The 72089-nt window shown below is 41.9% G+C and overlaps 1 protein-coding gene across 2 annotated transcripts; it reads left to right on the plus strand.

The window, feature by feature from the left end:
* The first annotated feature begins 29541 nt into the window (after positions 1–29541).
* Positions 29542–59930, plus strand: LOC143983825 (keratin, type II cytoskeletal cochleal-like). 2 transcript variants are annotated; one of them, XM_077483921.1, is made up of 9 exons: positions 29542–30017; positions 34720–34928; positions 54394–54454; positions 54539–54634; positions 54727–54891; positions 57367–57492; positions 57873–58093; positions 58999–59027; positions 59537–59930. In XM_077483921.1, the coding sequence occupies exons 1-9, from the start codon at positions 29592–29594 to the stop codon at positions 59710–59712; spliced, it is 1509 nt and encodes a 502-aa protein (XP_077340047.1). In that variant the 5' UTR covers positions 29542–29591; the 3' UTR covers positions 59713–59930. The 2 variants fall into 2 exon arrangements, with proteins under 2 accessions (XP_077340047.1, XP_077340048.1); XM_077483922.1 differs by lacking the exons at positions 29542–30017; positions 34720–34928 and adding an exon at positions 53548–53775.
* Positions 59931–72089: the final 12159 nt, after the last annotated feature.

Below are 72089 nucleotides of genomic sequence, written 5' to 3' on the forward strand. Positions count from 1 at the left end.
TTCCTGGGTCTAACTGATAACTGGACCAAGAGTAAATGCAAGACCAAAACCGGGCACCAACCAGCCTCAACCCTGAAATGCCTGACATCAGTTTTGGCCCCAGTTTGCTGCGTCTTACATTCATCCAGGTATAACAGGAAATGGTCAGAATACCTGACTGACTGATGGACAGAGTAGGAAACTTTGCTCCAGTACAAGCAAACTCCCTGGTCTAAGACAACCATAAAAAGCTAAATAAATTGCTGCTCTCAGCACCAGACTTTTATGAATACCCCTAAGGATAGCTTTGACAGAATGAGCTGCAAACAGCAATGGTCTACTGGGATATTGTAGAGAAATGAAATGTTGGACACCTACCAAATAACTCTTGATTGTACTGTGAGATAGTTTAAGTTGAGAGTGACAGTATGCCACGAAAGCCAAAATGTATTGACTGTCAAAACAAATCAACCTAGGGTAAAAAATTCGAAAAGTCTGAAAAGTTTTCCAGGCTGTGCTGTAAGCCCTCCTATTATTGATGGACAGCGACCTGTTGATCAACCCTAATGCGCCTGCCCAATGTGTATTTAATCCATCCTCAGGACCTAGAAATGCGGGAATGTTTATGCATGTGTACATGTTTGTGAGAATGTGTGCCTGTGTATGAGTGTGTATGTATATGTGAGTGCCACAGTGTGAGTGATATACAGCAATCATGTGACCCTATGCAGATTGTAATGTGTGCAGACAGATAGATCCTCCCCATCACTGGACTCACCGGATCCCTGGATTCCTCATGCAGGTGGATCCTCCCCCATTTCTGGACTCCACATACAGACTTCACCACCAAAACCCTGAGCAGACTATCCACTGCTAGAGTGGAAACACAAGACATACGGGGATGAGGCTGCCCTGCCAGTCAACTGCAGCTCATTGGTCTCTGGACTAACTGGGGGGCAGGATGACAGTGCATCACAGGAGGTGGGAAGAAGGACAGGAACGGGTACAGTGTTACAAAAGGGGGGCAGTGAAACTGGAGGTTGGCAGCATTACAAAAGGGGAACAGTGGGACAGCAGGGGGTCAGTGTCACAGGAGGGGGTAGCTGGACAGGAGGGTTTAACGCGGGACAGGAGGGGAGCAGAAGGACAGGAGGGGGCAGCAAGACAGGAGGGGAGCATTTAGACAGGAGGGTTGCAGTGGGACAGGAGGGGGGCAGCGAGGCAGAAGGGGGCTAGTGAGACAGGAGGGGGAAGCGAGACAGGAGGGGAGCAGCGGGACAGGAGGGTAGCAGTGAGACAGGAGGGGAGCAGCGGGACAGGAGGGTTGCAGCGGGACAGGAGGGGAGCCAGGAGGGGAGCAGTGAGACAGGAAGGGAGCAGCGGGAAAGGAGGGGGTAGTGAGACAGGAGGGGGGCAGCGAGACAGGAGGGGTGCAGCAAGACAGGAGGGAAGCAGGGGGACAGGAGGGGACAGCGAGACAGGAGGGGAGCAGTGAGACAGGAAGGGAGCAGCGGGAAAGGAGGGGGTAGTGAGACAGGAGGGGAGCAGCGAGACAGGAGGGGTGCAGCAAGACAGGAGGGAAGCAGGGGGACAGGAGGGGGCAGCGAGACAGGAGGGGAGCAGTGAGACAGGAGGGGGAGCAGCAAGACAGGAGGGGAGCAGTGGGACAGGAGGGGGGGAGTGAGACAGGAGGGGGGCAGCGGGACAGGAGGGTTGTAGCGGGACAGGAGGGGGCAGCAAGACAAGAGGGGAGCAGTGAGATAGGAGGGGTGGCAGCGGAAAACGAGGGTGGCAGTGGGACAGGAGGGTTGCAGTGAGACAGGAGGGGGGCAGTTTTACAGGAGGGGAGCAACGGACAGGAGAGAATGTGCTAGATGATGGTGACAGGACAGTTAGTAGAGATAGTAGACTGGAATGGAAAGGGTGTCATACAGATGGGTTGTGGAATGCCCAGAGCTGAAACAGGAGGCTGCAGAATGTGTACTGCAGATTTGTGGAGAAGACAGAAAATAAAGAGATAAAATAGGAGGATCCGTGCTAACTAACTTCATGGTTAGGGTTTTGCAGGGAAGACAGAGAGAGGAGTACATACAGGGAGGGTGGAGGTGAAATGAGCCGAACAAAGTGAGAGTGACTCACACAGAGGAGAGCAAGCTGACAGCAGAATGGAGCTTAGTGAGGAGGGGAGTGATTAATAGTTGCAAGAATTAGGAGAGATAAGGAAGAGATTGGGCTGCTGGAATGGAGGAGTTGGGGAATACATTGTGCCATGAGACTGAGGAAGGATGACAGTCTGCCCGTTCAGTGAGGAGGAGAATGCTGAAATTCTCAGTGCGCCCTTCTCAATAAAGATTAAGCCCACTCCCTTCTACCCATGCCATGCCCTGGTCACTCTAAAGAATATGCCCTGTGCCCAGTCTGTTTAACTCGCTTGCCCGGCTGCCCCTTCCTCCTCCTCCTCCCTGCTGCCTCCTGACTGACACTGCTCTGCTGCATGGATCCAGAAACTGTATATTCTCTTCCCAGGGAGAGGGGAGGGGAGGGACCTCTGACCTGGGCATGTAACGGCATCACTCTTCAGTGTACAAGTGAGTCGCTCTGCTTGTACACTGTTGCCGATAGCTACCCAGGTTAGAGGTCCTCCCCTCTCCTCTGTATACAGTCAGGAAGAGAACTACTAGCGGCCAACAGCTAGCCCCAGGGAGTTCCCGCGGGCTGTAGGCACACACCCCCTCCAATCCGGGGACAGACAGGCTCAGGGGCACGTGTCCTGAATCCGGGGATTGTCCCCCCGGAAAACAGGGACGTCTGGTCACCCTAATGAAGGAGGAGGAGAGCCTGACACCAGCAAAGGAATGCGTCTATGACTAGTGCACAGGGAGTTTGTCTTTGTCCAGTTGGATGACCAGTTGGATCAGCGGCCCCCATCCCAGAAGTCATGGCATTAGAGGTTATGTGTGGGCTCAACTTTCCATTCCTACCCCAGTCATAGTTTGTCTTCTTCTGGGGGCCTCCTCTCCCCTTCCCCCAACATGAAGCATGGGGTTTATTTTATTCTCACTGACACCAATGATGTACCCCCACGCCCTCTTGACAGTACACTTCACACGCCTCGTTTTTTTCCTCAAACCCTTTGAGGTGTCCCTCTTAATCACTTCCTGCTCGCCATATAGCAATATGACGGCTGCAAAGTTATTTAATTATCCTGACTGAACGTCATAGGACATCTAGCAGGATAAGCCACTAGGGTGTGCCCACGAGGGTGGAGAAGGAGCTGGGGGTCCTAGTAGATGTTTGGCTCAGCAATGCCAAGCTGCTGCTAGCAAATCAAATCGAATATTGGCATGCATTAAGAAGGGGATAAACTCCAAGGATAAAGTGATAATTCTCCCACTCTACAAGAGTATGCTGTCCACTGGGCACCAGTCCTCGGGAAGGATTTACTGGAACTGGAGAGAGTCCAGGGAAGGGCAACAAAGTTAATAAAGGGACTGGAGGATATTAGTTATGAGGAAAGATTACAAGCACTGAACTAATTCTCTCTTGAGAAGAGACACTTGAGGGGATATGATTTCAATGTACGAATACCGTACTGGTGACCCCACAATAGGGATAAAACTTTTCAGAGCAAAGGAACTTAAAAAGATAAATGGCACCGTCCAAATCAGTGCGACTCTGACTTTGCAGCGCAGCACCGATTCCTAAAAGTAGTTCCTACACTACTTTTGGCAACTTCGGGGGCAATTTCAATAGACATCCATGCAGGAACCCCCACAGATGTCTTTCAAATCGCCCCTGAACACGCACTGAAATGCGGGTTTGAAATCGTGCAAGTTTAGCTGAACTTGCACAATATCAAATGCGTCCTCAGTGTGAACGGGGGCTAAAGAATATATCTTTAATGAGAGGCTCACATTAAATCTGAATAAAATGGCATTTCTCCTAGTAAACAATCTTCTGCTTGATCCATCTTGTTCCAGATTTTTTTCCAAATCTGCACAAGAGAATGTGCAGTGCACCGCAACAAGCAACTTTGTGTTATGGTGCGCTATGTTGGGAGAAAAGAATCTATAAATCAATGCTCTGCACATTGCTATACACCCTTTCCATTTCAAATAAACGTTGCATAAAAAGGGATTTTTGGTTCACATATGTCGCAATAAATGTTTAAGCTGGCCAACTGCGTCAAAGTAATCCCTCTCTGGCCAGTTTTATTTTTCTATACATACAGAGCAAAGCGTAGCGGTTCCAGTATAAAAACACTGCAGCTACAGGGATGAAATTCTTGATGGTGTCATCTTGTCTTTTGACACAGGACACAAAGCTTTATGGTTTCTATCAAAAGAGAGATGCTGTAGGTGCAGGACACAAGTCCTTGGTGGTTTCTTCTGTATGTATAGGAATTGATGATGGCATGTTTTGCAGGTGAATTCCATAACTCCCAGCTGATCGGATTATTCTGTGGATCAACCATCTGTGGTGAGCTGTCATTGCCTGTGTAGTAGCTTTGAAATCTGGACGGAGAAGGGCAAGGATTTCAAATCCCCGGACCACTACACAGGCTCTGTAGGCACTAACAGTTCATCACCCCGGGAGGTAAGTACAGCTGATGGTACAGTATGGAACTCACCTGTCGATCCAGAGGGAGGCAAAAAGCCCTTATGAAGCATTGTATAATTTGCTCCAACAGGGAAAAAATTCCTTCCTGACCCCTGAAGGCGATTACTCCCTGGATCAGACATCTGTGGTGTAAAGAATGGTGGTAAAAATCCTGTGATGTTAAGTTGTCAAACATGCGTAGAATTGTTATTTCTGAATCTTCGCAGGACGATGTCATTGTCTAATGCAGATTCACATGCGTGCCCACATGCTGTTGATGTATGTGAACGGGGGTAATTATATCTCCTCTTCTGGATTCTTTGATGGTTTTGGCATTATAGCCGATGGAGAAAGTCGGTCATCTATTTCCATGTCCATGGGCTGTAAAAAGGAAAAACGATGCGTCATATTCAATGTTTATAGATCTCTGGACTTATTGTTCAATAATTATCAGCTCTCCCAATACATACTAGAGCCAATCTCTTCTTCCACATTTCCCTGTAGTCAGAGAACAGATAACAGACATAAATCTAGAAGCAGACTATGGGGTTGATTTACTAAAACTGAGAGTGCAAAACCTGGTGAAGCTATGCATGGTAGCCAATCAGCTACTAACTTTAACTTGTCCAATTAAGCTTTGACAATAAAACCTGGAAGCTGATTAGTTTCTATGCAGAGCTGCCCCAGATTTTGCACTCTCCAGTTTTAGTAAATCAATCCCTATGTGTCTATGACCATCACTTCCACCACATGGTGATGGGTGACGTTACACCTCATAAACCTCATAGAGATTGTATCATGTACCATTGTACCATCTCTCTTCCATTCACAACTATGCACCATTGTGTCTGGTGCCTAGAAAGTTATGTTCTTATCTTCTCTTATGGAAAAGGGAACAATTGACTGGTTAGTCTGTAAGATTTTCCTGCAGGCTGGATTACATTTGTGTTCCCTACATTATCTGTAAGGACACAGCATTGCTCCAATCTATCGGATATATAGTAACATCATCCCGTTAGGGTTTGGGTACTTACCATGTCCACTTGGAAAGGGGGCGATGCTTTCCCTTCCTCTAGTTCTTCCCAGTTGATGGATTCCATGAAGATGTGGGATCGGATGTCTTCACTGATCCCCTGTCTCTCCTCTGGATATTTGCAAAGCAGCTATAAAATAATGAACAGTTATCAATGAGGACTTGTATACATGAGTAATAAAAGTTATATCACTTGGCTCTGTATAGATTAGGTAACAACTCTGACTACTGTGCATCTCCTCCTGGGTGGTTATTTTCAACTCAATACAGCATCTTAGCGTGTGAAGACTCACATACAGTATAGGCTAGTACAGGTGCTGGATGCAAAAATAAATGTGTTTCTGATTTGATAGAATTATGAAATGTGCATATCAGTGATTTACCCCATGTGGCATCTTCTGCTCCCTCAGCCTCATGATAAAGTGTTTCCATGATTGTATAACTGAAACTTTACCAGGGGGACAAAGAAGCCAAACAACCCAACAGTCAATAACTGTCAGCAAATTTATATTAAATGCCTAGAGCAGCACCAGTAGTAGCCAGAAGCCTTTCCTGTTGCTATTTAGAGTTAAAAAAGGTCTTCTCCTACTTACTCCTTTTATGAAGTCCGCCAGGTCCGGATCCATGTCAGGGGGATAAAAGGGATGGCTGAAGTTCACCTTTCTTCTGTATTCATCAAAGGTCATATTCCTAAATGGCATATGATTTGTAGCCAAGATGTAGGTAATGACTCCTAGTGAAAACCAGTCAGGTTCAAACTGGTAAAAGTCATTGTTGACAACCTGCCAATCCAAAGAAAAGACATCAATAAGTACATTGGTCAGAACAGAAAACCAGAATACATCAGAGAAGCCCAAAAAGCTGAGTCCATTTTTAAAGGGGCCGCATAGGCTGACACCATTATCTTATAGGAAGCACAAGCCCCCCCCCCCCCCCAACTTAGTCTTTTATATCTAATCCTTTTTATAATGTCTATTCATCAAACACATATGCTAAGGAATGTATTTATAAAGCTGCTGTGTGTCCTTTAAATGTCCATACTGCTGCTTTACAAAAAAACACCTTTTTAAAGCAGAGTGGAGTGTGTTACAAAAGTATATGGCACTCCGTTGGCTTCTCAGGACTTTGAACATAAATAAAAGGAATGGGTGTAAAGAAAAATCAGAGTGGTATTTGATGAATTTGGATATACTGAATAGATAAGTTATGAGTATGGAGAAATATACAAACCTCTGGAGCCATGAATCCTCTGGTTCCAACCACACCAGTGGTTCTTTCATCATCCCATAGACCACCTACTGCCAGTCCATAATCGGCAATGCGAACATGTCCTTTTTCATCCATTAGGATATTATCAGGCTTGAGGTCCCTGCAAAGAAAAAGACTGTAAGTGTCATTTTCTGGCACGGGCCATTTAAAACAAATTTGGAGGATCACTTTACCACCAACTGATATTTTAATTATAGGTGGCTGCTAGTGATGGAAGTTTTCCATTAGCTTCTTATATCAGTTGGTTGGGAAAGTGGGAAGACATTAGGTACCCATGTATATATGTCAATCTCACCTCTGCACACATTATATTACATTATAGGTATATGGTATACAATTGAATATAATTAGTTACCTATGGAGGATGCCATTACTGTGAAGGAACTCCAGTCCACACGATATTTCTGCCACAATGAATCACAATGAATGAAATATGAGGCAAATGCATTTCATAAAAAAACTATAGAGGAGGCGAAGAAAGTTCAAAAAGGACACCTCCTGATATGTGGAGATTTCAATTTGATTCCAAACAATGATATGAAGTCCAAACGCTATGCTTCTCCCCTTGATAAGTTCATAACTTCGAACGACTTATTTGATGTGTGGAGATGTGGACATGCTAATGAAAGGGATTACACATATTTGTCACCACGGCACAATACCTACTCCAGAATTGATTTATTCTTGACAGATTAATGGCTGCTTGACAAGATTTCATCCTCCCATATACATACGGCCACGTGGTCGGATCACGCTCCCATTAGCATGTCTATAACAACCACATCATCCCAACCAAATTCATATATATGGAGAGCTAATAACCATATTCTCCAAAAGGAAAATTACTACACAACACTCCAACAACAACTTACTGAATTATTTTCAATTAATTTGACGTCTATATCTGACCCAATGATATTATGGAATGCTCATAAAGCTGTTATGAGAGGGGTGTTTATGCAATTAGGTTCTAAAGCTAAAATAAAGAGAACTCAGAGAATGGATGAACTTACTAAGGAGATAGCCAAAGCTGAAGAACACAATAAAAATGATCCTTCTCCTTTCATTAAAACACACATTTTCCAGTTACGTAATGAATTAAGAACCCTACTTCTAGAGACACATGAGAAATCCTATAAAAAAAATTCAGAGCTACCACTTATGCAACAGGGAATAAAGCAGGGAAAACAATGGCATTACGCATTAAAGGTTATCGATCCAAGACTAAAATTCCATTCCTCTACCATCCTCACACTAATGAAAAATTGCTTAAGCCTTTTTCAATAGCTGAAGCATTTAGCTCATATTATAATGATTTATATAACATTAAGAACGATGGCGATACCCATCAACCTTCTCAGGAGGAGATTGACACCTTTTTGGAGAGTGTCAATCTTCCATCTATTTCCGCACAACAATTAGAATTTCTCAATTCTCCCTTTACTATCCCTGAAATTCTACAAACTACCTGTATTCTTCCTAACTTGAAATCACCTGGTCCAGATAGCTTTACGGGGGAATATTTTATAAAATTTCAAAGTACTCTAGCACCTATACTATGTGACATTTATAATTTAGCAGCCAATTCTTCATCATTTCCCAATGGAATGCTGAATGCTCTTGTTGTAACTCTTCCAAAACCAGATAAGGAACCATCTTCACCTAAAAATTTTAGACCAATTTCCTAACTGAATTTAGATGTTAAAATTTATGCAAAACTTATAGCCAAAAGACTAGATAGTTTGTCACCCTCTCTTATCCATAGAGATCAATCGGGTTTCACCAAAGGAAGACAAGCATCGGATGCTACTAGAAGAATGATAAATATAATACACCATGTAGAACTCACCCTATCCCTTTAATTAGATGGAAAGAAGACTTAGGATACACCTATACAGTTGACCAATGGGAAAAAGCTTGTAACACCACATATAAAGCCACATGCTGCTCTACATTATGGGAAGTATCCATTAAATTGACTCAACGCTGGTATCTTACTCCTGAGAAAATATCTAAATTCAATGGCACATTTGACGAAAAATGTTGGAGATTGTGTGGCAAAAAAGGTGATATGTTACATACATTTTGGACATGCCCTAAACTTGGAAAGTATTATCTATGTATCTAAATATTGTAACTAATGTGTTATTTAGTCATAATTTCTGTCATTTGTCTTGATAAAAATTTAAACTTTAATAAAAACTATTGATTAAGAAATGCCACATGGGGGGCGAGTGTCTGTCTGGAGGAGGGGGATTACCTAGGGAGCCTGCATTTGCATGCAGACCACCATAGGTAACACCCACATGTGACGCTGAGCCTCCATAATTGGAAGAACTAAAATCTAATGAGTGAAAAGGGTGGACTGGGGAGGAAAGTGCTAAATGATGATGGACATTCTCCCACCAGGAAATTAGGTGCACTCTGTCTGACAGGTTGCAGCTGATCCCCTTGAGAACGTCTCCTATGATGAAACACGTCAAGGTGGGGCTAGTGTTGACTTCATCACGCCGTCGCACCCCTGGTGGTCTGTTTGTATACTGCTCTGTAATACTTTGCATAATGGGAGTCCCTTTTCTCTATAATAAATAAATAGTATATGTGGCTTTATACTATGGAGTTTCTTTGATTTCTATCTTCTGCCAGTATTGTGATACATCCCTGCTGGAGAGGCCTGTGGGGAATGGGACAAATGGGAATCATTTGGTCTGTACATGACAGTGCATTTGGCTGATCTCTAACACCACACCTCCTATAATTTGGGGTCTTGTGTTTTGGTAAGAGGCTGGTGTTTTCTATGTGGTGCTGGAATTCACAAGAGGTCACAGATGGATTTATGAATTATCAGTGGTGGACTTTTATGTGTTTCTTTATGGCTTATATGCACGATTTGCACATTATGAATAGACTTACATTGTAGATTGTGATTTAAAAGGCAAAGCACAATATTTTTTGGAATTATGCCGTTTCTAATGCACACTGTGCTAAGGTCACATTGTGCTTCTCACAGTATACAGTACAATTAGAGTAAAGAATTTCAGTACAGGAGAGGAGCCTGTACAACTGTGCAAGACTGAAGGGAAGGCTTTTATGAAATTTGAATCCCTTGTGGGTTAGCTTTTAAAGGAGTCCAAGGAGTTGAGATAAATCTATAGATAAAGTAGAAACCCCTTAAATAAATACAATACTTCAAAGAGCAGAATCATGCAGCAACCAATTAAGAGATGACCAAACAGGATTTAACAAATCAGATCCAACACTATGTCAGTGGGCCCTATAGAAATCACTTGGTCTAGTATGGCGATAGTTCCAGATTTGTGTCTACTTGGTAATCACAGCAATTGTCCAGGGCACATTTCTAAGTGTCATGGTGCTTTAACCGCTTAACCACTTCAGCCCCGGAAGATTTTACCCCCTTCCTGACCAGAGCACTTTTTTGCGATTTGGCACTGCGTCGCTTTAACTAATGTTGCGCAAAAACAAAATTGACATCCTTTTTTCCCCACAAATAGAGCTTTCTTTTGGTGGTATTTGATCATCTCTTAATTTATTGCGCTATAAACAAAAAAAGAGCAACAATTTTGAAAAAAACGCAATATTTTTTACTTTAATGCTATAATAAATATCCCCCAAAAATATATATAAAAAATATTTTTTCCCTCAGTTTAGGCCCATATGTATTCTTCTACACTTTTGGTAAAGAAAATCGCAGTAAGCATATATTGATTGGTTTGCACAAAAGTTATAGCGTCTACAAAATAGGGGATAGTTTTATGGCATTTTTATTATAATTTTTTTTTTTTTTACTAATAATGACTGCGATCTGAGATTTTTATGGGGACTGCAACATTATGGCGGGCACGTCGAACACTTTTGACACATTTTTGGAACCACTGGCAGTGATACAGTGATCAGTGCTATTAAAATGCATTGATTACTGTAAATATGTCACTGGCACGGAAGGGCTTAACACTAGGGAGCGGTCAAGGTGTTAACTGTGTTCCTTAGAGTGTGTTCTAACTGAAGGAGGGAGGAGACTGTGTAGGGGAAATGACAGATCGCTGTTCATACTCTGTGTGAACAGATGATCTGTCTCTTCTCCCCTCAGAGAACCGGAAACTGGGTGTTTACACACACAGATCCCGGTTCTCCGCATGCCAGTCGCGATTGCGGGAGCCTGGCAGTGATCGTGATCGCCAGGCACTCGCATCAGCTCCGGGTGCACTCCGGGTGCGCGTGCGTGCGTGTGGGCTCCATCGGACATTTGCATGCCAAAAATCCGACGAACTTTAGAAATAGAACATGTTTTTGACCTCCTGACGAAGTAAAAAGCCAAGGATTACTTTTGGACCAGAATGTGAGTTTAGTAGCGAAATAGTACATCCCCCTCCACTTAATCCCATGCCACTACCAGAGCAGGTTGAATAGGGAGAAGCTTGAAAGCATAGGAAATATCAGCTTTAGATAACCAAGCATTTCTGCCTATGCTAGATCCACAGACACATATTTAAGCAAAAATTCCTCTGATGGAACTAAGGATTTTAAGCTAGGCACATGTGAGCAATGAGGAGCTGACAAATCGTAGATTAATCGTAATTTATTTGAACATTTTTCCTTGACCAAACCAAGGGGGTTGACCCCCCACTTGAGATAAGGAGGTGTAGAGAAAGGCCCAATGACAAAAGCCTATGTCCAGCTCGGATTGGAGTAGCCTCCATGTCTGTGCCTGAGGATAACAAATTCTTACATTCAAAAGTGCCCTGAGGTAACGTGATGAAGCCTGTATGAAAACCATCCACCAAAAATTGACATAAAGTGGGAGAAGTATGGGATGCCAAACAGGCCTGTAAAAAAGACACATTGATGCGGCTTAGTCATGAAGACTTTCCCTGTTTAAGAGAACAAGCCGATTTGGGATGCGCCCTAAAGCAGCTGGCACAGACATGCAGGAGGCGACACTGGCTGTAGTTGCATAAAACCTGGTTAAAGTTGTTACATATCTGTAATTTACCCAGACATTCAATGGGACAGCCAAGTTTATCGAAGGAGGTTGAAAGGCCTGGTGTTTACAATAAACTAGAGGGCACCCTGGAGGTAACTGGCACAGTAGGGGGTCCCATGAGGGGGCACCAATAAGATGTATGTGTGGAAGACTGGCATGTGGTGCAAACAGGAGACCTTAACCCAGCAAAATGATGACAAAACAGTTCGGTACCCACGTTACTCCAGTCGGTCATCACCTGGTGCTGAGTAAACAGCAGAAAAGAACTGATGGTAGTCATAAAAGGCTGAACCCCCCTATTTTTGACCCAACTCGACTACAGCATACAGATAGAGATCGAGCTCCTCCCTCCTTTGAGGACTAACTGAGTAAACAATATCTCTGAAGATGCTGAATGCCAGAACAAAGTCAGGAAAGGAAAGTTTGCGCCTGAGCCTCTGGTCCCTGGTTGTGACCACCACGAAACATCGCCACAAGTGTATGATTTATTGTCCACAATCTCATGAGCTGCAATCAAAAGGGAGGCCAGATTGACATCCTGCCATCCAAAATGTCTTTTTGATACTAGTAGGGATGAAATGGGCTGGAGTAACTGAAAGTGAACTAGTGGTTTTACCTGAGGCTACCGGAACGACCAAAGGTAACACAAGGACAGCTGGCGTGTCGGGTATGGCAGGTGCTACCGGGACTGGGCAAGAAGGGGTTTCCTAGACCTCCACCCTGGCTCATAACTCCTGAACAGATGTTGCCAACACGTTGAGAGAGGAGTGAATCAACGTGAGGGATGCCCCGATGGAACGAAGGGTAACTTGTTCAGGGGTGGTGCCTGAAGCACTGGGGAACAAAAGTCTAAAGAGTTCCGCCTTGCATGCTGATGATGGGTAAGAGATACCCCTACGCTGGAGTTTGGCCATTAATCTGGGAATAGTCCAAGACCTCTGGTAGGGCATGTTGCTGTGTTCGGAACCCCCAGCAGGGAAGGAGGGACAGATGCAAAATCCTCGATGTCTGCAGCCTTAGACGTGACCTAATTCATACAAGTGACAGTGGGTTAGGAAAACAATCATGTCAGGCCTGCACCCATAACCGTCTGTGATATTTAAATGGTGAGTGAGTGATAAATCCAGGTCCACTTGCTTGTAGAATGCTAGCCCACCTGGCTGCCACCGGCCTCCTCCTCCTAAATTACTCTTTCCATAATACAAGCACCTCCTCCACAGTGAGTAAGCACATTTTAGGCACACACTTAACCCTTTGATCACCCCTGATGTAAACCCTTTCCCAGCCAGTGTTATTAGTACAGTGACGGTGCATATTTTTAGCAATGATCACTAAGGATGAGCCGAACACCCCCCGGTTTGGTTCGCACCAGAACATGCGAACAGGCAAAAAATTTGGATGAACACTCGAACATCATTAAAGTCTATTGGACGCGAACATGAAAAATCAAAAGTGCTAATTTTAAAGGCTTGTATGCAAGTTATTGTCATAAAAAGTTTATGCAGGCACATGCACGGCAGCTTAATGGATGGTCGCATGTCCTGAGAGCTCCGCTCCACTCCAGCCTGGCCTCCCCGCCATAACGCCATACCGGGGGGAATCCCACGGCACAGACACACTCTCCTTTGCAGTGGACTCGGGCCACCCGCCCGCTGCTTTGGGATCACGGCGAGACGCAATCTGAGCCGGCAACTCGCATCGGTTCTCTCGGCTGAGGCCTCCGCCATGATGGTGGACGCTCCTCCCTAACAAGGCCTGCATCAAGATCCAGCCGAATCCATCGCAGATCTGTCCCCACCTGAGCATCACAACACTGGACAGCTTCTTCCCGCAGTGAGTAATTCTCAGAGTCATTGCTGGGGAGGTATCATGGGGGCTCTCCCCTTACTCCTATGGAGGATTTCAACAATTCTGCAGTCCATCAAGGACCTCTGTCAGAAGTCTGGAGGGAGGGCGAGATGCTGAGAGGGCTCCCCTTGCGGCCGAGTGCAGCACAACCCTGAAGATGACACAGGGATGCAGTGCCCACAGTAGCACAGGTTGCCTGGTAGTAGCAGCAGATGACAGGAGCTGAGTTGAGCAAGACTCTGGGGGCAACCGTGCTTGGGAAGTCCAAGAGAATAATGAACGAAAGTCCAATAACACGGTCAAGGCCAGGCCGGGGGTCAAACACAGTAGATCAGTCCTGAGGTCGGAGCTACAGGTCCTGAGCTGAAGACCGGAGTATTGGAGTCCAAAGCCAAGCCGGGATCGGATGCAGGGAGCAGACAAGGGACACCAGGTACAAGCCAGTAGTAGGAGTCAGAAGAACAACAGGAGCAGGTCAAACAAGCCGGGTCGGTACACGGGAGATCAGACAGCAGAAATCACGGACACAGGTATACAGGAGAAGCTGACGATAATCCAGCGAGTGCGATGCGCTGAGGCACGTTAACACGACCGTACCTTGCGAGATTGCGCATAGGGATGCGCCTATTTCCCTGACAGTGCCCCCCCAAGGGGCAGCCTCCGGATGCCTAAACTAGCCCATTTTTCGGGATGACGGCTGCGAAACCTGCGTATAAGCCTAGGAGCCTGAAAAAGGACTGGAAATTACACGTTTAAGAAGAGAAACATGAAATACTGGATGGATTCTGAAAGATTAAGGCAAAACAAGTTCAAATGCTACAGGGTTCATTTCACGTTTAATCTCGAAAGGGCCCAGGTCCCAATTTCCGGGATGGACATGGCAGTTTAAGATTTACTGCTGAGAGCCACACCTTGTCCCCTATCTTAAAGGTAGGGTTAACTCTCTTTCTTTTATCATAATGTCTCTTATACTCTTCCTGAGCGTTCTTCATGGTATCCTGAAGCATTTGGTAGTTTGCTTGAATGAGATTCACTCTGTCTTGAACTGCCAGGACAGAGGATTCAGGAATGGTGTTAGGCAAGAATGAAGGATGGAATCCGTAATTCGCCCAGAAAGGTGATTGGTTGGTAGAGGCGTGCACTGAGTTGTATGCAAATTCTGCACAAGGTAGCAAGGAGACCCAATCATCCTGTGAAAACGAACAGAAGCATCGTAAATATTGTTCAAGCGCCTGTTGGTTCTTTCAGTTTGACCGTTACTCTGTGGGTGATAGGCCATGGATAAACATATTTCAATCAAAAGTAACTTGCAGAGATCTTTCCAAAACCTGGAGGTAAATTGTACCCCTCTATCTGATACAATGTTATCAGGTATTCCGTGTAATCGGACAATTTCCTTTATAAAACGCCTACGACGTTGTAACGTTATGTGTTCGTACCACCATTGCGTACGCGCGCTTGCTCAGACGTAATACCGGGCGTTCGTTTTAGAATCACATTGCACCTCCGAGTGCGCTGACATGCGTTAACACGACCGTACCTTGCGAGGTTGCGCATAGGGATGCGCCTATTTCCCTGACAACCTCTCTTGGGATCTCTCCACTCCGCTCCCATAGACTTTGCCTCCCTAATGGAGACCTTCTCCCTTCTCCAAAATGCTTTCTAGAGGCCTAGCCCAAAATGCCTCCCACATCACATCCATCATACAGGCTGACTTGAAGCATCTGGGGGCCAGGATAGAGGCTATCAAAGCTAAAGCTGACCAGACTGTAGCTATGACGTTACAGAATACTGGCAGAATTACAGAGCTGCAGGAACAACTGGACATTGCATACACCAAGCTGGACAACCTTGAGAACAGGAATTGAAGATATAACCTTAGGCTTAGAGGCCTTCCTGAATCCTTTAAGGTCACAGATAAAGTGGCACGTGCTTTCATCTCCTCCTTAATTCCTGATCTCCCAGACCACCGCCTGGAGCTGGACCGCGCTCACGGAGCTCTCCAACCTTCTCGCCAGGATGGTCTCCCCAGGGACATCGTGATTAAACCCAATTTTTTCAAGGTCAAAGAGGAGGATATGCGTAGAGCCCGTGAGGTGGAAAACCTCTCCTTCCAGGGCCATCCAATCCAAGTGTTCTCTGATCTCTCCCCATACATGATTCAACTGAGGAGATCTTTAAAGCCTCTCCTGCAAGTCCTTACTCAACACTCAATCATCTACAGATGGGCCTTTCCGTTTCGCCTGAATTTCACGTATTCCAACAAACCGTATTGCTTTTCAAATTTCAATGATGGAGAATGCCTCCTACTACAACTGGGCCTCCTCTCCCACTCTCTGGGCCCCTCCCTGGACCCCAAGGCATCTGTCTCCACAAAGAGGCCTCCCCCGGCAAGCCCCATCAAACCCTTATGGCAAAGAAAACAAGCGAAGAGACCTAGGGATGGTCGCCCACCTTAAGAGGAACTCCAGATCTACTTTTTTTCTCTCCCTTATCCTACTTTTAGTGGGGGCTTTTGTATTGACTGGTTCCCGACCCGGGACCTCCATGAACTTCCTTGGCATCCCTAATACTAGAGACGTTCTACTATTGTCCCCAAGGAATCCCACAGTTTCCTTTCTCTCATGCGAGAAACCCGCTGAGGATAATCCTTCCTCCACCTCCCGAGATTTCTCGTTGAGGGGAGGAAGGACCCTCGGTAACTGAAGATCATAGTTTAAACCTTTAAAGGGACGGTTTTGGTTTTGTCCATTTTTAAACTGTGTGCACCTGATCTCAGTTAAAATTGCCTTCCTCCTCTGTTCGACCATTTTTGGTAAAAAAAGCTTTTTGTCCTTTTTTTTCCCCTCTGGTTGGTACTCGTTTATTGTTTTCTAATTTTCAGGGAAAACCTGCTGGGGAACGATGGTGGCCTCCTTCCCCTGCAAGGAATCTTTGTTCCTACATTGGCCGCCTCTGGTTCTTTTTTTTCAGCTACTCCAAGCTCTATGTTTTTATTTAACTCTTTTACCTATCTCTTCCAGGATCAGTCTTCTCCCCCTCCTCTCCTACCCCCCCCCCCCCTTCTTCTTCTCTGGGTCAACCAGGGGAATGCTCTAACGCAGGGATCCTCAAACTATGGCCCTCCAGCTGTTGCGAAACTTCACGTCCCATGAGGCATTGTAAAACTCTGACATTCACAGACATGACTGGGCATGATGGGAATTGTAGTTCCTGAACAACTGGAGGGCCATAGTTTGAAGACCCATGCTCTAACGCCTTCAGATACATCTTCAAATTCAACAGACAACTACGGCCGTAAACCGGGTATATTCTTGAGAGGCTCAGGTAATATAACTCCCTTTCATGCGTTTGTCCCCTCCTCTGGCTTGTGATGTCTGACACCAATGCTCACCCTAACCTCTGTGTTGCTACACACAATGTGCAGGGATTAAATTCCCCCGGTTAAAAGGAGGAAACTTTTTCAATTTTACCAAACACAAAAAAATAGATGTTTTATTATTGCAAGGAACCCATTTCCCGCCCTCTTACAACCCTTCCTTTCTCCATGGACACTTTCCCCAGCTTTTCCTCTCCAAAGCAAACAAAAAAACAAAAGGGGTAGCTTTCTACCTCTTCAAGACCCTGAGATTCTCACCGTCAGATATTGTTAGAGATGAGGAGGGTAGGTTCCTCTTAGTAAAGGTTCTTTGGAGGGAACACTGTACTCCTCTATTTCTTACTACGCCCCAAATAAAGGCCAAGCTGCATTCTTTGACTCCATGATGTCCACTCTGGGCCCTTTACTTGAGGGTAAGGTTATAATGGGCGGAGACACTAATCTCCCTTTTGATCAATCCCTTGATAAGGCGGGGAAGGGTATCCCCCGTACCAAGAAACCCCCTAGACAAAGTACTAAAATTGCTGCTACTCTTTACTCTCTGGGCCTTGTGGACATCTGGAGGGAAATGAACCCAAAAACTAGAGATTACACCCACTTCTCGGTACCACACCAAGTTTATACTAGAATTGACCACATCTTTATACAATCTAATTCTATACCCTTGGCCTCAAGGGCAGTGATTAGGGATACTGCAACATCAGATCATTCCATGGTCCTTTTATATTTTCAACGCACACACAACCCCTGCATGCAATTTACATGGCGTGTCAATGAAAGTCTCCTAAGTGACCCAATTAAATGTTCTATTCTCACAAAAGACATTCAAGAATATTTCACCCTGAATAAAAACGTCACGATTTCCCCCAGAATCTTTATGGGCTGCGCACAAGGCGGTTATTAGGGGGAGGCTTATTAAAATCTCCTCCCAGCTCAAGAAAGAACGTAAGGCGAACATAGATCTCCAAACTCTCCAAAGAATTTCAGTTATTGAGCAAAGCGCACAAACGCAACCCAACTTTGGAATCTTTGAACTCCCTTGAATCAGCTAGAACGGCCGTAAATCTGTCTCTCTCTACTGAGGCCGTGAAGCATTTGCAATGGTCAGGTGGGCGTTTTTACTCTCAAAGAAACAAAATTGGAGCCAAACTCGCAGCCAAACTTTCTCCTAAGCCCCGTTCCTTTGCATTCCCCAAGATCAGAGACTCTTCAGGCGACATGACACAAAATCCCCTTCGCATTATGAAAACGTTCCACAAATTCTACACCTCCCTTTATAAACATGATATGGCAACCCCACAGACTCTCTTGGACGAGTTCCTCTACACTATTCCGCTTCTGAAATTATCTACTGATCATGCCAGCTTCCTGGATGAACCGATTTCTGTTTCGGAAGTCCTGGAGGTTATCAAAAGGCTTTTCAGTAGGATATTATAAGAAATTTGCAGCTACCCTCGCCCCACACATGGTCAACTTCTTTAATTCTATCCGCTCTGGCTCTCCCTTGGATAAAGCCCTAAACTTAGCCTATATTTCGGTATATAACCTTATAAGGATGGGTCGCTAGTTTCCAACTATCGCCCGATCTCGCTCATTAATAGTGACCTAAAGATTCTAACAAAAGTATTATCCAATAGACTCTCCACATTTATTGCTTTTTATATACATAAGGACCAAGTGGGCTTTATCCCGGAGAAACAAGGACCTGGGAGACAAGGACCTGATCAAATAAGGAGAGCAGTTGATATTATCTCCCTCCTTAACTCCCGTTGGGATGGCAGACCTACCCAGGAAGGTTTTCTATTGTCAATTGACCTTCAAAAGGCTTTTGACAAGCTTACATGGCCCTGTCTATTTAATGTCCTGGAAAGATGGGGCTTTGGCCCTCTCTTTCTAGGGATGTTACATGCCTTATACTCTAATTCCAGTGCCCAGGTCCAACTACAAGGCTATTATTCTGACATTTTCAACATAGAAAAGGGCACTAGGCAGGGTTGTCCACTCTCCCCCTCCTCTTCACTATAGCGATTGAGATACTGGCCATAGCTATCAGATCCCATCCCGATATCAGAGGGGTCCTCTGTCAACAGCAAGAACATAGATGTGCACTGTTCGCAGACGATCTGCTCTTTTTTGTCATTTTCCCATTGATATCAACGCCTAACATTTTTTTCCCTGCTTGACAAATTTGGCATAGTTTCCGGTCTAAAAGTGAATGCTTGAAAATCACTTGCCTTAAATATCACAGCCCCCCCCCCCCCCCAACCTATTAAGCACTCTACAAAATAATTTCCCATTCACAGGGTGCTCTACAGAGTTAAACTCTCTTCTAGCATAGAATCCCTTTACTCTTTTAATTACCCAACCGCTTTTAATAAACTGGCGGAGGAACTAGTAATCTGGTCTAGACTTGGTCTATCCTGGCTAGGCCACATTTACGCAATCAAGATGACCATCCTTCCCCGCCTCCTCTACCTATTTAGGTCTCTTCCCATTCCGATTAGGAAATCGCAAGTCCAAGCCCTTCAGTCTAAAATTCGGAAATTTATCTGGGGTCCAAAAGGATGTAGAGGCTCAAAACACCTCCTGTTTAGACTGAAAACTCAAGGGGGCTTAGCCCATCCCGAATATCTGCTCAATTGGCTCAGATTTCTATTGTATATATACATGGTCCCAAACCTGATTGGGTTTCTATGGAGAGACAGGCTATCCCCATTCATACCATCGATTTCTTGATATGGTCCCCCCTAAAACTAGGCCCCCTATTATGGTCCTCACTCTCTCTCACTCATTGGCCCTTTGTGATCAATTACACAAAAACCCCTCACTGATCTCAGCCCTCTGCCCTTTAATGCATATTTTTCACAACCCGGACTTATGTATATCCTAGCTTTTAGTTGGTGGCTCAATAAAGGACTATTCAGAATTGGAAATGTTTTCACCTCTACAGGCCCCATATTGCTCGCATTTTGTATTAACAAACTTGAGATGCCCCCATTGGAAACGTTCAGATATTCCAAACTACTACATTTCCTCCATTCTATTTGGCCTAATAAGCCCGAACCCCCCGAAGTCTCACTATATGAGTCTTGGTGTGCTGACGTCATGAGCCAGAGGGGGGGGGGGATATCCGTCATATATTCCTCCCTAGCCACATCATTATCTAAGCCTCCATACGCCCTCTCCTGGGAAAACGACCTTAACATATCATGGAACCGGGATAAATGGTTTGCCTGCTTTCAACACTCCTTTAAAAGTATTCTTAATGTTTCTCTAATTGAAGCAAGCCTTAAAATACTTACCCGCTGGTACAGGGTTCCCGCTCTCTTAGCCAAGATTTATCCTGACGTGTCCCCACTATGCTTTCGTGGGTGCGGTCACGTGGGATCTCTAATTCACATCTGGTGGTCGTGTTCACGCATAAGGGGCCTCTGGAATAAGGTTTTTGCTCTTATTCGCAAGCTATCATCAGTGCAGGTCCCCCAATCTCCAGAGGTAGCGCTACTTAACCTTAAAATGGATAATGTGGACAGATTTTCCCAGGCACTAATTTTATTTATCTTGCTAGACACAAAAATCTCCATAGCGGCTCACTGGAAAAAAACTTCAGTTCCATTTGCTGCGGTGAAACACAAAATCTCTTGGATAATGGCACAAGAGAAGATTGTTGGTCTCATTCAGGATAAATCTTATATATTTGAGAGTGTCTGGGAACCCTGGGCCACATTCCAAAATATATCCCTTTTCCCTGGTCTATAATCCCTCCTTACAGGAACCCCCCTGGTTCACCTTACTTCTTTCCCCCATCCTCCTCTCTTTGTCTCCTCCTTCTCTTCCCTCCCCCCCCCTTTTTTTCTTACCTCACACCTTCCCTCTTTCCCCTGTCTGTAACTTTTTAATTCAGAGACTGACTGATCCGGGATCTCTCTCCTTCTTTTTACTTCCTTCTGTTGAATCTTCTGTCTATATTTTGGGAGCTAGCTCCTGAACAGAAGGAGCGACTTCATTAACGTTCTTTTTTTTTTCTTCTTTTTATTTTGTTTCTCTTCATGGCTGGAGCTCAGGGTCCCCCAGGCCTACTAGGCTCTAGAGGTCTATGACCCTTTTACTGTTGCTTCTACAGTGAAGGCACAGTATTATTATTGTTGATTGGTTTTGTTTGTTCTTAGATTGCTAAGTATGAGGTCTTTAAACAGCACCTTTCATGTTCATACTCGGGGCCAACGTTTGGGAGTTCAGGGGTGGGGGGTATCTCCTTCCACAGCTAGTGCCCTTTCAAGGTGGTGGGAGGTACTCCGAATCACCCTCTTCTCCATACACAGTAGGGAGTAGGTGAGTGATATTCCCTATCATGTCTCTGGCCCACTCATACTGTTTATACTAATACCCTAAGTTGTCTTCCAAAAGACCTTTGTTTGGTTCTTGATTATCTTTATGCTCCCTCTTGGGGGGGTCTTTCTTTGATTTTTACTTGTTTGTTTTATCTTTTATTTAATTTTTTCCTTTTTTCTTAGCTCCAGCTTTACAAGTGAACATTTTGACGCTTTATTTCTTATAAATAATCTGTATATTATTATCTGACCTGTTGAGTTTTTCAAAACCAAGCATTTTTTCGGGAGCAGTGATTTTAATAATGCTTAAAGTGAAACAATAAAAATGAAATATTCCTTTAAATATCGTGCCTGGGGGTGTCCATAGTATGCCTGTAAAGTGGCACAGTTTTCCCTTGTTTAGAACAGTACCACAGCAAAATGACATTTCTAAAGGAAAAAAGTCATTTAAAACTGATCGCCACTGTAATGAATTGTCGGATCTCGGTAATATAGATAAAACTGATTGAAAAAAATGGCACGGGTCCCCCCCAGACCATTACCAGGCCCTTTAGGTCTGGTATGAAAATTAAGGGGAACCCCGAACCAAAAATGTAAAAAAAAATTGCATGAGGGTCTGCCAAAAACCCATACCAGGCCCGTCAGGTCTGGTATAGAAATTAAGGGGAACCCTGTGCCAAATTTAAAAGAAGGCATAGGTCCCCCAAAATCCATACCAGACTCTTCTGGTCACGCACCCTCAGCTATATAACAGCTGTCACTGAGAAGAAGCCTCACTGGGCAGGAGCCTCCCATGGAGGCAGGAGCTGTTGCGTTTTTTTTTTTTTTTCGGATTGTCGGTGGAGTGAGATGGATCTACATTGCGAGACATTTAAATTTTTTTGTCTTTTAATAAAGGACTTTTTTTGTGAAATGGTAGGGATACAATGTACCAGTTACCAATTCACATGGGGGGCGGGATCTCACGGGCCCCTTGGGACTTCCAGATTGTGATAAGCCCCTTTTTTAAATGAGCTTTATCTATATTGCCAAGACCCGACAATTTATTACAGCCGCAATCAGTTTTAAAATGATTTTTTTCTTTGGAATTGTCATTTTGCTCTGGTACTGTTCTAAACATGGGAAAACTGTGCCACTTTACAGGCATACTAAGTACACCCCCCAGACACGATATTTAAAGGAATATTTCATTTTTATTGTTTCACTTTAAGCATTATTAAAATCACTGCTCCCGAAAAAAACTGCAGTATTTAAAAGTTTTTTTTGCATCGATACATGTCCCCTGGGCAGGACCCGGGTCCCCAAACACTTTGTATGGCAATAAATTGCATATGAGCCTTTAGAATGAGCACTTTAGTTATTTCATGATATTGTCCCATAGAATTTAATGCTGTTCAGCGGCTTTTGAATTCTCTGCGAACACCGCACTGTTCGGCAAACAGGCTAACAGGCGAACACCCGATGTTCAAGTTGAACTTACGTTTGACTCAAACATCAGGCTCATTCCTACTGATCATTGTATTAGTGTCACTTTTCCCCAAAAAAGTGCCAAAAGTGCCTAAGTGCCAAAAGTGTCACTTAATATCCAATTTGTCTGCCTAAATATCGCAGTCCTCTTGTAAATCACAGATTGCTGCCATTACTAGTAAAAAATAAATACCAAAAATATGTAGCAGAATATATATTGGGCTAAATTAATGTAGAAATTAGATTTTTTACATTTTTTTTTATTGGCTGTTTTATAGCAGAGAATAACAAATATTGTTTTTTTTTTCAGAATTGTTGGTCTTTTTTCATTTATAGCGCAAAAAAAACAAAAACGCAGAGGTAATCAAATACCACCAAAAGAAAGCTCTATTTTTTGGAAAGGAAAAAGGACATCAATTTTATTTGGGTACAGCATCAAATGACCATGCGATTGTCAGTAAATAAGGCAGTGCTGTGTCACAAAAAAATGACCTGGTCATGGAGGGGTAAACCTTCTGGAGCTGAAGTGGTTAAGATGTACAATGTCCTAATTACCAGTTACCAGCTTCAGTTAAAGTGGATGTAAACCCTCACATATACCCAGTGAAGTGAGTAACCTTTAGATGATACACAGAGATGAAACAAATCTCCCTACATACGTTTTACATGTATATCCGCTATTTCCAGCTTGCTATATTCTTTAGAAAGTTCACATCGTGTTGGGAGATTTTCTCTTCCTGTTCAGCACTGCAGTGAAGTCTGAGCATACAGCCAAGACAGCTGATTGGACACACACCCCCCCTCCACTTAGGTAGAGACTTTCAGAGTTTATTGTTGATTAGTATTTATAGCATCCTCCCCAACACAAAACTCCAGTTGGTTTTTACTCAGTTGTTGGAGAACATGTCAGAAGTGATCATGCTCATACAGATCACAGGGAGCTATAATCAGTGATAGTGTCACTAGGCAGAATGGAGAGATGCTTGTTTACTTTAGCATTTCCTCGTTCTTCAGCTCCGTGAGATGATCGTGGGTATCCCAGTGGCGATCGAGTCCGCGTGACCCACGATCCTACTCATGGAGCTCCCAGCGGGGTTGCGCACACGTGACAACATGGCGGCAAATTCAAAGGGACATACCTGTACGCCCATTTGCCCAGTCGTGCCATCTGCCGACGTATATACACATGCAGTGGTCGGCAAGTGGTTAATGTTGACGCACAATTAACCTAGTGAACCTTCTGGATAGGACCAACAAATCAGCACTGCTACTTAGTTTAGACGCACAGAAGGCCTTCGATAGGCTATGCTGGCCTTATATGTTCGCCACGCTTAAAGTCTATGGTTTTAATGGCCCCTTTTAAAAGCACTTGAGGCTTTATACTCAACTGTTACTGCCCAGGTACAGATGTCGTCCTTCATGTCGCCTTGCTTCCCCTTGATGAATGGAACTCGGCAGGGGTGCCCTTTATCACCGTTGTTATTTATTTTATGCCTTGAACCCCTAGCCGAATCCATAAGCTCTCATCCAGATATCGGTGGGGTGGTGATGCGACAGGGGGAGTATAAATTATCACTCTTCGCGGACGAAATATTGCTAACTATTACCAACCCACTGGTCTCCCTCCCCTCACTGCACAAACTACTCTCATCCTTTGGGGGATCTCTGGTTACAAAGTGAACACCTCAAAGACTGAAGCTCTACCCATACACATACCCGCTACACAACTCTCTAGGTTTAAAGAAATCTATCCTTATAGATGGTGTAATGACTCACTCAAATACCTGGGTGTTTTTTTGACTCCTTCGTATTCCCATCTCTTCCGTGCAAACCTCCCTTCCCTATTCCAAGATATCAATAACTCCCTACTGACTTGGTCCAAATACCCTCTGTCACTCTTGGGCAGGATCAATGTCCTTAAAATGTCAGTTTTGCCGAGACTGCTCTATCATTTTGAGACACTGCCAGTCGCCATTCCAACTCCACAGCTTAAACTTCTCCAAAGACGGTTTTTAAAATTTATATGGGCTGACAGATCTCACCGCCTTGCCAGTTCAGTGGTGTTTGCGCCTCAGGGTCGGGGAGGTCTGGGTGCTCCGGAGATCGTGAAATATTACCATGCTACTCATTTACGAATTATTACCTCTTGGTCCTCTCTCAACGCCACGAGTCAATGGGCTGCTATTTAGAAGGGGGTCCTATATCCGGTGCACCCATGCTCCTTGATCTGGGGTGCCCTGTCCCCTCTCCACCCTAATCTTAGGCATCAATGTACGGCCCCAATGTCCTTTACCCTGGACTTATGGCAAAAGTGCAACAAAAAGTACTCCCTTTGTTCGCTCTGCCCCCCTCACAAATGTGTTGTTTAACCCTAGTATCCCTGATGGATTGTCTTTGGGTAGGATCTTCACGTGGCTGGACCCCCTCCTTTTCCAATTTAGAAATCTGGTGCACCCCATCTTGTGTAGGCTTCATGCTTTCGAAACCTTACGTGATAAATATAATATCCTCAAGCATTCGTTTTACTTCTACCTACAGGTTAGACACCTTTTCAGCTCCAAATCTCCCACCCTAACCCTTGACAACCCCACTTTGAACACCTTTGCGGTCCTCACCAATTACATCTAATCTCCTCTATCCACCGAATCTTCCATGAGTCGACCCCCTTAAATGAATCTACGCATGTATATGAGTAAATGGGCTCAGTTGTTGGACAAACCTATCCCCCTACAGACATGGGATAAGATTTGGGCCTCTACTTTTAAATCCTCTAAATGTGTCACGCAAGGGGAAACGGCAATAAAAATTCATGTTCTGGTATAGGACCCCCGATGTCATCCACAAATTTGATCCCTCAGTCTCACCGCGCTGCTGGCGTGGTGGGCTTGACGTCGGGTCACTGTTCCACATCCTTTGGAAGTACCCCCTGATACGTCCTTTTTGGTTGGAGGTGGGATCGTTGGTGATGGAGGTGCCTTCCGATCGACCCCCTACACTGCTTATTAGGTCTCCCTATCTCAGGCCTACCCAAAAATACAAACCGGCTGATCTCCTATATTCTATTAGCTGCTAAGAGGCTTATCCCGTTATGCTGGCTGTCTGGCGCAACCCCCCCCGGCCTAGATTTCTCCAACTGGTGTCCAATATACGGAGAATGGAGTACCTGACGGCCTCGGTTCATGACTTGGTTTCCCAGTTTGATAAAGTCTGGGGACCCTGGGATCGGTCGGAATATGGGGCTCCCCCGTCTGTACACCCTTAACTGCTGCAGCCGCCGGTGGGAGCACCTCCTTTCCGGCTTCTGCTCCCCTCCTTCCTCCTTCCATTAAACCTCGTTATGTATTAGTCCGGGTAACCCACTCCCCCTTCTGAGATTCACCATGACGATCTTATGGATGTTTTGTTGCTTTGTTTTTCTCTGGCCTCCAGCCTATTGTCATATGGATTTTTTGTCATTCATAAACTGTTTGTTATTTATTTTAACTGTTATAGTTATGCAGTTCACTTTTGTGCCTGCATTTGTGGATATTAATATCTAACTTCTTTAGTTAACGTTTATGTGATACGCTATGTTTACTTCTGCTGATCGAGTATCTCATTGCTCGATTATATTGTACTTTCTTTGAAAATTAATAAAAATACAATTATAAAAAAAAAAGTGGTTAATGTTGGCTACACACACCTATGCTGGTGATTCACTGGTACTTACATGGCAGCAATCTTATTTAATCCCTCAATCTTCCATTAATATCTTTGGCATTAGTTTTTCTTTTTGTTTGTCCAAGTGTCCATTTTTATTGTGTCTATTCACTAATAAGTGAAGCAAGGTGAATTGCCAGAAAAATTGCTAAATCTAAGCCAAAGTGGCTGAAGTAGAAAAAAAAAAAAAGCTCTCATTAAAATATTTTTATTTCAGTGTTTCTGGACTATATTTTACCATTTCCCTAAAAACATGTACCTGTTCACTGAATAGAGCTTTAAGACAAAACTGATCTTTATAAAAACATCTTAGTTACTTATTTTATGAGGATGAATATTTAACAAAACATGAAAAAGAACATTTAATTGTGATACTATGCGAAACAGTGATGAAGTGGACTAATTTAAAAAGCAAAGCGGCAAACGTAGACAAAAATGCATTATTGCGTATCCGTAAAAAAAAAAAAAAATTCCGTAATATGCGATAATATGCAATACTATGTCAAACAGTGATAAAATGCACTAATTCAAGAAGTTAAACAGGAAGCTAAACAGCAAAAAGGCCCTCATAAATGACTACCCCTAATTAAAAAACAAAAAAACACAATAATATGTGATAATATGTGAAACAGTGATAAAAGGAATCAAAAGCGGGTATTCATCTGATTTTACATAAAAAATTAATAAAAAATAAGTCCCAAATAAGTGCATGTGCATCAAAAATGTTTGTGATGTGAAGATCACGTGCTCAAAAAACAGTTCTTGAAAGTTGGACACTAGAGGGTGCAATAGTTTTAATAAATGTTTTTATTTAGATCAGTTTTAAGTGGTTGTTAACACACTCATTTAGAGGGTTACTAAACCCAGTAATATGAAAATAGTTACACCCCCCCCCCCACAGTGCCCACATCTTATAAATCTTCTTTGTACATTATTACTGCCACTATAACCCTTTTGGATGATCTGTATACCACGGTTACATCATAAACTGCCAGGTTCCTTCTGTTCTGAGAGTTCAGAAAGGCAGAGTTTTACACTACAGCCTGTATACACGCCCACATGTGTGATGTCAATATCATGTGACCTGGCTATCTCTGAGAACAAGAAACTGTCCTCTCCAGCATAAAAGACACAACTGAGAATGTGCAGGTTGGCTATTACCTGTGTATTAGCTGGCTTTCTCCACATAGACATTGCAGGGATGGGGAGGGGAGGATCTATACATACAGAATAAAACTGCCCTTTTAGACAATGCAGAGGATTAACCCCTTAGGTTCTACAGTGAGTATAACAAGCAAGCTATGCTGCATATACAGGCTGATTTTACTGTTGTGGGTTTAGTAACACTTTAACTTTATAGAATTCCTTGTGTTTGGTAATGCTGTGTGCTCCAGTCTCTGTGATTTATAATAAAAAAATGCAGTATATACCGTATTTCAGAGCGCTGTTCAGCATTCACGTGACTCCCTGTCTGACTGTTGCATTAGGCGGGGACAAGATTGCCTCGCTGGCATCAGTAGAGAGGAGGAGAGAGCTGGCTGGTCACCTGAGCGCCGAACGGCACTCTGAAATACAGTATATACTGCATTTTTTTTTAATAATTCAGAGACAGGATCACACAACATTAGCAAACACGCAGGATTCTATACCTTTTTTAATGTTATTTCAACAGCAGGAGGGGGGGAGAGAGGAGAGGGCTCAGCAGCCACGATATAAACCGTGGGCAGTTTACAGAGGGTAGGGCAGAAACTGGCAGGATCAGCCAGGTATTTCAGGTGATACAGGGGGCAAAACATATATAACATGCTTTAAGGAAACAGGATTTTCTTTAGGGTAATAAATGCTGTAATGCACTATTCAGTGAATTGAGGTAAGTTTTCAGGGAAATGCTAAAATATAGGCCAAAAAAGCTAAAGTAGAAATATTTAAATGGGAGATTTTTTTCTACTTCAGCCACTTTGGTTTAGACTTTGCAATTCTCCTGACAATTTACCTTTCTTCACTTTTTAGGGAATAGACCCTTTAAAACTGAGACTTGCATAACTCTTGCTATAGACTTGCAGAGCCATGCTATAGACTTGCGGGGCTCCTGCTAGAAACTTGCGGGGCTCTTGTTAAAGACTGCGCAGGGCTCCTGCTATAGACTTGAAGGGATTATGCTATAGACTTGCAGCGCTCTTACTATAGGCTTTCAGGGATCTTGCTATAGACTTGTGGGACTCTTGCTATAGGCTTTCAGGGATCTTGCTATAGACTTGCAGATGTCTTGCTATAGACTTGCAGGGTTTTTCGCTGTAGACTTGCAGAGCTTTTGCTGTAGACTTACCACTGTAACTTTGCACTTGCTAGAGACTTACCATGCAAGTTTACTGCAAATTGGAAAAGTGTCACCTAGAACTTGTGCTTCAAGTGCTCTGCAAGTGTACAACATGCCAGCGAAAATGTGCAGCATGTTACCAAGACTTACAATTCACCACTGCCACAAATTTGTGGCAAGTTATCCTTGCTATCTGGGAAGTTCAGCAGCAGTCCCTACGGGGTGTGCTATACATAACCTTAACATGAATTCAGTGAAATCTCTGAAATTCAATATCTTGATTTTTTTTTAAATATTGGGCCATTCCAAGTAGAACCAACTTGTAAGGCATTACTGGGACATATGCAAGACATGGTAATTATTTCTTGTAATAACAACAGCTCATATTGCTTATACTGATATAACATTGTTTTATTATATTATTAGCCACTAGTAAAAATGTGTCAGCTTTGAAAATATAGGTGGGTTACTGTTTTATTTGCTGTGACAAACGGATGAACTATTATCATCAAGCTAAAATCATAGGCAGTCACATAACAATGTCAATATTACTAACTACACCCAGTTTAGTATAAAAGGAGCCTAGCAAGTGTCAGTGCATTGAACATTGCTCTGGAGAGTAGACAGCACCTTGGATTCTCTGTGTATCAACTCTAAGAAGAGAAATCATGTCTCACCGCTCCATCCTGGCCTCATCTGGACACAAGCATTTCAGTTCCAGTTCTGTTTGTTTGCCCAAACCTTCCAGGTCACACAGCTTCTTATCACACTCTTCTAAAAATGTTCACCAGACCCAGCATTGTTTCAGCAGCAAGAGTGACCATTCTGCTGGGTCAAAGGGGCATAAGATTTCAGTGGGAAGTTTTCATGTAGGAAAAAGTGGACATGGACATGGATGTGGATTTGGTATTGTTGGACATGGTCATGGATTTAAAGGAATGTCTGGTTCTGGAGGGATCACATCAGTTACTGTAAACCAGGGTCTTCTGGCTCCTCTCAATCTGGAAATTGACTCAAACATCCAAAGAGTTAGAACAGAAGAAAAGAACCAAATTAAGGGCCTGAATAATAAGTTTGCCTCCTTTATTGACAAGGTGAGAAATGTCAAGTTCATTTATAATCAAAGGAAAAGATGTATGTACATATGATTAAGTGGCCAACAAAATGTATAAGGTAGAAAAGAAAGGCACATCAAGGTGTATGTGTTATGTTGTGTTTGATTAAAGTCCTAAGAGGAATTGTAAAAAGTAGAGAATTTAATTCAAAAGTTGTGTTAACTGCTTGCCGACCAGACATCATCATTATACTGTGGAAGGCTGGCATGGATGCACGAATCGCCATAGGTGTACATTGGCCGCTTAAAGAGTGATAGGGGCGCGCACGCGACGCTGGAGCCGATGCGTGTGGCCGGCGCCCGTGATTTCTGCCCGCCACCCGCGATCGCTCCAGAGAGCTAGAATGGGGCTCTGTGTATGTAACCAAACAGAGCCCTGTTCTGACAGGGGAGTAGAGAGAGATCTGTTGTTCCTAGTGATCAGGAACAGTGATTTCTCTCCTCCACCAGTCAGTACACTTCCCCCACAGTAAGAAACACCTACCTAGGGAGCACTTAATCCCTTGATCGGCTCCTAGTGTTAACCATAGCAGTGACATTTATACAGTAATCAGTGGCTATTTTTAGCTCTGATCGCTGTATAAATGTCACTGGTCCCAAAAAAGTGTCCGATCTGTCTGCCGCAATGTCGCAGTCCCACTAAAAATCACAGATCGTCACCATTACTAGTAAAAAATAAACAATTAAAATGCCATAAATCTATTACCGTATATACTCGAGTATAGGCCGACCCGAATATAAGCCGAGGCCCCCAATTTACCCCCAAAAAAACTGGCAAACTTATTGACTCGTGTATAAGCCGAGGGTGAGACATGCCTGTCCATCCCTGTGTGTGTGTCCGTCCATCCCTGTGTGTCCGTCCATCCCTGTGTGTCCGTCCATCCCTGTGTGTGTGTCCGTCCATCCCTGTGTGTCCGTCCATCCCTGTGTGTCCGTCCATCCATCCCTGTGTGTGTGTGTGTCCATCCATCCATCCATCCCTGTGTGTGTGTGTCCATCCATCCATCCATCCCTGTGTGTGTGTGTGTCCATCCATCCATCCATCCCTGTGTGTGTGTGTCTCCATCCATCCATCCATCCATCCCTGTGTGTGTGTGTCTCCATCCATCCATCCCTGTGTGTGTGTGTCTCCATCCATCCATCCATCCCTGTGTGTGTGTGTATCCATCCATCCCTGTGTGTGTGTGTCCATGTGTGTGTGTGTGTGTGTGTGTGTGTGTGTGTGTGTGTGTGTGTGTGTGTGTGTCCAGCCTACCTGTGTCCCGAGCCTGTGTCCCGTGCCTTGCCTCCTTGCCTCCGTCCCGTGCCTTGCCTCCTTGCCTCTGTCCCGTGCCGTGCCTTGCCTCCGTCCCGTGTCGTGCCTTGCCTCCGTCCCGTCCCGTGCCTTGCCTTGCCTCCGTCCCGTGCCTTGCCAGGATCGCCGCTCTTCGTCGGCGCCTCGGCGGACATTCTACCATTCAAACGCCGCGCCTCCGCCTTCGCCTGTGATAGGCGGAACACTGAATTTCCCAGCAGCCTGTGTTCCGCCTATCACGGACATCGTCTCATCCTCGTCCGTAGTACGAGGATGAGACGATGTCCGTGATAGGCGGAACACAGGCTGCTGGGAAATTCAGTGTTCCGCCTATCACAGGCGAAGGCGGAGGCGGAGGCGCGGCGTTTGAATGGTAGAATGTCCGCTGTCTGGCTGCTCGACACGCTGATCGAGCAGGCAGACAGCGATGACTCGAGTATAAGCCGAGGGGGGCACTTTCAGCCTCAAAAAAGAGGCTGAAAATCTCGGCTTATACTCGAGTATATACGGTACCTATTTTGTAGATGCTATAACTTTTGCACAAACCAATTAATATAAGCTTATTGTGATTTTTTTTTTTTTTTTTTACCAAAAATATGTAGAAGGATACATATTGGCCTAAACTGATGAAGACATTTTTTGGATTTATTTATAGCCAAAAGTAAAAAAAAAATTTTTTTCAAAATTGTCCTTATTCTTTTGTTTATAGAGCAAAAAATAAAAGCCGCAGAGGTGATCAAATACCACCAACTGAAAGCTCTATTTGTGGGGAAAAGGGGGCACAAAATTAGTTTGGGTACAACGTCGCACAACAGCGCAATTGTCAGTTAAAGCAGCACAGTGCTGTATCACAAAAAATGGCCTGGTCATTAAGGGGGCAAATCTTTCCGGTCCTTAAGTGGTTAATATTCACCTCAATTATCCAAATAAGTGAAAAGCACCTGCACATGATTGTATATTTATAATTAACAGGAATTTGCTTTTCACGTTATTGAATAATTGAAGTAAATATCCACACACATTTTCATTAACTTTAAGTGAAAGTATGAAAACATAAGTTCTTCAGCCTCCTAAATTAACCAATTTCCACATGAGTGATATGCAGTTTATTATTGTGAACTTAAAAAAGTAAAAACTGTGCTATATAACATCTATACCCCTACAAACAAAAGTAAGCAGCAATTTTATGAGCAACACAGTCACAAACTGAAAAGCATAAAAATAAATAAAATCGATCTGATTAAATAAAGTCCATATATGCAACCAAATAGAATCATATGAATGTGAAAATAGAAAGTCCACACTTAATATGATGAAGTGAATGTTTCGATATCAGTGTCCATCATCCATCGCCAAAGGCTTCCAATTGAATCCACCACCAGCTGTAGAAACTGCTTACCAGCTCCAGTGGACCCCTTGTCACAGGGGGTCAGAAAACAACTATGGCTTATAACACAGCTGGGACCTTTCTCCACGTCTCCAGGTCACTCCACTCACCGGATGATGTTCAATAGATACGGTAGAGGTTGGACACGGGAAACAAACCAAAGGTTCCACTCATTGTTGTGAATGAGAACTTTTACAATAAACCCAGTGATTTTTTAACACTATGTGGAGCCTTTGGTTTCTTTCTCGTGTCCAACCTCTACCGTATCTATTGAACATCACTGGGAGAGTGGAGTGACCTGAACACATGGAGAAAGGCCCTGGCTGGGTTATAAGCCTTAGGCATTTTCTGATCCCCTGTGACAATGGGTCCACTGAAGCTGTTAAGCAGTTTCTACAGCTGGTGGTGTATTCACTTGGATGCTTTTGGTAATGGACGATGGACACAGATATGGAAACATTCACATTACGCAATTTTATTTATTTTTCATCATTCTAGTTAACTGTTTTATTATCCACTGAAGCTGGTAAACCGTAGGGATGAGCTCGATGTTCGAGTTGAAGATAAGTTCGACTTGAACATCGGGTGTTCGCCTGTTCGCCAAAGAGCGAACAATATGCAGTGTTCATTACAAATTCGAAAGCTGCCGAAACACCGTTAAAGTCTATGGGATACTAATATGAAAAATCAAAAGTGCTAAATTTAAAGGCTTATATGCAAGTTATTGCCATAAAAAGTGTTTGGGGACCCGGGTCCTGCCCCAGGTGACATGTAGCAATGCAAAAAAAAAGTTTTAAAAATGGGAGCAGTGATTTTTTTTAAAGCTTAAAGTGAAACAATAAAAATTAAATATTCCTTTAAATATTGTGCCTGGGGGGGATGTCTATAGTATGCCTGTAAAGCAGCACATTTTTCCCGTGTTTAGAACAGTACCACAGCAAAATTAAATTTCTAAAGGAAAAATTGTCATTTAAAACTTGGCAATATAGATAAAACTCATTGAAAAAAAGAGCATGGAATCCCCCCGTCCATTACCTTCGAGTCTAATATGGAAATTAAGGGGAACCCAGTGCCAAATAAAAAAATAAATGGCATAGCCCCCCCCCCCAAAATCCACACCAGACCCTTATCTGAGCACACAACCTGGCAGGCCACAGGAAAAGAGGGGGGATGAGAGAGTGCCCCTCCTAAACCATACCAGGCCACATGCCCTCAACATGGGGAGGGTGCTTTGGGGTAGCCCCCAAAGCACCTTCTCCCCATGTTGATGGGGACAAGGGCCTCATCCCCACTACCCTTGCCCGGTGGCTGTGGGGGTTTTCGGGCGGGGTTGCTTATTGGAATCTGGAAGCCCTCTTTAACAAAGGAACCCCAAGATCCCAGCCTCCCCCCATGTGAATTGGTAAAGGGTTACAAGTACCCCTACCATTTCACAAAAAAGTGTCAAAATGGTAGAAAAGACAAGAGACAGCTAGGGACAAGTCCTTTATTAAAAAATAAAAATAAATAAAAATGGCCCACAATGTAAGTTTACGGCGGTCGATGGACCGAAAAAGAAAAAAAAAGCTGTGACCGATCTGTCTCCAAGGGAGACTCCCGCCAAATGATGCGTCTTTACTGTGACAGCTCTAATATAATTGAGGGCGAAGCCCTGTAACGTAAACGGGTGAGCCTGCCCCCCTCTGATGCCATGGGGAAGCCCTCATAGCGTCAGAGGTGGCCCCATCCTCAGTTATATAAGAGCTGTCACAGCAAGTGTGAACTTACATCGTGGGATATTTTTATTTTTTTATTTTTAATAGAGGACTTGTCCCAAGCTGTTTCTTGTCTTTTTTACCATTTGGACACTTTTTTTGTGAAATGGTAGGGGTACTTGTAAAATATTCTAATAAAATGCTTTTGCCAAGCTAATGTGGGTTAGGTTCATGTGAAAGTCTGTATATTATTGTATGTTACCCCATTTCTATACTCATAAGCAATTATTTTATACTCTCAACACAGGTAAGATTTTTGGAACAGCAGAACAAGATGCTGGAAACCAAATGGTCTATTCTACAAGAGCAGAAGACAGCAAGATGTCAGATTGAACCTCTGTTTGAGGCTTTTATTGGCAACCTCAGGAGACAGCTGGAGAATCTAGAACATGAGAGAGCTCCCCTGGATGCAGAGAGGAACAGCATGGAGGGCACTGTAGAAGAACTAAGGAGAAGGTACCAATACATTAATGTATGGAGTACACTGCATCTAATGGTAAAGCTTTACCGTTCCCTTGTTTTGGGGCCAGGCTCAGACTGGCAATATGGAAATTCTAGTATTAGTCCTTAAATTCTAGCATCTAGTTCTTAAAGAAAAACTAAGCTCACAATTAACCTCCCTGGCGGTATGATTCAGTCTGGATTTAGGTGCTGAAAGCGGTACAATTATTTTGCATGGAAATTTGGCGTTTTATATTGTAGTCCTGTAATTCTTCTCGTTCAAAAGATTTATTTGTTTTAGAAATAATAAATAACAACAAATACAGAATATTTGACAAAACAAAAATATTAAAATATAACATTAAAGTACAAATGTTATATAAAAAAATAATTAAATACATATAAAAAAATATGCAAATAAATAAAAATAAACCCACTAAAATAAGAGAGGGGTGCTCCATCATTTACAACCTATGGAGATGCATGCAAATTATAACTACAGATATCTAAGTAAAAAGGGAATAAAATACCAAGGAGGAATAATAAACATTCCAAAAAAATAAGTAAAAAAAGTATGGTTATTATATAATCTAGAGAAGACTAGAGTATAAAATTATTTATATCTGAAATGTCAGGAGCTCAATAAACTAGAAAAGACAGAAATATATCAATTTTACATATTTGAGCAAAACGAAATCCTGACCTTAGGTATACTTCAATATAGATAACAAATACTGTAGTATAATTAAAGGTTTTTTGAAGAAGTATGGAAGAGAAAATGGTAAAAGGAGATGGGGACAGAAAGGAGGGGGAGAGACAATTATTTAACTCCAGGTATAAATTATATTTTATATAGCTAAATATTATACCAGAAAGAGAGAGAGAGAGAGAAAATATATACATATATATATAAATTACCATGACCAGAGCGTTCGATTATCAAAATTATCTGACATATAGTATCTAATCCATGGTCTCCATATGTTATTGAATTTTGACAGACGATTCTTATCTAAAGCGTCCATTTTGGCATGTATAAAAGATTGGTTCATTCTAGTTTTGGTTTCTGAAATATTCACAACAGATGTTTTCCATGCATTGGCTACTGTCTGTTTTGCGGCTATCAGAAACGTGAGGAATAGTTTGAATTGGTTCTGTGTGAGAGAATCTGGTTTTAGATTAAGAAGAGCTAGCATTGGGTCTGGTGAAATAGAACAATCGAATAGTTTCGAGATAATCAGAAAGACTTTTTTCCAAAATGAGTACACAATAGGACAATGCCACCAGATGTGCATATAAGTACCCTGTTCTGGACAGCCGCGAAAACAGAGGCCTAAATTATCAATTGTGAATTTGGCTAATCTGGCAGGAACCAAATACCATCTTGTAAGCACCTTATAAGATGTCTCAATTGCCAAAATGTTTGTGGTAGAAGATTTAGTATTAGACCAGATATGAGACCAAGTTTTGGGATCAATCGTGCGCTCAAGATCTTTTTCCCAAGTGGATGTATATGTAGGTACTATTGTGTTAGATTTAGTAATCAATTGAGTGTAAATTGTAGAGATACAACCCTTGGCGTGAGGTTCTTTGAGGCAGATTTTTTCAAATTGGGAAATAGATTGTAGATTTTCACTAGAATTAAGGAAAGGAGTATAAAAAAATTTAATTTGTAGGTATCTAAATAGTTCAGATTGGGGTAACCCCGAAGTATCACATAGTTCTGGGAAAGGCCGTATCGAGGACAATGATGTCAAATCATATAGGCAAGTAATGCCAGCTTTAGACCAGGCTTTAAAAGTTTTAGGATATATCCAGGCTGGGTAGAAGGATGGATTTTTATGGAAGGAAAGAAGTGGGTTATGCAGTGATTGTAAGCCATGTGAAGTCTTATGTTTATCCCACAAAGATAGGGAATGCCTAGTGATTGGATTTTTTAAAGTCTTGCGAACTGCAGGTTGTAACCATAGTAAATTGTTGACAATAAAAGGGTTGCAGTCAATAGCTTCAATGGATACCCATATAGGGATCTCCGTTGTCGAGTGATATTTTGTTAATTGTGCCAACTGAGCTGCTTTATAATATAATGTAAAATCTGGGAATCCCAGACCACCCATACATTTAGGGAGAACTAAGGTATTCTTATGTAGTCGGGGTTTTATTTTACCCCACGTGAATTGTATCGTCTTTTGCTGAATCAATCTGAGAAAATAAGCAGGAATATGAATAGGCAGCGTTCTAAATAAATATAAGAATTTGGGAAGTATGGTCATTTTTATAATGTTAATTTTTCCAAACCATGAGATCGGTAGGGATGACCAGTTTGATAATAGACTGGTGACGTGTTTCAGTAAAGTTGGATAATTTGCTGCAAATAAATCAGAAGGATCAGGAGTGAGTTGGACACCCAAATATGGAAGACTATGAACTACCCATTTAAAGGGTAGAGAATCTTGTAAAGTTTGTTTAACCTTTTCGTTAAGTGAGATATTAAGCGCCAGTGATTTTTGGACATTAACTTTAAGGCCTGAGATAAGCGAAAAATCCTGTAATATAATCATAAGGTTTGGGGCAGAAGTTTGTGGTGAGGATAAAAATAGCAGGATGTCATCCGCAAATAAGCATATTTTATGATGACATCCACCTAAATCTATACCTGTGATTGTAGGTTCCATTCTTATTCTTTCTGCTAGTGGTTCAATTAGCAATGCAAATAATAATGGGGAGAGTGGACAACCTTGACGTGTCCCTCTCTGTATATTAAATTCATCTGATTTGTACCCTGCATATTTAATGTAGGCTTTGGGATTTTGATTTAATGCGGAAATCCATTGTAAAAAGTGTGGACCAAAGCCCCATTTATTAAGGGTAAATTGCATGTAGGACCATGATACAGTGTCGAATGCTTTCTTAATATCTAAGGAAAGAAAGCAGGTTGGGATTCGACGTGCCTTAGCGGCATGTGACAAAAGTGCTGCACGTCTGATATTATCGCCAGCCTGTCGGATAGGTATGAAGCCTACTTGGTCCCGATGTATGAGGCTACCAATAATCTTATTTAATCTATTGGCTAAAATTTTTGCCAGAATTTTTATGTCTAGATTTAATAAAGAAATAGGACGGTAGTTTGACCATATTGTTTCATCCGTATGTGGCTTGGGTATCATGCAAATAATTGCAGACAGCGATTCCCTCCTGAAGGAATGACCCTCCAATAGGGAATTAAAGGTATTCATCAAAACCGGTGATAGGATATTTGCATACGTTTTGTAGTAGAGAGCAGAAAATCCATCAGGACCAGGCCTTTTGTTTAATTTCAGGTTCTTGATAACTTCAAGCACCTCTTCAATAGACACAGATTCTTCCATCATTTCTAGTTGTGTTTTAGATAAAGTTGGGAGGGATATGTGAGAGAAGAAATCATTTGCTTTGGATAGATCTAGCTCATTATCGGATGAGTACAAATCTTTGAATTGTGATTTAAATTTATTTAAGATTTTCAGTGGATTATTTGTATATACAGGTCCTTCTCAAAAAATTAGCATATTGTGATAAAGTTCATTATTTTCTGTAATGTACTGATAAACATTAGACTTTCATATATTTTAGATTCATTACACACAACTGAAGTAGTTCAAGCCTTTTCTTGTTTTAATATTGATGATTTTGGCATACAGCTCATGAAAACCCAAAATTCCTATCTCAAAAAATTAGCATATCATGAAAAGGTTCTCTAAACAAGCTATTAACCTAATCATCTGAATCAACTAATTAACTCTAAACACCTGCAAAAGATTCCTGAGGCTTTTAAAAACTCCCAGCCTGGTTCATTACTCAAAACCACAATCATGGGTAAGACTGCCGACCTGACTGCTGTCCAGAAGGCCATCATTGACACCCTCAAGCAAGAGGGTAAGACACAGAAAGAAATTTCTGAATGAATAGGCTGTTCCCAGAGTGCTGTATCAAGGCACCTCAGTGGGAAGTCTGTGGGAAGGAAAAAGTGTGGCAGAAAACGCTGCACAACGAGAAGAGGTGACTGGACCCTGAAGAAGATTGTGGAGAAGGACCGATTCCAGATCTTGGAGGACCTGCGGAAGCAGTGGACTGAGTCTGGAGTAGAAACATCCAGAGCCACCGTGAACAGGTGTGTGCAGGAAATGGGCTACAGGTGCCGCATTCCCCAGGTCAAGCCACTTTTGAACCAGAAACAGCGGCAGAAGCGCCTGACCTGGGCTACAGAGAAGCAGCACTGGACTGTTGCTCAGTGGTCCAAAGTACTTTTTTCGGATGAAAGCAAATTTTGCATGTCATTCGGAAATCAAGGTACCAGAGTCTGGAGGAAGACTGGGGAGAAGGAAATGCCAAAATGCCTGAGGTCCAGTGTCAAGTACCCACAGTCAGTGATGGTCTGGGGTGCCATGTCAGCTGCTGGTGTTGGTCCTCTGTGTTTTATCAAGGGCAGGGTCAATGCAGCTAGCTATCAGGAGATTTTGGAGCACTTCATGCTTCCATCTGATGAAAAGCTTTATGGAGATGAAGATTTCATTTTTCAGCACGACCTGGCACCTGCTCACAGTGCCAAAACCACTGGTAAATGGTTTACTGACCATGGTATTACTGTGCTCAATTGGCCTGCCAACTCTCCTGACCTGAACCCCATAGAGAATCTGTGGGATATTGGGAAGAGAAAGTTGAGAGATGCAAGACCCAACACTCTGGATGAGCTTAAGGCCGCTATCGAAGCATCCTGGGCCTCCATAACACCTCAGCAGTGCCACAGGCTGGCTACCTCCATGCCACGCCGCATTGAAGCAGTCATTTCTGCAAAAGGATTCCCGACCAAGTATTGAGTGCATAACTGAACATAATTATTTGAAGGTTGACTTTTTTTGTATTAAAAACACTTTTCTTTTATTAGTCGGATGAAATATGCTAATTTTTTGAGATAGGATTTTTGGGTTTTCAGGAGCTGTATGCCAAAATCATCAATATTAAAACAAGAAAAGGCTTGAACTACTTCAGTTGTGTGTAATGAATCTAAAATATATGAAAGTCTAATGTTTATCAGTACATTACAGAAAATAATGAACTTTATCACAATATGCTAATTTTTTGAGAAGGACCTGTACATCTCTGGAGGTCTTAAGACGAATAGGTTTGGTTGAGGTATGGCAGGATTTTAGAACCTTGGCTAAAAGTGTGTTTGGTTTGTTTGCGTTCATATAGAAGTTATGTTGCGATCTTTTAATGGTTTTGTCTGCACATTCAGTAAGGAATAAATCGAATTCCAATTTGGCTTTATCTAAATCTGCTTTGGAAGAAGGATTGGGGTTTCGTTGAAATGCCATATGGCATGAATTAAAATTTGTTTCTAAGGTGCGACAAAGGGTTTTTCGTTCTCTATTGAATATATTGGCTTGTTGTAAACAAATGCCACGAATGACAGGTTTGTGTGCTTCCCATATAGTGGTCTGGGAAACATCAGGTGTAGAATTATTTAGTAGGTAATCCTTAAGTGCAAGTTCAATATTGTTTTTATATATTGGGTTTTTGATTAAGAAATCTCTCAATAGCCATGTTGAATCTTTTGCTCTTGGAGCTAACGAAGACATAGAATTGAATATTGCACTGTGATCCGACCAAGGGAAGGGGATTATTTTTGAAGTTAGGATTTCTGGCACCATACCTGTGGATATAAATATATGGTCAATTCTTGAGAACGAACGATGTGGGTGTGAGTAATGTGTAAATTGTCTCATGGTAGGATTCAATTCACGCCAGGAGTCTACCAGATTGTATTTCGTGATGAGTTTTGAGAAAGAATGTTTATCGTTTCTTTGGAGCTGTGGAATTGGTGATTTATCTAGGAATGGAAAGATAGTCTGGTTGGAGTCGCCACATAGGACTACAGTACCTATTTTGTGGTAGTCAATGGTATGTAATAGATGGGAGAAAAAGGCGTTAGGCTGTTTATTAGGGGCATAATATGATACAATGGTGATTGCGGTATCCAGTAAATGACCTTTAAGGATCAAATATTGGCCTTCAGGATCTTTGATTTCTTTCAATAGTGAAAATGGGGTGTTTCGATGGAATGCTATAAGCACACCACGTTGTTTTGTGGAGGCGGAGGCTGTAAAAACTTGTGGATAAGATTTACTAAAGAATTTGGGGGTGGATTGTGTAGTAAAATGGGTCTCTTGCAGGCATACAATATGTGCTTTTTTAGATATAAAGGTACGAAAGGCTTTAGTTCGTTTTTGCGGAATGTTGAATCCCTGAACATTCAGGGAAAGTATGTTCAGCGGAGCCATATTTTTAGAGGAGATATAGATATAATAATGTATGAATAAGGAAAATGAGAAGAAATTTTTGCCACTGGAGTGTATGAGGAAGGGGAGGAAAGAGGGTAAAAATAAAAAAATTTAAGAAATAAAATATGACAAATATATAACATAAAGATATAGTACAACAAATGTACATTCCTAACATATCCGTTAGGGGGAGAAAAAATCTCCCTCCAAGGGTACATAAGTCACAGTCGACTGTCCGCGGAAATGACAAACAGTCGAGAGTGACAGGGGGAGCGCAAGAAACATCCCTGCGGAACACGAAGAGCCAACCAAATAAATTGTAATCTTTCAACCAATAACTTTAATTTAATTCAAGAAAGAATGTTCAAGTCAAAAGTGACATTTTGGAAATTTGGATAAAATGCCAACAATGACTATGAGTCAAAAAAATAAAAGGCCAACCTCAAGAAGAAAAAAAAAAAAAAAAAGGGGGGGGGGAGGCATTCTAGGCATACTATATGAACTTATCATTACTGAATCTGAAAAATAGCAAAATATGTGTAAAAAAGGGAATACATATTAAAACAGTTACTCATTTGAGGAGAAAAAATAAATAAATAAATAATATTTTTTTTTTTTTATATACATATATACATACATACACATACATACAATAAAAAAAAAAAATTATAAAAAAAAAAAAAAATTATATACATATATATATATATATATATATATATATATATATATATATATATATATACATACACATAAAAATAAAATAAAATAAATACATATATATATTAAAGAAATACTCTAAGATAACAAAGGAATTAGGTTGGATTTGTTGTTTAACCACTTGCCGACCGCCGCACGACGATATACGTCGGCAGAATGGCACGGGCAGGCATATGGGCGTATATATAAGTCCCTGCCTGCCCGCGGGTGGGGGGCCCGATCGGGCCCCCCCCCGGTGCCTGCGGCGGTCGGCATTCCTTCGAGAGCGATCCGTTATGAGGGGGCGGCCATTCATTCATGGCCACCCCCTCGCGATCGCTCTCGACGAATGGAAATCCTTCGTGACATCACTTCCTCTCCTGTAATGTAAACACAGGAGAGGAAGTGATGTATTCTCTCCTCCGTGTCGGTATTTTTCATTCCGGCACCGAGGAGAGAGGTTCGGTGAGTTGCACCAACACACCACACATACAGTAGAACATGCCAGGCACACTCACACCCCCACTTTACCCCCCGATCACCCCCCCAATTACCCCTGCCCCCCCAGTCACAGTGACACCAATTGCTTTTTTTTTTTTTTTTTGCATTGGTGTCATTTGTGACTGTAATAACTGTTAGGGCTGTTAGGGCAGTTAGGGTTAGCCCCCTTTAGTTCTAAGGTACCCCCCTAACCCCCCCAATAAAGGTTTAACCCCGTGATCACCCCCCATCGCCAGTGTCACTAAGGCTGGGTTCACATTGCAGCGGTTTGAGAACGGATGTGATTCGCACCGCACTGCAGTGCAAATCACATCCGATCTCTGTGCGATTCGAGTTCAGCCATACAGATAGTATGGCTGAATTCGTGTCGCACCCGCCGCACCCGCCGCAAACTCGCACGGGACCCTTTTTTTGGTCCGCAGCAGAATCAGATCGCATGGGTGTTCACACCATGCGATCCGAGTTTGCAGATCGCACTGCGATATGCGAACTGATCTGGGGGTGTCATTAACATTTCACTGACACTCCCAGCAGTTCGCATAGGGCAGTGTGAACAGCCGCCGGGAGGCATGCGATGCGGGAACCCGCCGCGGATTCGTGGCGTTCCCGCATCGCTCCAGTGTGAACCCAGCCTAATAAGCGATCATTTTTCTGATCGCTGTATTAGTGTCACAGGTGACGCTAGTTAGGCAGGTAGGTATTTAGGTTCGCCGCAACTTTTTATAGCGCCAGGGACCCCCATATACTACCGCATAAAGCCCCCTGATTGCCCCCTAGTTAACCCTTTCACCAGTGATCACCATATAACTGTTACAGGTGACGCTGGTTGGTTAGTTATTTTTTTATAGTTTCAGGGCACCCGCCATTTATTACCTAATAAAGGTTTAACCCCCTGATCACCCGGCGGGTGTCATTTGTGACTGTAATAACTGTTAGGGCAGTTAGGGTTAGCCCCCTTTAGTTCTAAGGTACCCCCCTAACCCCCCCAATAAAGGTTTAACCCCGTGATCACCCCCCGTCGCCAGTGTCACTAAGGCTGGGTTCACATTGCAGCGGTTTGAGAACGGATGTGATTCGCACCGCACTGCAGTGCAAATCACATCCGATCTCTGTGCGATTCGAGTTCAGCCATACAGATAGTATGGCTGAATTCGTGTCGCACCCGCCGCACCCGCCGCAAACTCGCACGGGACCCTTTTTTTGGTCCGCAGCAGAATCGGATCGCATGGGTGTTCACACCATGCGATCCGAGTTTGCAGATCGCACTGCGATATGCGAACTGATCTGGGGGTGTCATTAACATTTCACTGACACTCCCAGCAGTTCGCATAGGGCAGTGTGAACTGCCGCCGGGAGGCATGCGATGCGGGAACCCGCCGCGGATTCGTGGCGTTCCCGCATCGCTCCAGTGTGAACCCAGCCTAATAAGCGATCATTTTTCTGATCGCTGTATTAGTGTCACAGGTGACGCTAGTTAGGCAGGTAGGTATTTAGGTTCGCCGCAACTTTTTATAGCGCCAGGGACCCCCATATACTACCGCATAAAGCCCCCTGATTGCCCCCTAGTTAACCCTTTCACCAGTGATCACCATATAACTGTTACAGGTGACGCTGGTTGGTTAGTTATTTTTTTATAGTTTCAGGGCACCCGCCATTTATTACCTAGTCTCACTAGTGTACCCCTAAATTTAGGGGTGTCTACTTTCCAAAATGGGGTCATTTGGGGGGGGTTTGTGCCATCTTGGCATTTTATGGCCTTCAAAACTGTAACGCCCTTAGAAAGCCTGAAGGCGGTGCTTGGTTTTCGGGGCCCCGTACGCGGCTAGGCTCCCAAAAAGTCCCACATATGTGGTATCCCCGTACTCAGGAGAAGCAGCAGAATTTATTTTGGGGTGTCATTTCACATATGCCCATGGCATGCGTACGCAATATATCATTTAGTGACAACTTTGTGAAAAAAATAAATAAATAAAAAAGTTTGTAATTTTCCCGCAACTTGTGGCAAAATATAAAATATTCCATGGACTCAACATGCCTCTCAGCAAGTAGCTTGGGGTGTCTACTTTCTAAAATGGGGTCATTTGTGGGGGTTTTGTGCCATCTTGGCATTTTATGGCCTTCAAAACTGTAATAGGTAGTGAGGAGTGAAGTCAAATATTTACGCCCTTAGAAAACCTGAAGGCGGTTCTTGGCTTTCGGGGCCCCGAACGCGGCTAGGCTCCCAAAAAATCCCACACATGTGGTATCTCCGTACTCAGGAGAAGCAGCAGAATTTATTTTGGGGTGTCATTTCACATATGCCCATGGCATGTGTGAGCAATATATCATTTAGTGACAACTTTGTGAAAAAAAAATAAAAAAAAATTAAAGTTTGTAATTTTCCCGCAACTTGTGGCAAAATATAAAATATTCCATGGACTCAATATGCCTCTCAGCAAATAGCTTGGGGTGTCTACTTTCTAAAATGGGGTCATTTGTGGGGGTTTTGTGCCATCTTGGCATTTTATGGCCTTCAAAACTGTAATAGGTAGTGAGGAGTGAAGTCAAATATTTACGCCCTTAGAAAACCTGAAGGCGGTTCTTGGCTTTCGGGGCCCCGTACGCGGCTAGGCTCCCAAAAAATCCCACACATGTGGTATCTCCGTACTCAGGAGAAGCAGCAGAATTTATTTTGGGGTGTCATTTCACATATGCCCATGGCATGCTTGAGCAATATATCATTTAGTGACAACTTTGTGAAAAAAAAATAAAAAAAAATTAAAGTTTGTAATTTTCCCGCAACTTGTGGCAAAATATAAAATATTCCATGGACTCAACATGCCTCTCAGCAAATAGCTTGGGGTGTCTACTTTCTAAAATGGGGTCATTTGTGGGGGTTTTGTGCCATCTTGGCATTTTATGGCCTTCAAAACTGTAATAGGTAGTGAGGAGTGAAGTCAAATATTTACGCCCTTAGAAAACCTGAAGGCGGTTCTTGGCTTTCGGGGCCCCGAACGCGGCTAGGCTCCCAAAAAATCCCACACATGTGGTATCTCCGTACTCAGGAGAAGCAGCAAAATTTATTTTGGGGTGTCATTTCACATATGCCCATGGCATGTGTGAGCAATATATCATTTAGTGACAACTTTGTGAAAAAAAAATTAAAAAAAATTAAAGTTTGTAATTTTCCCGCAACTTGTGGCAAAATATAAAATATTCCATGGACTCAACATGCCTCTCAGCAAATAGCTTGGGGTGTCTACTTTCTAAAATGGGGTCATTTGTGGGGGTTTTGTGCCATCTTGGCATTTTATGGCCTTCAAAACTGTAATAGGTAGTGAGGAGTGAAGTCAAATATTTACGCCCTTAGAAAACCTGAAGGCGGTTCTTGGCTTTCGGGGCCCCGTACGCGGCTAGGCTCCCAAAAAATCCCACACGTGTGGTATCTCCGTACTCAGGAGAAGCAGCAGAATTTATTTTGGGGTGTCATTTCACATATGCCCATGGCATGTGTGAGCAATATATCATTTAGTGACAACTTTGTGAAAAAAAAAAAAAAAAAATTTAAGTTTGTAATTTTCCCGCAACTTGTGGCAAAATATAAAATATTCCATGGACTCAACATGCCTCTCAGCAAATAGCTTGGGGTGTCTACTTTCTAAAATGGGGTCATATGTGGGGTTTTGTGCCATCTTGGCATTTTATGGCCTTCAAAACTGTAATAGGTAGTGAGGAGTGAAGTCAAATATTTACGCCCTTAGAAAACCTGAAGGCGGTTCTTGGCTTTCGGGGCCCCGTACGCGGCTAGGCTCCCAAAAAATCCCACACATGTGGTATCTCCGTACTCAGGAGAAGCAGCAGAATTTATTTTGGGGTGTCATTTCACATATGCCCATGGCATGTGTGAGCAATATATCATTTAGTGACAACTTTGTGAAAAAAAAATAAAATAAAATTAAAGTTTGTAAATTTCCCGCAACTTGTGGCAAAATATAAAATATTCCATGGACTCAACATGCCTCTCAGCAAATAGCTTGGGGTGTCTACTTTCTAAAATTGGGTAATTTGTGGGGGTTTTGTGCCATCTTGGCATTTTATGGCCTTCAAAACTGTAATAGGTAGTGAGGAGTGAAGTCAAATATTTACGCCCTTAGAAAACCTGAAGGCGGTTCTTGGCTTTCGGGGCCCCGTACGCGGCTAGGCTCCCAAAAAATCCCACACATGTGGTATCTCCGTACTCAGGAGAAGCAGCAGAATTTATTTTGGGGTGTCATTTCACATATGCCCATGGCATGTGTGAGCAATATATCATTTAGTGACAACTTTGTGAAAAAAAAAGAAAAAAAAATGAAAGTTTGTAATTTTCCCGCAACTTGTGGCAAAATATAAAATATTCCATGGACTCAACATGCCTCTCAGCAAATAGCTTGGGGTGTCTACTTTCTAAAATGGGGTCATTTGTGGGGGTTTTGTGCCATCTTGGCATTTTATGGCCTTCAAAACTGTAATAGGTAGTGAGGAGTGAAGTCAAATATTTACGCCCAAAGAAAACATGAAGGCGGTTCTTGGCTTTCGGGGCCCCGAACGCGGCTAGGCTCCCAAAAAATCCCACACATGTGGTATCTCCGTACTCAGGAGAAGCAGCAGAATTTATTTTGGGGTGTCATTTCACATATGCCCATGGCATGTGTGAGCAATATATCATTTAGTGACAACTTTGTGAAAAAATAAATTAAAAAAAATTAAAGTTTGTAATTTTCCCGCAACTTGTGGCAAAATATAAAATATTCCATGGACTCAACATGCCTCTCAGCAAATAGCTTGGGGTGTCTACTTTCTAAAATGGGGTCATTTGTGGGGGTTTTGTGCCATCTTGGCATTTTATGGCCTTCAAAACTGTAATAGGTAGTGAGGAGTGAAGTCAAATATTTACGCCCTTAGAAAACCTGAAGGCTGTTCTTGGCTTTCGGGGCCCCGTACGCGGCTAGGCTCCCAAAAGATCCCACACGTGTGGTATCTCCGTACTCAGGAGAAGCAGCAGAATTTATTTTGGGGTGTCATTTCACATATGCCCATGGCATGTGTGAGCAATATATCATTTAGTGACAACTTTGTGAAAAAAAAATAAAAAAAAATTAAAGTTTGTAATTTTCCCGCAACTTGTGGCAAAATATAAAATATTCCATGGACTCAACATGCCTCTCAGCAAATAGCTTGGGGTGTCTACTTTCTAAAATGGGGTCATATGTGGGGGTTTTGTGCCATCTTGGCATTTTATGGCCTTCAAAACTGTAATAGGTAGTGAGGAGTGAAGTCAAATATTTACGCCCTTAGAAAACCTGAAGGCGGTTCTTGGCTTTCGAGGCCCCGTACGCGGCTAGGCTCCCAAAAAATGCCACACATGTGGTATCTCCGTACTCAGGAGAAGCAGCAAAATTTATTTTGGGGTGTCATTTCACATATGCCCATGGCATGTGTGAGCAATATATCATTTAGTGACAACTTTGTGAAAAAAAAATAAAATAAAATTAAAGTTTGTAATTTTCCCGCAACTTGTGGCAAAATATAAAATATTCCATGGACTCAACATGCCTCTCAGCAAATAGCTTGGGGTGTCTACTTTCTAAAATTGGGTAATTTGTGGGGGTTTTGTGCCATCTTGGCATTTTATGGCCTTCAAAACTGTAATAGGTAGTGAGGAGTGAAGTCAAATATTTACGCCCTTAGAAAACCTGAAGGCGGTTCTTGGCTTTCGGGGCCCCGTACGCGGCTAGGCTCCCAAAAAATCCCACACGTGTGGTATCCCCGTACTCAGGAGAAGCAGCAGAATTTATTTTGGGGTGTCATTTCACATATGCCCATAGCATGTGTGAGCAATATATCATTTAGTGACAACTTTGTGTAAAAAAAAAATATATATATATTTTTTTGTCATTATTCAATCGCTTGAGGCAAAAAAATAAAATATTCGATGGGCTCAACATGCCACTTATCAATTTCCTTAGGGGGTCTACTTTCCAAAATGGGGTCATTTGGGGGGGTTTTGTACTGCCCTGCCATTTTAGCACCTCAAGAACTGAGATAGGCAGTCGTAAACTAAAAGCTGCGTAAATTCCAGAAAACGTACCTTAGTTTGTAGATGTGACAACTTTTGCGCAAACCAATAAATATACAGTTATTGACTTTTTTTTTACCAAAGACATGTGGCTGAATACATTTTGGCCTAAATGTATGACTAAAATTGAATTTATTGGATTTTTCTAATAACAAAAAGTAGAAAATATCATTTTTTTTCAAAATTTGCGGTCTATTTCCATTTATATCGCAAAAAATAAAAATCGCAGAGGCAATCAAATACCATCAAAAGAAAGCTCTGTTTGTGGGAAGAAAAGGACGCAAATTTTGTTTGGGTACAACATTGCATGACCGCGCAATTACCAGTTAAAGCAGCGCAGTGCCAAATTGTAAAAAGACCTCTGGTCATTTACCAGCAAAATGGTCCGGTCTGAAAGTGGTTAAAGAAGGTTAAGGAGAATATCTACAGTATCCTAAACAGTTATGCTGTGATATTATTAGAATTGCAAGGGAATTGACAGAAGACAATGGTGGTATTGAGTCATTTGACCTGTCTCAAAAAAGGGAGAAAAAAAAAGGATGTAATCTTGTCATATTGCATCTTTCAATCCATAGAATCAACTGGATCTAGGATAGGGGATTGAATGCGGCTTCTCTTATGAGGGCTATGATTTTCGTTAGTTCCGGCGGTAGAAGAAGAGTTCCCAGGAGATGATGATGTTTTTTGGCTTGATTCGGCATAGTCTCTTTTGGTATATATCAGACCTAGATTCTGTAGAGTAGTTTGCAATTCTTTGGCAGTGCGACAGGTGTGTTTGTGGCCTTGGTATGTGAAACGTACCGAAAAAGGGAAGCCCCATTGATAGATTATAGTATTACGTTGTAAAATTTGGAGGAGAGGCCTCAATGCTCGTCTTTTATTGATTGTTAGTTGAGATAAATCTGCAAATAGCTGGTAGTTGTGCCCTTGGAAAATTAAGGATTTTTTAATTCTTGCTGTATTTAGTATTAGTTCTTTAGTGCTGTAAAAATGGAATTTTACGATAATATCACGTGGCGGACCCTCCGGTTTTTTGGGAGTTAAGGCTCTGTGGACCCTGTCCATCTCAAAGCGATCTGCTGGAATAGTTGGCTGTAGTTCTTGAAAAAGGGCAAGCATAGCCGTCTGTAGGTCTGTCACAGATTCAGGTATTCCTCTAACGCGAATATTCGATCGTCTCGCACGATTTTCAAAATCTTCTCATTTATCTTGTAAAGTGGTATTTTCTTCTTTAAGGCTGTCAATTTCCGAGGAGAAATTTGATGTATGATTTTCCAAATCATCTACTCTGATTTCTAGCGCTGAAGTACGTTGACCCAAATCTCTAATCTCTTTAGTAAGTGATATGGTCTGCGGCAGTTTTTAATGCATTATGAAGCAGTTCTTCTATTTGTTGTAATGTTACAGGAGGTGACATTTCATTTTGTGAAGGAATATCCAGTATTTTTATTTCAGGAGTGACAATTTCTGAGGGGGAATTGGAGAGTCTGTGTGCATTTAATGAAGCTACCTCACTATACAATGGAGTAAGAGGAGCTGGCTGCATTGTAGCTTTAAGGTGAGCTGCCTTAGAGGAGGATGGTTTTAACGGCGCTCTGCTGTGTCTCTGAGGTGGCACTTGTTTTCCGTTTTTTGGCTTCATATATGAGCTACAAGCCCCCAAAATGTCTCAAACGAGACCTAAGATATATCAGCAAACTTTATCTGATGTTAAAATGCGGAGGAGAATGTTACCTCCGCTGTTATCAGGCTCTGAAGTCCCGCTGGAATCGGAGATCTAAGCCGACATCACCGCTCGGCTCAGCTCCGCGCATGCGCTAGTCCTGTAATTCTTAGGAATAACTCTCTTAAATCTGTTCAAACCAGAGTCTAGCAGACATCCCGGGTATGATAAAGTTTATAATATAATAAAGAATAATAAAAAATATTCAATAATGTAATCAAATCCTAAAACACTGAAAAAGGGACAGTTTTTGGTTGCTATGGACAATCTCCAAACTCCAGCCATAAAAAAAACAGTATTTATAATATAAAAGTGCATGCAGGGCACTGCACAGACCACTAGGGACAAAGGGGGTGTGTAATTTTGTAATACAGCACTGTAATCTGCTGCTGTGTTTTTTTTTTTTACTTTTACTTTTTTGAATTTGCCGCCGTTCTCCGCTCCTGTGCGCCGTAATGTCGCAGGGAACGGAGCTCGGCGGCATTCGGCACTGTGAATCGAGCGGAGGACATCTCGATCACACAGCGCGGAGAACATCGTTGGATCCAGGGGACAGGGTAAATAAGTCTGCCTGTGTCCTCCCCTGCATCGAGCGAAGCGATCCCGTCTGGCTCGGGGTTACCGCTCCTATCAGTAAATTCCTAACCTGAGCCAGACTTGGGATTACCGCTAGGGGGGTTAAACTGCTTCTCAAAATAAAGCTTGTTAGAAATGTTCTTTATGTTATTAATTTCTTAATCAAAAATCCTTAAATCAAACACATCCAGTGTATGTTACATTTAAGGCATGCCTCTGGTGGTAACTGTCACAGTTGCCAGTGTGCTTATGTCAGCTCTCAATAGAACTTTCACTCAAATGGTGGGTGTTATAGCTGTGTAGCACCATGGCAACTGCAGATCTAAATAAAGGCAAAGATTGTCTTCAGCTACAAAAGAATATAAAGGTATACATTTGCTACTGTGTTTCATTTTTTTAGGAACAGATAGGACTTTAATTTGGTAGTTAATTTAAATACATATATATACATACATACCCCACTTTTAAGTACACAATGGGGTTTATTTACTAAATCTAGAAAGTGCAAAATCAGGCTCACTTCTGCATAGAAAATAATGAGCCTCTAACCCCAGCTTGTTCAATTAAGCTTTGGTAATAAAAAATAAAACCTGGAAGCTCATTGGTTTCTATGCAGAAGTGAGCCTGATTTTGCACTTTGCAGCTTTAGTAAATAAACCCCATTGTGTACTTAAAAGTGGGGTATGTATATATATATATATATATATATATATATATATATATATATATATATATATATATATATATATATATATATATATAATTTATTTATTTATTTTCTTTTTTTCTTGGAAATTGATAATAAATAGTAAAAAGAGCATTTTCCTATCATTTTCCCCAACGCAACATTTACAGAATTTGAGAACCCCCAGATATTTACCACAAAATATATTAATTAAAGTCATATCACAGGGCAACTTTCAGGTAATGTAGCAATATGGTAAAACTCAAAGTGAACATATACAATTTAGGAAATCTTTATTCATTTTTAATGTTACAATGCATGCAGGGGAAAAAATTGTTTCCAGAAATAATTTGCGCAATGTTACAGTAAGATTATATCTTGTTGACGTGGGCACAAATGATTACAATGGTGACTTTTTCATATTTGCCCCCATATTATAAATTAAGATGACATTGTATTCACTTACATTAGCAATTGATGCAAACATCATCCCAATCATCCAACCATCATTGTTGTAAGGATTATGAAAGGGAACATTATTTTTTGTTCAATTTTTATTTACAGTTTTCTTCATGAGGGTTGTCTGGATCTATTAAGTAGAGACCAGATCCAAACCCTCATGCAGCTATGCAGCTGTGCAGCAGCGGATCATTTGTAATAGTGATCTATTGCTGTCTGCAACAGCTCTGGCTGGGCTTACATACTAAGAGTAAGTGCAGTGGTGTGACTTTTGACTACATTACACTTCCGATGTAAATACTAAACAGATTATAGGGGTTGATTTACTAGATGCAAATAGACTGTGCACATTGCAAAGTGCAGTTGCCCCGGAGCTTAGTAAATGAGGCAAGACTTCACTTTACAAAGGGCACTCAATCATGTGCAAGGAAAAAAAATGAATTTTTGCTTGCACTTGATTGGATGATGTAGGTCAGTAGAGCTTCTGTTCATTTACTAAGCTCCAGAGCAATTGCACTTGCAGAGTAAATCAGCACTTTGCAAAGTGCACAGTTTTTTTGCCTTTAGCATACTTCACAACTTTTGAAGTTGAGCATGAGAGACATTTAGGGGGAGATTGACCTGTAGCAAGCGTAGCGTGCTGCGGCAAAATGTGGTTGTGCTTAAATTATGCTGGCTGGGAAGGGATAATTTGGCATCCCCTGTGTTCCTCTACCACTATCCCCTTTAGCTACAGAGGCAGCACCTCTGGGTGTATAGATACTATATCCACAATGCTTTGCTTGACAGTTGTGGCATTAATTATACCCTCTGTTGAACGTCACCCATTCAAGTGAATGGCACTGCTCTGCAAGTACCCCACAACTTTGTGCAATGTACACCGTTGCAGCATGTTAATGTGGGGTTGAAGGAGTTAAAGCAGGTGGTGAAGAGACGATACAGCACCTCTTTATCACTTGCCAAATGCTCCCAGAAAGCAATCAAAATATTTTTTTTCCATATAGCAGACACTGGGCATGCTAGTTTCCGGCTGGTAATGCACGGTCATGGTGTGCATCCCAAGCCCGTTTCTGTAAATGATGCCATTGGTGCTGGCACGCCGGGTTACTACACATTACGGCTCACCATTTGGTTGCTAGCAGTTACTGCTCACTGATTGCCATTCATTGATTGGTTGCTAGAGGTTATTACACATTACTAGAGGTTACTACAGATTACCACTCAGTAATTGTGTGCTAGAGGTTACTACACATTACCACTCAGCATTTGGTTGCTAGAGGTTACTGCATATTACCGCTCACCATTCAGTTACTAGAGGTTACTGTACATTACCACTCACCATTAGGTTACTAGAGATTATTGCACACTGATTGCCTGCACCTCAGTGTCCCCCTCTGCAAGTTGTTCAGTCCCGCCACTGCTTTTTTAATCTCCACCCCCGATGCTGATAGAAGGCTGCTGAAGAAGAATGCACATACAGCCCGCTCTGTGTCTCTTTGATCTCCATGAGTGCTGACCAGAGAAGAAGGGAGGGTGTCATCAAATAGAGCCCGCCCTGCCTCACTCCCTATCATATACTCACAGCTGGAGAAGCAAGCTCTGTAGAACATGCAGCCCACAGCTGTGCCCCGTCACAGTGTGGCCGTAAGAGAACAAGTGGGGTTGATCGGCTGCACCTGCTACAGAGATACCACTGCCTCCAGGGAACCTGTCTACCATTTGTCCCGGCCCCGCTCTTACCTTACTTACAGGAACAACTTGAAGCCAGGAGTCGGGGGTGGAGCTGGGAGGGAGAGACGCTCTGCACAAAGGTACTTTTCTCCTCTGCTGTCATCGATTTCCAGGACACCGGGGAGGGGGCTGGCTGCAGTGAGGACACTCCCACCGAGTGGAGCCCAGTGTAGGAAATTGTTCCGGCACTGGGATCCGGGACTCCAGCCCAGATCTGGACTTACCACAAATCGCGTGAAAATCCAGCAGAATCCAGAATGGTTGGGAAGTATGTCTTTAGTAAATCAACCCCATAGTGTTTGCATTTGTTTCTGCAGTGAGCTCCTACGGAATCAACTGTAGAAGCATCAGTAGCCCAGGAGATGATAATTTCAGCTCCAGGGCTCAGGACAGAATGCTGACTGTCATTGACAGCCTTCAGTTTCAGCCAAAACTCCTGCTGGAACACACAGGAGCTACAGATTCCCAGAGACATTTCAAAACAGCACTGGGACAAATAGTCACTCTACTCACACCATTTTAATTTGGCACTGGGGACTCAAATGGTTTAGAATGTAAAAAAAAAAACTAAAGATGGGTTCAAGGCATAAAGATTAGCAATACAAATATTATAAAAATGTTATAAAAACAGTTAATAATATACAGGTTGTTTAGCATGTAAGGGATATATGAGAAAATAAAAACATGTATTTTTACAGATATGAAGATGAAGTCAACAGAAGAACAGGTGCCGAGAATGAATTTGTTTCTCTGAAGAGGGTAAACATTTTATATTCACAACTTTCTGTATTGTCTGTTAAAGCAACACTAATAACATGAATAACTCTGTATTTCTAACTTTAGGATGTTGATGCTGCTTTCATGAACAAAGCTGAACTTCAGGCCAAGGCCGACTCCCTGAGTGATGAGATCAGCTTCCTTAGGACCCTGTATGATGCGGTAAATAATGCTCCTTTTGGATCATAAGTACATTCATTAATTCATTTATACTGCTGTACTGTAGCTGCATTACATATTTTCTACATTTTCAGGAAATCAATCAACTCCAAGCTCAGATTTCCGACACTTCAGTTCTTGTGTCCATGGACAACAGCCGAGACCTAGACATCAATGGTATCATCGCCGATGTCAGAGCTCAATATGAAGAGATTGCTAACAGAAGCAGAGCAGAGGCTGAAGCCATGTACCAATCCAGGGTGAGTGTGTTATAATTGGAGCGACAAGGCAACAAGTATCATCATGTATAGTAATTCAGAATAGATATAAGCAGCTATGAATAGCTGAATAGTTTGAATAACTGATTGAGAGGAAAATGGTATATGTTCACCACAGCCGATATTCTGCCATGGTTTATTTTAAAACAATATATTAATTTAATGAGACTAACGCTGTCAGTACAGGTACCCAGTGCTAAAACACCATTAGTGTGCTGCCACCCGGCTAGCTTGAGGCCATCTGTATAATAGATCATAATTTTACATTTTGATTTCAGCCAACCCTTAAAATCAACATAATATGCTATGTATATGTAGCACTCGCCCCCCTAGGAACTGATGATGAATTTATAATCCTGTACCCTGCCTATCAACCCCAAGAACAGTCTCTACCCCCTTGGCACACCTGTATGGTAATATGAGTGTGGGACCCAGCAGTAAAGAGAAACACAGTAATGATACACTACACGGTATATTTACCGTAACCTTGGGACCCGTCACTTCACCAGCTGTGATAGATACAGACTCACACAGGATATCAATTCACCATTTAGAAAGTTTACTGGAATGGTAAATAAACATATGGAACAATGTGTTCAGATATAAACAGTAAATGACAACGGATGACCATCAACAAGGATGTGAGAACTGTAAATTCAACAATCAATGTATAGAGTATGGGGGTGCAGTAGGACAAATGTCTAATATCCTCAAAGATCTATATCAACCACCTTACCACTGAAGCCTCAACATAGACACACTAAATTGCAGAGTAATGTCTTTCACGTGTAATGACACCATACAGTATTTAACCTATACTCAAGGGCTCCCCCTAGGTTATAATGCAATGTCCCAAATGCAAAGTGAACTGTAATGGTTTGTGGAAGGTGATCAAAGTTCCTTGTCTTCTTGGTCTTCCGCTAGCTTATGGTATTAGACTGCAGTATTTGTAAGTCCAAACAGGGAAACAGTAGACAGCAGACTGTAGGATAAATGATGCACTGGTAATTGTGTACTTGCAGATATAAGGCGCTTATAATACTTTCTCTTTAGCAGTGGATGTGATTCAGCATTGACTTTATAGCACAGGGAAGGCAAACCCTGAAGTTCTACTGTATGCAGCCTATGGATAAGTGAGATCACTCCTGTGGGAAAACAAGTCTCACCAGCAGTCTACAGACAACTCACTTAGTCAACAGTACACTTTACTGAAGTGGGCAGATGCCCTTCTCACCATGTAGACCCAGAGGCTGTGAGGCTCCGTACAGACTTTCCTCCTGGTGTCTCAGTCTGATGAAAGATGGCTCTGTCTACGCTGTATCTGCTCCTCTGGATAGCTGAGGTGCAGATGGCTTCAAATGCTCTGAAGCGCAGACCAATTCTCCTGCTGGATCAGCAGGGCAATTCACAGGGCAATTCTGGTGCAGGCGATCTGCTCTCTGCTGTAGGCCCCAGGAGCGCCCGGCCCTGGGCCCACACACAGACCTCCTGCTATGTGTTGAACGGTGTCCAGAGAGACCAAAAGCATGCCACTCCTGTCCTTTTATATGCTTACTCAGCAGGCTGTTCTGGGACTTGGCATTGTGGGTAGGTGAACTGGGCATTGTGGGTCAGTAGTTCACAGACTGAGCTTTAGTACATGAGTCACTTCCGTATTAAACTATATCTCCCACAATGCTTTGTAACTCTGCTTCACAGAAACTGTTCACAGAAACTAAACAAAAGTCTTAATAGCATTAAAAGGACACTAGAGGGAGCCAAACTCTTACTTAAAGAACATCACATTATTTAGCATGATAACTTGGTCACAACCCCGACACATCATATAGTTCCGACTAAAGTTAATGCTAAAAAGCTAAATTTAAGAGCATCTCTTCCCTTCCAAAAAATCAATTATACTGCATTTTAAGGCTCCTTAGATGTGGTGCCTGCATTTGTTTTCATTTTGGCCTTTTTACCTTTTTTTTTTTCACTTGCCAGTACTGCAAAAAACACAATTCTTTCCCCCCACTCTGCTGTATCTATGGAGGGAGCCGTGGTTTTTACTTTGACTTCAAATATGTCTTCCTCCCCATCTCTATTGCATGTTAGTGGATGGGATTAGTAGTTTACAGAAGGAAGAAAGCATTGTCTGTGCGCTCAGTTGAACTCACTAGAAGTAACCAAGACACTGCATTTCTGGAAAGATCATACACTTTTTTTTTTACTTGCTGAAATGGTTTTTAGCATGAAAAGGAAAATGTATTTATTCATCAAAGTCCTGGTAATCTGAAATATGTGATATCTTCTACTTATGATAATTATATTTAAAATAGTAGTATTATATATTTTAACAATATGCAGTTTCCTATGAGACATGAGCCTTCAAATGAAATGGTGCATGGAATAACAAATGGAATTAAAACATTTGGTTTTCACAAATATTCAGAATTTTCTTCTTTTTTTTATTATCTACAGTTTGAAGACCTGCGAATGGCAGCTGGAAGAAATGGAAACGATCTGCAGAACAGCCAAAATGAGATTGCAGATCTCAATCGAACAATTCAGAAGCTTAAAGGTGAAATTGAATGTGCAAAATCCCAGGTATGAATCCAGAGTCTTTTTTATAATTTTATGGCCAACTTTACAATATTGTTAGCACCTCTGATTTAGGGTTTTTAACAGTTTCATAGCGCTTGTTTAGATGCATGTTTAATGTTATATTTTTCCAGATTTAAACTGACCAGAAATTTCTTTTGCTTCCCATTTTTACATTTTTATATTGGATATATTAAAATTTCTTAGTAGTATGTAATGTATTGTTTTCTTGTTGATATAAATAAAATTTCTTTAGCACTTGTTGCATTGAGATCCTTTTTGCTCATGTATATTTTGTCAAGCTTATTGAACTTAAATAAAACAAAGCAGGTGATACTCAATTTACCAGAATAAAAAAAGAATGCATGTTATTTCATCATTTCTAGCGTGCTGCACTTGAAGCTGCCATCAGGGAAGCTGAGGAAAATGGTGAAGCTGCTGTCAGGGATGCCAAGCAAAAATTGTCTGAATTGGAGGCTGCCCTACAGAATGCCAAACAGGACATGGCTCGCCAACTAAGAGAATACCAGGAACTGATGAATGTTAAACTGGCTCTGGATATTGAGATTGCCACTTATAAGAAAATGCTGGAAGGAGAAGAGCACAGGTATATATTTCAGATGTCAGGCAAGGAACGTGCTAACTGGAAATGAAAATAAAAAAATGACTTCATCAGTCTTCTGCTGCTCTTTTAATATCCATTGCCAGGCTTGGGGTAGGGAGGTGGCCTAGCTGTGTTATTTAGCTACATCAGAGAAAAGTCAGGTCACCAGGATGACTGTGCTGTGTGGCAGAGCCAGAGTGTAAATTTCAGTATGGACATCAAGAGTATTATTAGACTGGGGGTCTGCAAAAGTTGTAGATTCCTACAGACAGAAATATTTTTGCTAATCTGTTACAATTGGGCAGCAATATTCAAATGGACAGGTACTTTATGTAAGGGTCAGAAACGAGGAGTGTGCATTTTCTTTATATGTAAGAAATACATTTTAGTACTCTACCCAGATAGCAAATATAACTTGCCACAAATTTGTGGCAGTGCTGATATGGAAGTCTCTTAACTTGGTGCACATTTTCTCTGGCAAGTTGTACACTTGCAGAGCTCTTGAAGCACATGTTCTAGTTAACACTTTTCTAATTTGTAGCAACTTTGCATGGCAAGTCTCTAGCAAGAGCAAAGTTGCAGTGGTGAGTCTACAGCAAGAGCTCTGCAAGTCTACAGAATGAAAATTCAGCCACAGTGACCCCTGTGGTAGAAGGACTTTTGTACAACATAACTGAACCAGAACTTGCAGCAGAGTTGCAGAATGTTTGCAGAGAAAGTTGATCTGGAGTCATACAATGTGGACTTGCTGCAATTGTGCAAAAAACGTGTGAAGTCTGGCAAGTCTAGCAATAGCTTAGCAAGTAATTTTCAAACTTGCAGCACAAGTATCTGGATTTCTGCCTGATAGAAAAAATCTTAGAAAATGAAATTCATGCTTAAGTTCTGTTCATTTTTCTCTTTTTCAGGATAGGTGCAGAGGGACATGTAAACATTTGTAAGTAAAACAATTTGTTCCATATATAAAAAAACCTATGCGTAAATTCACACACGGTATTAATGTGAATTATATGCCTCCCAAATTTAGTGTGAAAATATTTTGAATAAAGTTTATTTACTAATGAATAATTTATCATTTCTATTAATTATTCTTACCATAGATACTATACTCTAAATTATGTGTTAATGTTTTTGGAATTAATAATACCGTGCACAGTTCATGATGTGCAGTTTCTAATTTCAGGCAAACACAATCTATCTGAAACTAACTACACCTATCTTTATATTCTAAAATGTAGAGATAGGAGGACTAGCGGGGGTGGGTCAGTGAATCTTTAATTAAAGTATACTTTCCCTTGAAGAAAATTTGAATAGACTTGTTGCATTCATAACAGCGCATTGTCTTCTGAACTACTTTGCCTGAACGTATGAATACCTGAATGTATTTACATATTGCCTGGAATGGCAAAGCTTACCATATTGACATCATTTATCCATTTGTTTCAGCTGTCCTGCACTCCAGCACTGGAGGAAAACACCATTCTACAGGAAAGTCCCATGAAGCTAGTGGCCACCACCACCAACACCACCAACACCACCATCATCATAATAAGGGAGGGTTCAGCTCCAGAAGCCATGTCCCCATAAGCAAGCATCACTCCAGCCATGGACATCACTGCTAAAGTGAAGACCTATATACAGAGATATGATGAAGCTGCTCAATCGATGCATGGCATAAAAGCCTACATAGAAATGTAGAAATCTCCTTTTCATATTATGTCTATATATGAATTGGGGTGCTGGCTTGTTTATTAGTGTAGTCTAAATATAATGTTTGCTGTATATATTTGTGACATTGTATGCTGTACAATGCTTCAATAAACAGTAATCCATGTTCTGACATCTGTTGTAATTATAAATACTGACACTAGTTGAAATTACATTTCCCACAGAACATTTACAGTAGTTGATGATTTACAATTCAAATTTTGAGCACTGGGAGTATAAAAATGGATAAAGGGACAAGCTCAGCTCATTCCCTTTTTATATCACCCTCATTTATACAGAAAACACATATTATGCATGTCTGCTAAGCAGATTTTACCATTGTCAATAGTTCTTGTCCCAATAAAGTCTACTGTATAATGTTCCACTCACACATTTTAGTACATGTCCTGGTAGATGCAGATTAACCTACCAGCCAGACCAGAATTGGACTAACCATATGCTCTAGAACAACCTTTCTCTACCAGGGTTCTGTGACATACTAGGATTCCTGCTAAGATTGCTTGGGGTTCAAAAAGCTTTCAGCAATTGGGAATTGATTTCTCACTTATCCTGACCACCATTGTAAAAAGGATCATTTTACATTGACATCAATGAAAGGACGCACTTTTTTCACCAACTACTATGTTAGGGAACACCACATTTGTTACTGTTTGTAGTTCTTTTTCTGTTATTATTATTAATTTAATTTTAAGATTTTTACTTTATATAATGTTAATGTATAGAACAAAGGGTATATAAAAATGATCTTCCCTTGTCAAATATGATAGGTAGGTTACATTGTTTAATCTTTTTTTTGCAAATTTTTGACCATAGTAATAGCCTGCAGGTATAATTATTGTTATCAGGGGTTCCCCAGGACATGGACAATATTTAAATGATTCCCTTAGGCTCCTGTTTAAGAATTAAAAGTTAGCAGCTATAAAGATGTATTAAAATTGTAGCTGCTGACTTTTAACAAACAGCCACTTACCTGTCCTACGACCCAGAAATGTACTCAGCCCAAGCATTTTTATCTTTTATCCGTTGTTCCCAGTGCTGGTCTTTTAACTATGGGCACCTGGTAATGACAGCTTGCAGCTCCACAACTGGGTGCCCACTGCACATGCATGGGTGATGAGGCGCATTGTGAATGGTTCCACAGTCTTCTGGGACCGGTCATGTGTCCCAGATGAGAGGGAGGGGAGGGGGAGAACTTCAGCTTCCGACCACCTAGGTAGTCAGAGCGGAAGAGGGAGTGAGTACCTCTAAAAATTGGGTACCCGCTCCCCCTACCCCCTCTTCCCCAAAAGCTCTAGTTCATACTCAGGAGCGGGTGAGGAGGCCTTAAGAAGGAACTTTACCTTTTGGGTGTAGCTCCACTTTAAGCGGCAAAAAAAAGATCTACAGCATTTCATTTATTCTGTTATTTTAGTTTTTTTATGTATAGAATCTAGGGTCTGACCAGCCCAGGAATTCTGAAACATTTCAGAATTGTCAGAATGCTGATTTAGGCCTGCCAGTATGTTTTTTTTTACTGTGGAAAGAAACCTGAGGAAGCCTGAGAACAATATGTAAAATGATATACTGACAGAAAAAAGTTAGACGTGAACCCAAGACTCCAAAGCTGCAATATTGTAATGCATCACTGTAATGGTGAGCAACTGCTCCTGATAGGAACGGAAATGCTGAAGGGAAGTATCAATTCATCTTCCTCCAATTTCTAAATACCGTATATACTCGAGTATAAGCCGAGATTTTCAGCCTCTTTTTTGAGGCTGAAAGTGCCCCCCTCGGCTTATACTCGAGTCATCGCTGTCTGCCCGCTCGATCAGCGTGTCGAGCAGACAGACAGCGGCCATTCTGATTCAAAAGCCGCGCCTCCGGCTCCGCCTTCGCCTGTGATAGGCGGAACACTGAATTTCCCAGCAGCCTGTGTTCCGCCTATCACGGACGTCGTATCATCCTCGTACTACGGACGAGGATGATACGACGTCTGTGATAGGCGGAACACAGGCTGCTGGGAAATTCAGTGTTCCGCCTATCACAGGCGAAGGCGGCGGCGCAGCTTTTGAACTTTACAATGGCCGCCGACGAAGAGGGCACGGGACGGCACGGCACGGGACGGGACGGGACGGGGGCAAGGCAAGGCACGACACGGGACGGATGCAAGGAGGCAAGGCACGGCACGGGACGGAGGCAAGGAGGCAAGGCACGGGACGGAGGCTCGGGACAAAGGTAGGCTGGACACACACACACACACACACACACACACACACACACACACACACACACACACACACACACGGTTGGAGACACACACAGGGATGGATGGATGGATGGATGGAGACACACACACACAGGGATGGATGGATGGATGGATGGAGACACACACACACAGGGATGGATGGATGGATGGATGGAGACACACACACACAGGGATGGATGGATGGATGGACACACACACACACAGGGATGGATGGACGGACACACAGGGATGGACGGACACACAGGGATGGACGGACACACAGGGATGGACGGACACACAGGGATGGACGGACACACACACAGGGATGGACAGGCATGTCTCACCCTCGGCTTATACACGAGTCAATAAGTTTGCCAGTTTTTTTGGGGGTAAATTGGGGGCCTCGGCTTATATTCGGGTCGGCCTATACTCGAGTATATACGGTACATAAAGATTATTTCAGGAAAATAATTTTCACTTGATAAATGAGGTGCAGCTGCATAACCTTACAATTTTCACTAACCTAGGTGGATAGTTTATATTGTGGTTTTCAATAAACATCCATACCGATCCTGAGGGTTCAAAAGAGGTACATAAAACAAAACCTGATTACATATTTTATATAAATAGGCAGGAGTTGAATGACCCCAGACAAAGTTATATAAGATAATGGTCACCTTATAAGTCTATGTAAATGTGAACTTAACTTGATGATATTCAGTTTTGTTAAAGGACTGCATATCATAAATGTTTGCATTTTCTCTTTGGTAAAAACAGTTTTCAATGTTATCGTCTTTTACATGGTGACAATGATGGACAATGCCTGTACAATTAGACCATAGTCTCCACCGAAAGTGCATGTGGCAGTGTGAAACACAGGAAAGCAACTGAGAGACCGAGTGTTGTCACCCTATAACAGGAAGTACCAGAAAAAAGATGATGGCAGGATCACCAGATAATATTTGAACTGCTTTCTGTCCGCGCTATAGCCATATGATGGCTACAGTGCGGACATATATTGGCGGGAGGCCATCAATAGACATCCTCCCCTTTGCACGTTCCCCAATGAGACTCGGGTGATCACAGATCCCAATCCCAGCCCCTTACCCCGTGATCAGCTGTCAGTCAACGACAGCTGATCACGTGATGGAAACAGAAGATTGGCAATCTTTTTTTTTTCTTCTCATGCTGAGAGTGTGAGGAGAAAAAAAGCCAATCTCTGGCTTCTGTATAAAGGACATCGGTCCTGAAGAGGAAGAGGCACAGCCACCTCATCTGTGCCCACCAGTGCCGCCTGTCAGTATCACCTGCCAGTACCCACAGTGCATATCAGTGCCACCAATTAGTGCACACCGGTGTATAGCAGTGCCAATAAATCAGTGCCACCTATCAATGCCCATGAGTAGCACTTATCAATGCCCACCAGTGGTGCCAATCAATGCCTCATCAATGTCACCTAGAAGTGCTGCCTATCAGTGTCACCTACCAGTACAACCCATCACTGCCATCTATCAGTGCCCATCAGTGCCAGCTATCAGTGTCACTTTTTAATGCCTTTCAGTGCCTCCCTTCAGTGATGCTCATCAGTGCCACCTCTCAGTGCCACCTCTTAGTGCCCACCAGTACCACCTATCAGTGCCCATCAGTGGTGCCCATCAATTAAACTATTTTGTATTTTTTTTTACATTTTTGTTTTTTTTTTCATATTTTTAACAAAAATTTAAAAACCCAGAAGCGATCAAATACCACCAAAAGAAAGCTCTATATGTGGAACAAAAAAAATCATATGGGTACAGTGTTGTGACCGTGCAATTGTCGTTCAAAGAGTGACAGCGCTGAAACCTGAAAATTGGTCTGGGCAGGAGGGGGGTTTAAGTGCCCAGTAAGTGGTTAATGAGAGCTAAACATTAAAAAAATAAAATGACCTTTGAAAATACATGTTTTGGGGGGAGAAGGCGGAGCCTAGCCAAGAGGTAATGCTGGCTTAGAGCTCCATTCTCAGCAGGACAACGGAGCCATATAACGGCGGAGGTAACTTGACCCTCCGCACATATATCATACCAAATAGTAGATAAATATCCCTACCTTACATTGGTGACATTTGGGGGGGTCAGAGGAGACTCATGAGGCAGAAAATTAACAAGAAAGCGCCGCCTCACACACACAGCAGTATGGCACTGAAACCCTCCCCCTCTGAGGGGAGACACAGTGAGGAGAACAAACACACAGCCCCTTCTGCTGCTTTACATAAAGATGTTCTCTCATTAAAAACACATAGTCTCTCTAACCAAATACCTGAGAAAAATATGTCAGTTCTGGAGAATTTAGAACTTTCCACACAAAAAGACTTATCCCCTCCTGTAACGCTGAAACAAATAGAAAATCTGCTTCAAAAATCACTAAAAACCACTGCAGATATCATCACCACAAGCCTTACCAAAGAAATTAGAAATACTTGGTCAGCGTACATCAGCACTGGAAATTAGAGCAGACGATCTGGAAAATTATACATCTAATATTGCCTCAGAAATTGATTTTCTTAAAGAGGAAAATGACATATTACAATCCAAATTGGAGGATTTCGAAAATCGTGCAAGACGCTCCAATATACGTATTAGAGGAATACCCGAATCTGTGACTGATTTAAGCGGTGCTATTACTGCACTTTTTCAAGAATTACAACCAGCTATCCCACTAGAGCGTCTTGAAATGGACCGGGTTCATAGAGCCCTAGCACCAAAGAAAATAGATGGTCCTCCCCGTGACATTATCGCAAAATTGCATTTCTACCGCACTAAGAAACTACTGCTAAATACAGCTAGAAATAAAGATCCCCTAATTTTCCAGGGTCATAAATATCAATTATTCACAGACCTCTCACAGATTACAGTCAACAAAAGAAGAACCCTGAAACCACTACTGCAAATATTACAGCGAAATGACATAATCTACCAATGGGGCTTTCCTTTCTCAGTGCGTTTTACTTTCCAAAGTCGCAAATATATGTGCCGAACAGCTAAGGACCTGCAAACTACTTTACAGAAACTAGGGATGATAAACACATCAAGAGATGCTGCGGACACTCGCCAAAAATCATTCTCATATGCTGATAATCCCTCCTCTGCTTCCAGAAGAGAAGAAGACTACAATCCACAGAAAAGAAGTCGCATACAATCTCCACCTCCAGATCTGGCTGACACTATGGACTGATAAACACTTGTACTGAGGCTACTATCTTGCGTTTTCAACAGAATGGCTACTGCCGAGTTTTTTCTCTGACTTCCAATCAATATTTTTATCATAATCTTATTTAAGAAATGTTCCTAATAATTTAGGCACCTTATTATAACTTTTTTTTCTCTCTCTTCTCTTCTTTGTTTCTGAGGTTGCCTTAATCTTACATTTTTATTTTTTGCTTGAAAAATTAAATTATATGATTGGCTCTTGGTGTCCTGCAGGGAAGTTCCTTGCACCCTCTCTTGCTACCCTCAGCAGCTCGGTGCACACCGGGCAGTTGACAGTGGCTCATGTACCCTTGGAGGGAGAGTTTTTCTCCTCCCAACGGACACATTAAGAACATAGATATGTTAAGATATATTTCAATATTGTATATTAATTGTATTTTATTTTTCAGTCATTATCTCCTTTCCCCTCCCTCCCTCCACCCCTATACTCTGGAGACAAATAATTTCTTATATGACACACGTTCTAACATAAACACCAACACATATTTACTTTTACCAACTCCATGGCCCCATTAAACATCATATCATTAAATACTCAGGGACTAAACGTTCCACACAACGCACTAAAGCCTTCCGCACATTTTCATCCAAGAAAGCACATATAGTTTGCCTCCAAGAGACTCATTTTGCGTCACAATCCACTCCCAAATTTTTCAGTAAAGACTACCCCCAAGTATACACAGCTTCGGCCTCCTCTAAAAAACGAGGCGTGCTTATAGCTTTCCATTGCAATACACCATTTTCACTAATGAAGGAAATCAAGGATCCAGAAGGTCGTTACTTGATTCTTAAAGGACACCTACTTGATACCGCTATCACCATTACATCATACTACGCTCCTAACAAAAATCCTATTTCTTTTCTTTCTCATTTATTTCAAACTATAGAACACCACAAAATAGGTACTACAATTCTATGTGGAGATTCTAATCAGACCATATTCCCATTTTTGGATAAATCACCAATCCCACAGTCACATACAGCAGACAAACAACTCTTATCAAAACTAATTACAAAACATAACCTAGTAGATACTTGGAGAGAATTGAATCCAACCAAGAGACAATACACACATTACTCGTTCCCTCATCGCTCATTCTCTAGGATAGACCATATATTTATGTCCATAGGGCTAATTCTAGAAATAATATCTACAAAAATTATTCCCATCCCATAGTCCGATCATAGTGCAGGCTACATTACTGTTGCCTCTATAATTCCAAAAAAAAAATATCCAACATGGATATTAAGAGATTTCCTACTCAAAAATCCAGCTCATAAAAATAATATTGAAATTGCGCTCAAAGATTATATAAAATATAACTCCACACCTGACGTCTCTCCGACTACATTATGGGAAGCACACAAACCTGTTCTCCGTGGCATATGTCTACAGCAAGCAAACATATTCAACAGAGAGCGGAAAATCCTTTGTCAGACTTTAGAAACAAATTTCAATAAATGTCACACAGCATTCCAAAATAACCCTTCTTCTTTATCTAAAATAAATCTTGACAAAGCTAAATTGGAATTTGATCTATTCCTTACTGAAGCAGCGGATAAAACCATCAAGAGATCACAACACAATTTCTATATCAATGCGAATAAACCTCACACACTATTAGCCAGGGCATTAAAATCCTGCCAGAACCCAACGAAACCGATACGTCTGAAAATCTCTAGGGGGGTATACACAAATAATCCTTTAAAAATATTACAAAAATTCAAAACACAATTAAAAAATTTATACTCTTCTAATAATGAGTTGGACCCTTCTAGAGCCAATGATTTTTCTCTCATATATCTCTACCGACACTATCTAAAACACAAATGGAAATGATGGAGGCACAAGTGTCATTTATAGAGGTATCTGAAGTTATCAAAAATCTGAAACTAAATAAAAGACCAGGTCCTGATGGTTTTTCTGCGCTGTATTACAAAACGTTTGTAGACACCCTATCTCCAGTCTTGACAAACACTTTTAATTCCCTTTTGGAGGGTCATTCTTTTAGAAGAGAAACCCTAACTGCAATTATCTGTATGCTCCATAAACCTCACACAGACAATTCAATATGGTCTAATTATCGCCCTATTTCGTTATTAAATTTGGAAATTAAAAATTTTAGCCAAAATTCTAGCTAACAGATTAAATACTATTATAGGCAATCTAATGCATCGTGATCAAGTGGGCTTCATTCCATTACGTCAAGCAGGAGATAATATTAGACGTGCAACACTCCTGTCACATGCCGCTAAAAAAAGACGTATTCCCACTTGTTTCCTTTCTTTAGATATTATGAAAGCTTTTGACACAGTATCTTGGTCATATATGAACTATACCCTTTCCAAATGGGGATTCGGCCCTCATTTTTTACGATGGATCTCTAGTTTGTATCAAGATCCCAAAGCTTATATCAGATATGCAGGGTACAAATCGGACGAGTTTAATATACTGAGGGGGACTCGTCAAGGATGTCCACTTTCGCCATTATTATTTGCTTTACTCATTGAACCTTTAGCACAAAGAATTAGGATGGAACCCACTATAACAGGTATTGAAATGGGTGGCTTTCATCATAAGCTCTGTTTATTCGCAGACTATATTCTCCTTTTTCTATCTCCTCCACATGTTTCGGCCCCAAATCTTATGGTTGTACTACAAGAATTCTTGTTTATTTCGGGCCTTAAGGTCAATATTCAAAAATCTTCAGCATTAAACATTTCACTTGTCGAAAAAGATAAACAATCTTTACAAAATTCACTACCCTTTAAGTGGGTAGATCATAGCCTCCCATATCTGGGTGTGCAGTTTACACCTAACCCCTCCGATTTATTTGCAGCTAATTACCCAGCTCTATTAAAAAATATTACAAGGTCATTATCTAATTGGTCTTCAATGCCGATATCATGGTTTGGGAAAATCAATATCATAAAAATGTCTGTTCTTCCAAAATTTTTATATTTATTCAGAACTCTCCCGATTCATATTCCTGCATATTTTCTTAGGCTGTTTCAACAAAAAGTAACGAAATTTACTTGGGGGAAAATAAAACCCAGACTTCACAAAAAAACACTTGTTCTCCCCAAAGCTTTGGGTGGTTTGGGATTCCCAGACTTTAACATATATTATAAGGCAGCTCAATTATCTCAATTAACAAAATATCACTCTTCTACAGAGATTCCTTTAGGGGTCCTCATTGAAGCTGTAGACTGTGATCCTCTTCCTATAAACAATATATTATGGTTACAACCTGCGGATCGTAAGTCTATAAATAACCCCATTTCTAAGCACTCTCTATCTATATGGGATAGGTATAGAAATTCACATGGTCTGCAATCTCCACAAAATCCGCTATTATCTTTCCACAAGAATCCGACTTTTTACCCAGCCTGGAAATATCCCAAAACCTTTAAAGCTTGGTCTAAGGCTGGTATCACTTGTCTATATAATTTAACTTCAACTATATCAATAAAATCTTTTGCAGATCTATGTGAATTATATAAGCTTCCACAATCAGAAATATTCAGATATCTCCAAATCAAAGATTTTTATACTCCTCTTCTCAATTTAAATGTAAACTTACATAATATTTCTCAATTTGAACGATTTTGTCTCAAGGAACCACATGCTAAAGGTCGTATTACATCATTGTATACACAATTGATATCTGAGGCCGCGTACACACGGGCGGACTGTCTGTCCAACTTAGTCCGCTGAAACGTGTTTCAGCGGACAATCCGCTCGTGTGTGGGCTTCAGCGGACTTTTTCAGCGGACAGTCTGGCGGACTAAGTCTTTCGGAATTTCCGTAATACAGTCCGTCCAAACTTGGTTTCAGCGGACAGTCCGCTCGTGAGTAGGCAAGTTGGACGGACTAAGTATGGCGCATGCTCAGAAAGGATTTACACGGCCGAAGGTTGCATTGCAGTGTATTGGACATCGTATTTCTAGTCCCGTCGTACGTGCTGTACACGTCATCGCGCAAGCTTTCAGCGGACTGTCTGTTCATCGTGTGTGGTCAAGTCCGTTCATTCAAAAGTAGGACGGACTGTCTGTCGGATTGTCTGACGAACTTAGTTGGCCAGACAATCCGCCCGTGTGTACGCGGCCTAATTCTAATACTGTTATACCTAAATATTTGGCCAAGTGGGAAAAAGATTTGGATTGTACGATCGATTCTAGGTCTTGGTCCAACATATGGTCTTTCACAAAATCTTCCTCTATAAATATATTGGCGTCTGAATCATCATATAAAGTTCTCACATGCTGGTATTTGGTTCCTGCGAGAATCGCCAAATTCTCAACAGACAACACTGGCCTCTGCTTTCGTGGCTGTCCAGAAAAAGGTACCTATATACATACCTGGTGGCATTGCTCAATTGTACAATCATTTTGGAAAAAGATCTTTCTGATAATTACAAAATTTTTTGATCGTCCAATTTTTCCAGACCCAATTATAGCTCTCCTTAATTTAAAACCAGCCTTTCTGAATCAGAAACAATTCAAATTAGTTCTTACACTCCTGATAGCCGCAAAGCAGACTATAGCCAATGTGTGGAAAACAGATGTGGTGAATATTGCAGAAACCAAACGTAGAATGAATCAATCTTTCATCCATGCTAAAATGGACGCTATAGATAAAAACCAGATGACAAAGTTTGATATCATATGGAAACCCTGGATTAAATATTATACGTCAGATAATATTGACAACCGAGTTTTATTGTTATGGTGATTAAGATTTTTTATAGAATTACAACATTAGATGATATATAAAACCTCCTCCGGAGAAAAATTTCCCTCCCCTTCCCCTCCTATATACCTTTTATGTTCTTCCCTTACTATATAATACTTACTATAAACATACTTTAGAAGTTATGGTCAAAACTTTAAAATCATATATTTTCTTTTAGACATATTTATATTTTCTTGGGATTAAAATGTTTAAAACTCAGCTATAAGAATGTTTTCAAATTCTAAAATATATAAAGGCCATTTATTGTCATTCCCACGAGAATATCTTGAAATTCTTCTTTGCTTTGTATCATCTGTACTTCAATATGTCTACTTTTTTCTGGTATCACATAATTTGTCTTATATTCTGTACATGTAATTTATTTTAACATAAAATAAAAAATTTTGAACGAGAAAATACATGTTTCTTGTTCAATGTTTTTATTGACGTTCATCAGAAAGAACAATCAACGGAAAAAAAAGGTGAACAATATCTGCCATACATTAGGACATAGGAAAAGGGATCGCATGAATGGGTACAAATGATAAAACAGTAATAACAAACATAACAAACATGTGTAAACAATGTAATCTATTCTGAACACTAAATATAAGGTAGGGAGTATTGTCCAACACGCCCAGACACCCCATATGGGAACAAACTGTGTCATGAGGGGAAGACAGCACAACCAACCTTTAGCTTCAATAGTTATTCTTATTCAAACAATAATATTTGAAGGTATAAGGTAAAATATAGGCAAACATTGGTCCAAGTATGAACTAAACATGAATTAGAAACAATACAATAGCCAGTGTCAATGTGCTATAAGAGGGTTATGCACACAGGGAGATACAGAGCGTTTATTCGGGTCTAGGGGTGTAAACACAGAGATCTAGGAAGCTATCGCACATACTAATTTTCAAAACTACAAAGGAACAGTATAATGAGATAAACAGATATGCAAGGCTTAGCAACGTTGTGAGTCTGACCTGGCAGCAGGTTTGAAGATAGAGGTGATTAGTAGGATGTTAACTACCTAAAAGAAAGTATAAGGAGGGGGCGAGTGGTAGGGGAGTAGAGTGGGGTAAAGGGGAGGGAATGAAGATAGGTGTGAAACCCCAGGTGTTTCTAGAGTGCATCAGTAAGGACGGAGAGGAAATATTTTGGAGATGATGACTCTTATGGGAGCAAAAGAGATATGTCAAAATCTGTGTGGGAAAAAGTGCATCACCCAGGGGGACCAAAGGGCTTCATATTTGGGGATGAGGCACCTCTAATGTCCCGTACACATTATTGAACATTGATTGGACATTCCAACAACAAAATCCATGCATTTGTTCAGACGGATGTTGGCTCAAACTTGTCTTGCATACACACGGTCACACAAATCTTGCTGGAAATTCCGAACATCAATAACGCGGTGACGTAAAACACGTACAACGAGCCGAGAAAAGTTCAATAGCTAGCGCAGCTCTTCTGCTTGATTCCGAGCATGCATGGAACTTTGTGCATCCGAATTGTGTACACACGATCGAAATTTACGACAACAGATTTTGTTGTTGGAAAATTTGAGATCATCCAGATCTCAAATTTTGTTTGACGGAAATACCGATGGAAAATGTTCGATGGAGCCTACACACGGTCAGAATTTCCAACAAAAAGCTCCCATCGAACATTTTCCGTCTGAAAATCTGACCGTGTGTACGGGGCATAAGTGCAATATTAACCCCTTCCCGCCGAGCGTACGCAGATCTGCGTACTCGGCTTCCGGGGGGTATACCGGGATGATGCCCGCACCTGCAGGCATCATCCCGGTACTGTTTTCTTCAGCAGGCGATTGGCTTGTCCCCCCCTCCCGCTGCCTCCCGCCGCTGTTACCGGTGCTCCCAATCGATCGGGAGCACCGATTATGTGTGCGATGCCTCCGGCCGCTGGGGAGGAACTGGAACGAAGCCGTAATCGGCTTCGTTCCAGTCTCCTCATAGTAAACACGGAAATGACGTCACTTCCCGTTTACTCGGCTGCCAATGGCGCCGGGTTTAAAAATATATACGGTATTCAGAATCA

This window comes from Lithobates pipiens, unplaced genomic scaffold (assembly GCF_037356315.1).
Source record: "Lithobates pipiens isolate NorthernLeopardFrog02 unplaced genomic scaffold, aLitPip1_a1.2 Scaffold_16, whole genome shotgun sequence".
Lineage (NCBI taxonomy): Eukaryota > Metazoa > Chordata > Amphibia > Anura > Ranidae > Lithobates > Lithobates pipiens.

What these genes read in the sequence shown, in the direction of transcription:
- LOC143983825 (XM_077483921.1), top strand. Translation starts at nt 29,592, where the DNA reads ATGTCTCACCGCTCCATCCTGGCCTCATCTGGACACAAGCATTTCAGT. An exon ending in GTAGAAGAACTAAGGAGAAG is followed by an intron (nt 34,929 to 54,393) that starts GTACCAATACAT and finishes GTATTTTTACAG; the next exon opens with ATATGAAGATGAAGTCAACA. An exon ending in AGAGGGACATGTAAACATTT is followed by an intron (nt 59,028 to 59,536) that starts GTAAGTAAAACA and finishes CATTTGTTTCAG; the next exon opens with CTGTCCTGCACTCCAGCACT.